The sequence below is a fragment of the Diadema setosum genome, chromosome 18 (genome assembly GCF_964275005.1).
Source record: "Diadema setosum chromosome 18, eeDiaSeto1, whole genome shotgun sequence".
Lineage (NCBI taxonomy): Eukaryota > Metazoa > Echinodermata > Echinoidea > Diadematoida > Diadematidae > Diadema > Diadema setosum.
Window position 1 is genome coordinate 9,621,075 of NC_092702.1, and position 72,089 is coordinate 9,693,163.

Consider the following 72,089-nt stretch of genomic DNA (forward strand, 5'->3'; position numbering starts at 1 on the left):
AACAACAGGTTGTTGGAATTAAGAAGCAACGCGACAATCTGACGCCAGTTTACATTCCACATTTTTCTTTCAGAAGCGTAAGTCTTTCACATTTATTTGAAATTTGAGATATATATGTGCTATTATCACTTTCTTAGTCTTCTCCTTGAGGTACTATTTATGAAAAAAAAAACCCAAACAAGTGAAGGTCAGTGGAAGGCTGAGAAAGCGATGCCATCAACTTTTCTTATTTTCATAAGTGATTGTGAAGAACAATAATGTTTCATAAAATGTGTTTAAAAAAAAAAAAAACCTTTTGAATGATTTGTTTTATTTCTTTCTCTACTGCAGTGTTCTGCTTGATTTGATAATCATACTCTTTATCAAAGTCCCTTTGATCACGGAATTGAGTTGCATTTTACTTAGTACATAATTACGATGAAATAGATATTCTTGTTATTTTTTTTAAACAACTCCTACGGGCATGCATAGAATTTACTTGTTATCTTTATTTCTATTTTTTTTTTGTTGTTGTTGCAGATCCAGCATAGAATAACATCACCAAAAGGCACACAAAATAGCAATAAAACAAATAAAATCATGGGCGTACATACTCGAGCGGGATACGAACCCACGACCTCCTGATCACCGGACAGGCGTCATCTCCGCTAGACCACCGAGCTTTCGCCCGACTACTAAAACACTGATCAATTCGTCGATGCAGGGCAATTTGTCAATCAGTTGTAATGAAAGCATCTTAACCTAAGAATTTCATGAATTCGAATAATTACGCAATACCCGCTGCATACATAAGGATTAGAACCAACACTTGCTGTCGGGCGAAAGCTCGGTGGTCTAGTGGAGATGACGCCTGTCCGGTGATCAGGAGGTCGTGGGTTCGAATCCCGCTCGAGTATGTACGCCCATGATTTTTTTTATCATGGCTACTACTAAAACACTGATCAATTCAGTGCTTATTTACGTCGATGCAGGGCAATTTGTCAATCAGTTGCAATGAAAGCATCTCGACGGAAGAATTTCACGAATGTGAAGAAGTAAAGCTACCAGAAACCAGAAAACAGCAATTGAAATTTACTAGTGAACGGGTGACTCGGATCAGGGTCATTACGACCCCAATTTAAGTACCGCTTGGAACCTCACCCACGTGATAGGCCATTCCTGTTTGTTACGTGTTTTGTTTTGGTTTTGGTTTTTTTAAAGTATCATGTTTTACCTTTCTGTCTTTTTTTTCCAATGGCTTTGTTTTCAGACAATATCTGGGCCCCGTTTCATAAAAAGTTGATATGATAAAAACTCTTGCTGGAATGTCAATTGTCATGGTAACGACATGAATGCAGCTTCCTGATTGGCTGTTGCTATAGGAAGTTGTCATTCCAGCAAGAGTTGACATCCTAACATCTTTTATGAAACGGGGCCCAGATCACCCATGCAGACACAAGGATATTATGTCACATTTTTAAACATTTTGCGCGCCCGCGCGTGTGTGTGTGTGTGTGTGTGTGTGTGACCTGTCATGTAGCAACGCGGAAGGCAATGATGATGTGACATGCATAATATCCAGCACCCTGCTATATTGATGAGCTATCAATTCAACAACAATACCTATAGATACGTTCCAACAAGAAAAGGAAAACAATAACAACAACAACAGAGAGAGAGAGAGAGAGAGAGAGAGAGAGGGGAGGAAGATATACAGGTGTAGATGAAATTGCTATTCAAAAAGTGATATCGTGTTCATTCAAGTTCATCACCCGGCCAAGTTCAGCAACATGCTGAACTGCCTTCATAATTTATGTTGCAAAAGAGTTCGTGCGCGTGCTTTGTTAAACCTAAGTTTTATGTATCACCATTGTACCCCATGGACAAATTGCACATCTCCTTATAAGCCGCCAGCTATATGTTCCATTTAGACATCCATATTCATTGGACACCAATATATTCAACAAAACTGCTTTGGGATAAAAAGTCAAAACCGTCATGGAACTTTGATACAGGCCAGTTGTGCCATACGATATGAAGAACTATTGGCATAATACGCAGAAGATTTCAGTTTTTGCTTGTGACTGATTATGCTAAAGTTATTTGACTACACTTTGATACCATTTGAGAAGTATTACGTTTACTAATCCACTCACATTGTGTGTCACCATCAAGGCCATTGTTTTCACCAATGAAGGTACTGCCAATTCAAAGTAATACATGCATCAATTTATTAACAGGTATTTTTAGACATAAATGTTACTATGATAATATACCAATTTCATTTTAAATTATTCTGTTATACATTGTACAATACAAGAAATAGGAATGGCTATCAACCACCCTTACCACGAACTGAAATATTCAAATCCATGATATTCTGTCAAGGACCATTGATTTAGAATCATTTTCCGGATAATTTGTAAAATATTAAGTCAAACAAACAAGATGAAATTACTGCCGCAAATTTGATTCATCATTATATCTTTAAACCAAGCAACTCTCTATTCTTTATTCTCTTTTGTCTCTTTCTATCTTAATGTACTTTATGTTCATTGTGTATTTTATCTATGATGTATTTGACTATCATGTATTATGTCATCTGGGGCATTTTACACAGATTGGTGTGTTTCAGATGGTCCACTACACTCTCATACTGTTTAAATGTCAATATTGTTGTATGTATTAAAAAGGGGGAATACATGAAATGAAATGGAAACATTGGGTTCAATGCCTCAGTCATATTACATGATAGATAAACATCAACTTTGTTTTTGTCATAAGAAGAACTATACGGCACAGGTTTATTTTGCAGATGTCAATTCTGTGGTTGAAGACATACTTTAAGCAGGGAGGTGGGAAGAAAAAAGGTCGCACATCACAGGTAACAAAAAGAAGAACTCTGAGTTTATAAAAAGTCTGTGGCCTTCACTTTAATCAAATTGTTCTTGAATGTGAGATAAACAACCCGCCGTGTGACGACTATAGCCTATAGGCCCTACCAAAACGCCGACAGTAATTAATATCGGTATTTAAGGCAGGACATAATTACGAAAGGACCAGCCTGAATTTTCATCATGATCTGGGTTTCTTTCTTTCTTTCTTTCTTTCTTTCTTTCTTTCTTTCTTTCTCTCCTTCTTTCTTTTGTTTTGTTTGTTTGTTTGATGTGTTCCATTTGAAGTTTGTCGGTAGAGCTTGTGCAATTCCGATAATCGGGTCTTGCAAACATCTATAGACAGCTTTGCTTTGTCTTGCATATCGGGCAGCGGACTACACGGCAGCCTTGAAACTACCTGTACGGGTCCTTCTCGCTAGTGATCTGCGATCTCCAAAAGAATACCTTTTTTGTTATGCCGATGCAGCCCTGGGACATGGAATATCATAGCGCGGTTCACTGAAATAAAATCACCCTTCTTTTCACGAGCACTTTTCTTTTCCTTCTAATCTTTACGACTGTTTCATGGAGTAAAGTGGTACGAGTTCATAGGAATTCATTTTCAAAGATTTTTCCTGTTTTGTTTGTTGTCTTTTTGATTGATTCTTTGTAAATATATAAACTTTGGAATTTTTGTCTAATTCATCTTGCAGTTACCTTTGAAAAAAAACAAAAACAAAAACAAACATAGACCTGAAGAGACTTTAAGATCCTAACTTTTGCGGTGTGTATGTTATAATGCAGTGTTTTATTTTGTTTTCATTAAGTTTTATGTTTTCCCTTTCCTTCTCTACAATTCAAAGCAAAAATTACAACTGTGGCAGTAGTAGTAGTAGTAGCAGTAGCAATAGTACAGTTATAGTATGGTAGAAATATAGATAGTCAACATTCAAAGTAGTATCATAATCATGATACTAATAATAACAGATACAACACGACTGGAAAACATAATGTTACTTGTAGGTACAATGTACTTTTAGTGCCTTCTTACATTGATAGTAATATCTTAGAAATGACACGTTTACTGTGAATTCATGGGCTTGAAAGGTTTAAATTTCTGCGGATCTTAACGTCTCATGATGTTTTGCATTCAATTTTTATTGGTTTTCTGCAACATGCCACTTTTTGTTACCTTTTTTATGTTAAAATACCAAATGACAGACAATTTTCTCGAGACCATTTTGTTGCTGTTGTTGCTGCTAGTGGCCTCATATTCTTGCCTTTCTTATGATATGTTTTTGTAAATTAAATTGAGAAACTTTTCTAAATTCACAAATGTGAGGTCTTATATCATACACCTTCTGATGTATACATTAACACCGACTTCAGACTTGTGTCACCAGTAACGGCTATACTCATTCTGATGTGTTTGAATCTCCACCATATGTTTCTTTTTGCTTCATCGTAAAAATTGTTCAGATTTATCATATTTATTTGTTTATTAGTCAAATACATTGTTGTGTCAATGAATCAAATAGTCTTTTCTTCGAAGAATTTCTGTGACAATTGAAAGAATTGATAATTATTGTTCATTTATACGTATATTCATTTATTCTCCGTTTCTATCAGAAACGTATGAATATAGATTACTATAGTAAAGAAGTGCATAAAATACATTAACATAATAATGTGCTATAATCAAATTTATAGGACGCAATTTATTATTAGTTCTTGTTCAGTAGGTAGCTCTTTCGCAATGCTCGTGAACTAAGCATGCATTGCACATGTTCCAGGTGTAATTTAAAGGAGACCTCTGGATGATTTTCAGACTTTTACATTTGAACAACTATAAATTAGAAATACTAAGTACAGAGTTTCAGAATTTATAGTGATTAGGATGAGGAATAAGAATGTTTTCAAACTTTATAACAAATTGCAATGAACAAAGATGATGAAATGGCAGCCTCACCTTAAGAATGCATGAGTAGGGGCTCAAGAAAATACCGTTTTGCGGTAATGTCTCCCATTCCATACATTTTTTCCTACATAAAGAGAGGTACCATATTGTAGAACAGCCTTTGGATATGGCCTCGGCTGCCTTGAACGTAGACTATCACTCCACAGACTTCTTCTTCTTCTTCATTGGCGACTATGGACCTCCACTCTGTTCTGTTCATGGCCGCCTTACTACATGCGGCCACACTCTTACCTGTCCACTCCTTTATGTTGTTACACCACACACTGCGCTGGCGTCCTCTGCATCTTCTGCCTTCTATAATCCATTCCAGTACACTTTTTGGGATGTTCTGATGTCTTTTAGCATTGCCAAAATATCTGAGTTTTCTTAATTTAATGTCTTTCATCAAGGTTTTTGTGACATTCACTGATGATCTAGAACATACTGATTTGTTTTCCTGTCTGTCCATATACGGCCCAGGCGTCTGAATATCCACATCTCGAATGCCGCCAGCCTTTTCATATCATCCAAGTACAATGTCCATGTCTCACAACAGTAAAGGAGAGTTGAATGCACGTAACATTTTACTAATCTGAGCTTGGTTGCAGTAGATATCTTCCTTGATGTTAACAGTTTACTCATTTGGGTAAACTTAGTTGTAGCCATTCCAATTCTTCTCCTAATTTCTCCACCATTCTTCCCATCTTCATAAACATTTTGTCCTAAATATGTGAATTCACTGACTTGTTCCAGGAGAGTGTTAGTGATAGAGATGTTTACCCTTGGTATTTCTACCTTTCGAGATATTACCATCGTTTTGGTCTTTTTCACATTCATGTCCGAGCCAAATGCCTTACTTTGGCGGTATATGACATCAACAATTGTTTGCAGATCTTGTTCATTATCAGCTAGCAACACAGTATCATCCGCATATCTCAGGTTATTTATCATTTCTCCACTGACGTTATTTATTAATTGTAGATTAATTATTTATAGATTAATTATTCATTAATTTATAGATTATTTATCATTACTCCACAGACACCGCGTTCAAAACAGTGAGCTCCGTAGAGACCGTGCTTTATCGTTTTGTGTATAGTCTTGATTCAGACGCACAGGCTTATTATTAAAGCCCAGAATGCATTGATTAAAGACTACATTTTTCATGACCAAGCTACTCATTTGGAATTGCTCTCATAGTTTGATACACTTATATCTGCCTAACAAATAAAACGGCACCACAAAGGTTTTGTCCCTTTTGTTGGTACCAATATCTGACCTGGCCCATGGACTAACAGGTGAACTTCTATAATAAACTCTTAATAAACTCTTAATAAACTCTGTAAATGATGAAATTGGTAATATATTTGAATGGTTTTGTTGTAATAAACTATTATTAAATATTAGTAAATCTCAATATGTTGTATTTAGATTAAGAGGGAAAAGAATCCAAAATGACATTGTTCCACTGGTAATAGGCGGTAACCTTTTTTTTTTTTTTAGAAAAACTTATTTATAAGAGAATGAGCAATTTTTTGAAGGTACATGAAGTTTTTACGAACTATCAGTTTGGTTTTCGTGAGAAACATAGTACTTCGCATGCTCTTTTATATTTCGTTGATAGAGTAGTTCATGCCATCGATAATCACTCTCATTTAGTTAGTATTTTCTTGGACTTCTCCAAGGCCTTCGACACCATCAATCATGACATTTTACTTTATAAATTATCGCATTATGGAGTACGTGGGAAGGCCTTGGAGTGGTTCAAGAGTTATTTGTTCGATAGAAAACAATTTGTAACAATTAAAAACAATGATTCAGATATCAGAGAAGTCAAATGTGGCGTCCCACAGGGAAGTCTTTTAGGGCCGTTATTGTTCATTATTTATATCAATGATTTTTGTCGTGTATCTGATGATCTCTCTTTTATTCATTTTGCAGATGATACTAACGTATTTTTTGCCCATAATGATATTGATTTTCTTGTTCACAAAATTAACATTGAATTGAATAAAGTGACAAATTGGGTTAGAGCTAATAAGTTATCACTTAATGCTCAAAAAACGAAATATATGATTTTTAGCAATACTGTTGATAGTTTAAACACTAATATAGTTTTAGATGATTCTCATCTACAAAGAGTATCAAATATTAAATTCTTGGGGGTCATTGTAGATGATAAACTTTCCTGGAAATCACATGTTGATAATATTTGTAATATAATATCGCGTAATACAGGTGTTATTAATAGATTGAAATTTCATATTCCTCAAAAAACATTACTTATGTTATATTCGTCGTTAATATTGCCTCATTTGAATTATGGAGTTTTAGTATGGGCAACACGCATCAGAATTTATTTGAAAGAGTGTCCCTCTTGCAAAAGAAAGCCCTCCGCATTATCTGCCATTCCCCTGTACGTTCTCATACAAACACGTTGTTTACCTCCAATAAGCTCTTAAAAATTAAAGATTTGTTTTTGTATAACTTAGGCCAATTTATGTATAAGTATTGTAACAATTTGCTTCCGTCTATTTTTAATTCCATGTTCCTAAAAAACCAATCATTTCATGAATATGCCACTAGGCGTTCCAATGAATTTCACTTACCCCTCTTACGCACGATTCTTGCTAAAAATACACTTATTTATATCGGCCCAAATTATTGGAATTCTCTGAATCATGATATAAAAAACGCCCCATCCATACATTCTTTCAAGAGGAGACTGAAGTCCTTTCTATTGCAGTCGTATGACTTTCCAGGACTCAACTAGCCATTTGGCCTTCTCTCTCACATACAGACTTACTCTTTCCTCTTTGAAGAATAAATTCTAATCTTTTGGATGTCTGCTGCTATCCACGCTTTCGCCAAAAGAGTCAAAGACATGAACAATAATGATGAATGTCTGTCTTATTCCTGTTCTCACGTCCCTTCAATTCCTTGCTTTTCTCCTTTCAGACGCTACAATCACTTTTTTCCCCTCCACATCCATTTTCTGTGTCCCTTGATACACTTCTGTCGAAGATCGCTGTCTCTCTCTCTCTTGTGCATTTTCGTTTGCTATTTTGTCTTCTATTTGTTCATCGTTTCCATTCCGTTTTGTCCCGTACAGCCTTTTCTTCAGTAGTTGTTTTGCTGTTTAGTCTTGTTTCATGTTTTTTCGCGTCTGTTAGTCTTGTCCATCCCGTTTTGTCCCGTACAGCCTTTTCTCCAGTAGTTGTTTTGTTGCCTAGTCTTGTCCTGTGTTGTTCACGTCTGTAATAGTAAGTGTATTTATCTGTGATTCTAGTTCTCAGTGGGCTTCCAGACTTCTTCCTCTTTTTTTCCCCTCTCCTATAGTATTTATAATGCTTTAATTAATTTTTCCATTGACGTTATTATTCCAGAGGGGCCCACATTCTACAAGCTCTGTCTTTTTAGTGGGTCTCTCCATTTTTCGCACTTTAAGCAAAGTTATACATGTACTATATTTCGATCACTTCTGTTTTTTTTTGTTTTTTTTTACTATAATGTATAATTACTATGTGGTCCTCCTCAATTGTTTTATATTCTTTTCGATACATAATGTTATGTTTACCTTATTCTCTGTTGTCAAAAGAAGTGCAACTTATATGTTTTGTCGAAAAATGAAATAAACTTTGAATTGAAATTGAATTGAACCAGATTGAACGAAGCCATAATGTGCGATTCCTAGGCGTTATAGTCGATGAATATTTATCGTGGAAAGACCACGTCAGTTACGTCTGTACTCAGTGGCGTAACTACGGGGGGGCATGGGGGGGCACGTGCCCCCCCAATTCGCTGGTAAAAAAAAAAAAAAGAAAAAAAACTACCAAAATGGTAATTCAAGGGTTAGTAAACTGCTTTTGAAATCGACATGAAAGGATAATCAAGAAAAAAGATATTTTTCTAAGATTTCTTGTAACCATATAATTAAAGAGGTATTATAGTGAAACATTGTTCAAAAAGCCCGGAGACGACAAAAGATTGTGATTCAGTGTGATTCCTGGTTGGCATTTTGAATACAAGCAGGATGTGCGTAGTGTATACTCAGAACATCGGAATGGCAAAAAGAGTCGCTGCAATGTTGCGCAATGTGATGTTTGATATAGGTTGTACACATTTGCTATCAAAGCTTGATCATTGATTTTGCAGTGTTGCTTTACATACTAGTCTATATCAAAATGCCTTGCATTGTCAATAATAAGACTCGACCTTGGCTATTTCCTAACTTTTCCAACTATATGAAACACACACACTCACAAACACAAACAAATTAGGGGATGCTCTATGTAAAGTGCAGATTTTGGACATCCTTCTCCCGCTTGGTCACTTCGACGCCCCCTCGCTGGTCATACCACCCCCAATCATGAACATAAACCGACACCATTGACTACCAGTGGCGGATCCAGGGGGCGCATCGGGCGCCCCCTCCCTCCAAAGCGAAAAAATATATATGTAGCTACAAACGACAGTTTTTGGACTGTAAAATGTCAAAATTTTCAAGCTCGCTCGCTTCGCTCGCTCGCATTTAATCGTTATGCAATTCTCTTGATGCTGCTGTCAGTAATTGCCAGCAGTTGCGCCCGGTGCGTCCCCTGCCCTTAATTTCCAAAGCGAAAAAATATAGCTACAAACGGCAGTTTGGGGACTGTAAAATGTCAAAATTTTCAAGCTCGCTCGCTCGCATTTAATCATTATGCAATTCTGATGTTGCTGTAAGTAATTGCCAGCAGTTGCGCCCGGTGCGCCCCCTCCCCTTAATTTCCAAAGCGAAAAAAATATAGCTTCAAACTGCAGTTTTGGGACTGTAAAATGTCAAAATTTTCAAGCTCGCTCGCTCCGCTTGCTCGCATTTAATCGTTATGCAATTCTCCTGATGTTGCTGTCAGTAATTGCCAGCAGTTGTGCCCGGTGCTCCCAGGCCCTCTCCTTAATTTCCAACGCGAAAAAATACAGCTAAAAACTGCAGTTTTGGGACTGTAAAATGTCAAAATTTTCAAGCTCGCTCGCTTCGCTCGCTCGCATTTAATCGTTATGCAATGCTCCTGATGTTGCTGTCAGTAATTGCCAGCAGTTGCGCCCGGTGCGCCCCCTCTCCTTAATTTCCAAAGCGAAAAGATATAGCTACAAACGGCAGTTTGGAGACTGTAAAATGTCAAAATTTTCAAGCTCGCTCGCTTCGCTCGCTCGCATTTAATCGCTATGCAATTCTCCTGATGTTGCTGTCAGTAATTGCCAGCAGTTGCGCCCGATGCGCCCCCTCCCCTTAATTTCCAAAGCGAAAAAATATACACAAAAAAAAAAAACGGCAGTTTTGGGAACATAAAATGTCAAAATTTTCAAGCTCGCTCGCTTCGCTTGCTCACATTTAATCGTTATGCAATTTTCCCGATGTTGCTGTCAGTAATTGCCAGCAGTTGTGCCCGGTGCTCCCAGGCCCTCTCCTTAATTTCCAACGCGAAAAAATATAGCTAAAAACTGCAGTTTTGGGACTGTAAAATGTTAAAATTTTCAAGCTCGCTCGCTTCGCTCGCTCGCATTTAATCGTTATGCAATGCTCCTGATGTTGCTGACAGTAATTGCCAGCAGTTGCGCCCGGTGCGCCCCCTCTCCTTAATTTCCAAAGCGAAAAGATATAGCTACAAACGGCAGTTTGGAGACTGTAAAATGTCAAAATTTTCAAGCTCGCTCGCTTCGCTCGCTCGCATTTAATCGCTATGCAATTCTCCTGATGTTGCTGTCAGTAATTGCCAGCAGTTGCGCCCGATGCGCCCCCTCCCCTTAATTTCCAAAGCGAAAAAATATACAAAAAAAAAAACGGCAGTTTTGGGAACATAAAATGTCAAAATTTTCAAGCTCGCTCGCTTCGCTTGCTCGCATTTAATCGTTATGCAATTCTCCTGATGTTGCTGTCAGTAATTGCCAGCAGTTGTGCCCGGTGCGCCCAGGCCCTCTCCTTAATTTCCAAAGCGAAAAAATATAGCTAAAAACTGCAGTTTTGGGACTGTAAAATGTTAAAATTTTCAAGCTCGCTCGCTTCGCTCGCTCGCATTTAATCGTTATGCAATGCTCCTGATGTTGCTGTCAGTAATTGCCAGCAGTTGCGCCCGGTGCGCCCCCTCTCCTTAATTTCCAAAGCGAAAAGATATAGCTACAAACGGCAGTTTGGAGACTGTAAAATGTCAAAATTTTCAAGCTCGCTCGCTTCGCTCGCTCGCATTTAATCGCTATGCAATTCTCCTGATGTTGCTGTCAGTAATTGCCAGCAGTTGCGCCGATGCGCCCCCTCCCCTTAATTTCCAAAGCGAAAAAATATACAAAAAAACGGCAGTTTTGGGAACATAAAATGTCAAAATTTTCAAGCTCGCTCGCTTCTCTCGCTCGCATTTAACCGTTATATGCCATTCTCGTGATATTACTGCCAGTAATTGCCAGCAGTTGCACCCGGTGCGCCCCCCCCCCCTGAATTTCCAAAGCGAAAAAATATAGCTACAAACGGCAGTTTTGGGAACATAAAATGTCAAAATTTTCAAGCTCGCTCGCTTCGCTCGCTCGCATTTAACCGTGATGCCATTCTCGTGATGTTACTGCCAGCAACTGCCAGCAGTTGCGCCCGGTGCAACCCCCTTAATTTCCAAAGCAATATATATATATATATATATATATATATATGTATATATGTATATATATATATATATATATATACATATATTATCATATATAGCTACAAACGGCAGTTTGGGGACTGTAAAATGTCAAAATTTTCAAGCTCGCTCGCTCCGCTCGCTCGCATTTAATTGTTACGTTATGCAATTCTAATGTTGTTGCCATGAGGTGCCCCCCCAATGTCTTGACCCACGGTACGCCACTGTCTGTACTAAAGTTTCTCGTAGTGTTGGTATCTTATCCAAGTTACGTCTCTATTTACCAAAAGAAACCTTAATTACTCTGTATAATGCCATAGTTATGCCTCATTTTAATGTACTGTAATGTAGCTTGGGGAAATACTTATAAGACTCATATAGATAAGTTGATTGTTCTTCAGAAAAAAGCTGTAAGGTATATTACAAATTCAAATTATAGAAGTCCAAGTTTGCCATTGTTTATTCAACTTCATATTTTGCCATTTGAAAAATTAGTTATCTTGAGTTGCTTGATTTTTATGTTTAAGACACAAGGTGATCCGAAATCTTTCATGAAGGATGCGTTTGTGTTAAATTCTACCGTTCATGCTTATAATAAAAGTAATCTCATTCATCAACCCTTTGTAAGAACTCAAACTGCCCAAAATTCATTTGTATATGTTTGTATTAGAGAATGGAATAATTTGCCATTAAGAATTAGGTCAGCCTCAACACTATCCAACTTTAAACGTACATGTCGCATCTATCTTGAGGGAAATTTGTAAAACAAGAATTGATCAGGGAAGCTGAATTCAAAAGTATAGTAAAATAGAAAGTATCTTTCTGCAATTTCATGTGAACTACATGTATGTGCATGAGCGTTTTTGTGACACGTGTTTGTGTGATTGAATGTGTGTGTGTATGTGTGTGTGTGCGTGTGTATGTGTGCTTGTGTTGCATCTGTCCTATGTAAATATGTTACTATTATACTTCTTGTTAATATGCTTAAAACTTTAGTATGTTTTGTTTTATATGTTTATCCGGGACCCCTTTTTTACAAGCTCTGCTTCTTTTGGGGTCCCAAACCATTCATTATTCTTAATGCTGTATCCTTTTGTAAAATGTCAAATGTTTAATGAATTGGTTAAATAAAACTTGAACTTGAACTTGAAGGAAGCGGTATTGTAATGGAATTACATTTCTGCATTTCTGAAATATATGAGGCTCCGATGTCATCAACACTGTTCAGTGTAACGTGTTTCAGATTTTCCAGAGTATTGGTTTCTCCGCTCGAGGATAACAATAAATTCCACATAATTGTCTATACATGAAGCTGTCAATTTATATGTACTACATGATGTGAAATTATGAAAATCGTTTGAAATGCCCCTTTAATTCTGTGGTGGAGCTCCAATAAGCGTTCCATCACTTGAACATTTATGATGAAAATTAGAGGTCGAAATAGAATAACTTAGGTACTCGTTTTCTAGGCGTAAAGAATAGAAAATGCGACCTTCTATATACCTTCCAAGGTCCATTGATGAATACTCAGTGAGAGACGGAAGGTTGTTTAGAGATGGAGAAAAACATTCAGATATTTATATCAGTAAAAGATATTTAAGAAAAAATACTGATAAAGTATGTAAAGATATTTGATCCAAGGTTGTGATGTTTTGCAATATTCTCCAACCTCCCTCTCTCCTGAAGGTTAATGTCTGTCTGTAGCATCAAGGGATATTTTCTTTCAAAACACTCCCTGCAAACTATTCATTTGGTGGTCGCTTTGATGTCTTATTTTTCCCGCTTGAATTGTTTAATACTTTCTATTTGTGATGGGTATACAGTATAAAAATTCGAAGGTAGGCAGCCTACACAGTATGTGTGTTTGTGTGTGTGTGTGTGTGTGTGTGTGTGTTTCCCTCGGTGTGTTTATTGCAATGATGTGTCAATCATCTTTCATCTATAAGTCAGGGGAAGAATTTTTGAAGACCTTGCTGCTATTTTGTGGCTGAACAACTGCTTTCGGACTTAAAATCGTTTGTTGATTTGACGATCTCCCAAATGACCAATGATAGGACATTGGCAATAAATATTTTTCTAACCATTCAAATTTGAACTTCTATTTATGAATAAACGAACCAAGTATTCCCTAGATACCAGGCTTGGAACCGTGTGGTTATTTTCCTAATCCTTCGTAAGTAGTTTCGTAATTCCTAAGGTTCGTTAGTATGTACACCGTCTTTACATTTTCGGATTAACAAACCCTCGGAACAACGAATCTTATCTCATGTTCAAAATTACGAACCTTCGGGAAAAAATATTTACACAGTAACAACACAAGTCTAATCTGATTTACGAACCTCTATAGGTATAGGGAATTTGTGTGTTTCGGAAAGCGAACCTTAATTCAGAATGACGAGCCTTGTCTCAATTTCGGATTCACGAACCTTTGGAGTAACGAACATCACCCATTTTTATAGGTGATAACTGGAAATATGGTGCGCAGATACTTGCATGCCATCATGTTGCCACTGCGATATTTCTCAATAGAAATCATATTTCATTTAATTATTCTTATTTCAATATTCTCAACTATCAAAGCATGTACAGGCTATTCATTTCCGTCCGACAGAATAACAAAGTCAAATGAAAACACTGAACGTAAAGCAAAGGAATCAAGATCTTTGTTAGTCAACCATATCTCAAGTAGGCCTTATAGAATGAAGACTGTGCAGTACACAGAATTACGTTTGCTCATTAGTATATAAAAGTAAAAAGAGTCACGCCTATGAAATATTATCTCCTTTCTATATGACTGTTCCAACTCCGCATAAAACTCCCAGAAAGGCAGTTTGAAAAGATTCAATCATACACACAACCATATAACCATACCTGTCAGGGGCCACGGGACTTGTTGTTGTTGTTGTTGTTGTTGTTGTTGTTGTTTTTGTAGGGGTATGTGTGTGGTTGATCTTTCCTCGATGGTAACAGCAAGAGGCAACCAAAAAAAAAAAAAAAAAAAAAAACGGGGTGGGGACACTTCATGAGACAGAGTCTTTCTTGACGTCTCTCACAAAGTCAGTGCACAACGCTGCCTTCTTCGTCTAATGATCTGAATTACCGAAAACACATAGGGACCCTACATAATGTGCATATGCAAGAACATGCATACATTACAATGTACTGTATTATGTGTCGGCGATCCATCAGTAGCTTTCAATGCATGGGCCATTGCCACCATCGAACTCAACATCGCTCTGTGAGCTATGCGCTTTGCTGCCATCTACGGAGAAACATTGCGAAAGCCTGCGGAATTTACTCATGAGTAAATGTGGATTGCTCAAAGCCACGTATGGATTGAAATAAACGTTTTTCTCTTATCGATAAGCGTTAATTGCATTCAAAAAGTGGAATTTTACACGGTTTGTAAACAGAACTTCTCTAAAGCGAAGACAAAATGATAATGACCACGATAATGATGATGATGATATAATAATGATAATCATCATCATCATCATCATCACCAAATACACACACCGTGTCGGATGCTCAAAACAAAGACTGATTTCATCCAAACTTGACAGAAACAAGACCATAAGTATGAAAAGGTAAAAGTACACCTCCCAGATTTACACATTGAAAGGGAAATTGTTTTTGTCAAAGAAATACTATGGTTGGGGATTATGTATATAATAGATAGGAAGCTATCAGAAAGATATTACATACTGTATAACTAGCACACCACGGACAGACAGACCAACTGATGATCATATTTTAATATGTACAATTTCACAGATGATTGATTGTGTGTGTGTGTGTGTGTGTGTGTGTGTGTGTGTGTGTGTGTGTGTGTGTGTGTGTGTGTGTGTGTGAAAACTTGGATTCTTCTACTGCTTAACTGTAATTTTGTAATTTAAGCATTTGAGTGTAAGTCAGATTGTGAGCGAGTTCACCGGATATGGGGTTGGGGTGTCTTTTCCCTTCTGTTTGATGTGTTTGTTTCTTTTCCTTTTTTTACCTACAAAATTCTCTCTTTTTCATTCTCAATATCGACAATGTGGAATTTATGTAGTCATAATGAAATATGTGTTGTCTTCTCATGAATTAATTTGTATATTGTTTATAAATGAAAAAGAAAGTAAAGTAAAAGATTGACACAAAATAACTGCACAAGACAGAAGTAGACGGTGAACGAATGACGAAAGGATAACTAAGCGGTAAAACCAAAACAAAAGGATCACAGGGCCAAACTGGTTCTGTGCACTCAGTTTCAACAAATAACATGTCATCATCCTACATGCATACAGATACCAACCTCCTTTAAGGAGGCTAAAGGCTAAAGACGGACAATACCAATTTGCTCTAACGCTGTGTTTATTCTTGAATTTGGGTATCAATGCCCCTCAGAAGTTTGAATAGAAATCCCTCTGTTTGCCTGTGCTGGGACGCGAGAGGCTTAACCACACCTGGTGAGAAGTGATAGTTTAGGAATAGGTTCATAGTGATTTATGTTCATTCGAGACGACAGTAATTGGAGGAGAAAAGTCTTTAGCAACATTCATCCTAATCGCTACTCCAAGGAATTGGAAAGCAGCAGTGCGTTTGGCACTTCTATAACTGTGTGGACCCACCTGCCGTAAGTGCCATTAATAATTCTCGGTAATAGAACTATGACATCCTTTGCTCATAAGGGTTAAGCCATGGTTAAAGACAGTGTGTTCCACGGTGTCTTTTGGTGTAAAGAAAACTGGTTAAAATTGAAACACTGGTTGAAGGTGAAACACTTACTGAAAGCCTTTGCGTCTATGGGGGGGGGGGGGGAGAGGGAAGGAAAACTTTACCACTCTAGCGAATTCCGTGAAGGACGGTTCCAGGACACGATTTTAAAACAAAGGTTGTATGTCTGTCAAAATAAAAGGTTGTGTCTGTCCAAAGGGATTCGAACGTCGAAACAGAATTACGCCTTGTCTGTCTGCATACATTGGTATTATCATGTATGATGTCTCATAAGCGATGTGTTGTGGTTTGGCATAGCTATGTGAGGGAAATGCATGAACACATTAACGCATATGAGCTCGATGTGGAATTGTGGTCTAACTGTTTCTTTTCGAAAGAGTTCAACCCATATTGGTTGACGTGTTGGATGCCAGTGTTGATTCAATGTATTCGAAACCTGAAATTCAATGTCTTTCTCAGATACCTGACTCAAAATAGTGTGCGTTCTTCAAATTTATACGTTATATACATACAAACATATACGAACAGCTTAGGTTCCTCTTTGATGCTGATGCCAGGCCGAATTCTTGTTTTCTCTTTTGTTTTTCATAAAATATCTAACATTTACCTCATACTTTGATTTCTCTTTTTTTTTTTTAGAATCAAGTTGACATCAGTGCAAAACAATTACATAGTTTAAAAAAAATTACTAACAAAATACGGAATCGTTTTAAAGGCTTGTAATAAATGTTGTGAATATTATGCTCTGATAGCAAGAGGTAAAGATGAAAAGATGAATTTGAATTGATTTGATGCCATGTGATGTAACAAAGCAAGATTCTTTTTTCTTATATTCCGAAAAACAATACTGACGATTAAAAAAAAAAGCAAAATCAAGTTCTCGATATTTGGGATGCAATAATGTAAAACATTGGAAAGTAAACAACATAAAGTAACGTTAGTCAAGACTGGACATGTAAACACGTACAAAAATAGAAATACATGTACAAAAATAGATAGATTTTGACCACCAGTTGATTCGGTAACGAATGAATACTTACAAATTTACCAACCTCACGTTGAATGTCCCTTTTTTCTGTTAATCGGAGTCGACTTTTTCCCCTGCAGCAAGAAAAAACAAAACAAATTCCATCTCGATGATCATATAAATCAAGGATTAAATGCAGCCGTGGAAGACGTAAATTATAGCTTCAAAAGTTCAGAAAAGGATCCACATAGATTCTCAAGTGGAAATATTCCATAGATCACCTTTTAATGTAAATAAATAGAAAACTACTGGCCATTTATCGCGATTATGAAAACAACAGCCCATTTCGGACTAATAAATCACTCCTGACTTCTGCAGAGGTTCCGCGGGATGGGATAGGTAAAAGACATTTTTCTTTCTTTAAACAGATTTTTATTTCGATCACGAATTCCGTCAACGCTCCAAAGTGTTTTCACTGACCAAGCATTCTTTGTCTTTTTCTTCTTCTTCTTCTTCTTCTTCTTCTTCTTCTCCTCTTTTTTTTTCATGACAAACTTCATAACTTCACTGGCTTGCATACGGTAGAATGATGCATTTGTCTTATTTAAGATTGTGTGTGTGTGTGTGTGTGTGTGTGTGTGTGTGTGACAATAGCAGCGGTCACACTGGCAAAAGATAGGGAAGTTGAAAACTATTGTTTATCATTGGGAGCAGTGATTAAAACGTTCGAGTTATCTCATTTAATGCAGATGTACAGTTCTGTTGTATCACAAAACATCCTACCATGTAAAAAATTGCAATAAAGCCACAAATATAAGGAGATTTTTTTTTTTTTGGTTTTAAAGAAGGAAAGAAGAGAGAGAGAAAAAAAGTGGGACCCTATACAAATAATTTGCTCCAGACAACACTAACATAAAACAAGCATTATAAATCTTAGAGATATTAAACGAGAATATTAAATATACTATGTCTCCACAAGGGAGCTCATCGTCTCCACGAGGGAGCTCATAATGGACATCTCCACAAAGGAGCTCATTAAGTCTCCACGAGGGAGCTCATAATGGACATCTCCCTTTGATATTGGTGAATATATACATACCTCATATTCTTCACGCAAACTCAAATAACTATACAATACACGCGTGCGTGTACCGCACACAAACTCACCCACGCACATACACTCAAACACACATACACACACACACACACACACACACACACACACACACACACACACGCACACACACACACACACACACACACACACACACGCAAATACTAATATCAGGAGTCAACCCAAAATAATATACAGTATTTAGATAAAGCACACACACAAAGATATGAATTACAGGATTGAAAACATTACTATAGCTGTATCATTACGGTTAAATTTCTCAATAAACCATAACTGTACAGACGGTTAATTCTAGACACGATTGTAATAAAACTATTGTTCAAATTTTGCATATTTAACAATACTCAGCATGGATTATACTAATCAACATTTTTACATTGGTTGTTTCTAACTTAAATTTGGAACTACATGTATTTTGAAGCACCAGAGCTTTTCTTTTCATCTGCAAAAAATGGTAAATAGTGGCTTTAAGATCGCGACTTCGCGATATTTTGCCTGTGTGACTGATATGACTGATAATTTTCAATTCAATGGAATACACGTCGTGCATTTTTTTTTAATTTGACATTAACATCACTTTCCAGTTTCCGTCAAAAGCCACTCATTTTCAGTAAATTTGTTTATCACGTGTAGCACATAACCTACTTTGCGATGCATGATTTCTGTCTCAGTTTTGAGACAGACACAGTAATGCTTCTCTCATTTTCGTGTTCTCAATATGTGCCACAGAACAGTAGAACTTGCCATATCTATTGCAAAACGGCAGGAGATTGCCTGTCTCAAAAGTTGCCTCAGAGCATTTAAGTTTTTGAAATCGATAACGGGACTTCCTACACAGTTTTTGTATCCTTACAAACTCTGTGCTACATGTTTAAAACATCCCTAAATCTATATAATAGAGGAATATTTTGGCAGCAATTGGAAATGTGGATCGGAGTTGTTGGGATTCCGCTATGTGCATACCATTATTCGTCTATCCCTGTGAGGGTATAGTTTTTCTTTTTCTTTTTTCTTTCTTTCATTCAGGATAAGCCTTTCGAGGGATCACTCTCTTCTGTAAACTTTGTTCCATTCGATTTGCTGTTGGTCCGCTCAAATGGCAAACTTGCAGAATCCTTTAGGTCAACTGTAGTTTCAATGAGGTCTATTCTATCGTCTATCGCCATTAATAATAATGCACGCGTTTGTAAGTTTGTTGGGTTAACGGGCGGGGATCCTAAGTGAAATAAGAACGGGGAAGGTGACGAAGAACGTAGCCAGATGATGACGTTCATCTGCAAAAATATTCCACTTTAGAATTATTCTAAATGAACTTGTTAATACATGCATATCTTAATTGACTCAGTTCTATGCTATTCCCTTTCTATTTTAGAGGGGCTAATGTGGCTCAGGGATAGGATTTATACGCATTATCAATCACTATAAGGTCCCAGTTTCGAGGTCCTATGGCTGCAGCAGTTGTGCCCCTATCCGATAGGAAAGGCGCTTCCATATCCTCATTGTCTTAGCCTTCAGTGCTTCCTGAAAGATCACGCAAAACAAGAGAATTCATAAATATGTTGCTCACTATTTTCATAGTTCAACTTTTCAGAGTGACTATCTTGAGGGGCGTTGGTTATGTTACCAGTCTTGAAAATTAATAGCATGGTAGAAAAAAAAAATACGTGAGTCTTTGGTTTTTTGGCGAACTTAAAAGTTCTTAGGCATTATGTGATACGCGTATTCATTTGAATTTGACATACGAATACGATATACATCTGGGTTGGGAGCGAAACTATGTCTTCATGCAGAGTAACAAAGAACATGTTCAATGTCACTGGGTCACGGTGTGCCGTCAAATGTAAAGTGCACAGCTTCAAAACATTGACACTAAAAACCTTCTCTTTCATCTGTAGAGAAACGTTAGTTTCGGGTACGAGTGACTTCTGCTCAACAAACAGAGCCTAAGTAGTATGGCCTCTTTTGTACCGGCACAACTGTTCTCGGCCCAAAGAGGACCCACACGAAGTACAATTCTTTGCTAATAAATTCTACATGTACTTGAGAGGTCAATAAACCTCCCCAGGACCACCAGCTCGGAAATTTGGTGACACTTTTTGACGGGTAGGTTTCCCGTGGAATAGTAAGAGTTCACGGATCAAGTCACAGATGAATTTTGCTGCAGAAGATTATCAGTTTGTCATCTTCGATTGGTACCATTGACTTTCACTGCATGTCTTGTATTGGAGAACAACTACAGACAATGGTTAAATTCATGAAATATGCACAAGAACCGGAAAAGGGTATACATTTCTCAATATTAGAAAGAAACACTTTCTCTAACCATTAAAGTATGTTGCCAATTTAAGGATTAGTTACAGATCTAATAATTACGAGACATTTATGAAGTTTGAACAGAAAGAAGTAATATTATGTATGAACAATCAAGAATTCAATTGATTTTTGTAGTTCGTTTTGAAACACTGACGCGATAGAAATGTTAGAAATCATACACAAAGATGCGGGGAAAAGAAAGAGATGTGGTTAGCGTTCTATTATGGAATGGAGAACATAGATTTACATGTCCTTACTATATAAGCAGCAATATCAGCTTCGGCCATGCAGGTATGAACATGTGATGAAGTGATGACGTCGATCCCTTTGGTTCCCACACTGGTCTGTTTTAAAGTTCATTGTTAAAAGTAAACCCAAGAAGGAATATTTCGAACTTGTGTATAATTATCAAACCAAGCCGCAAGATTAGCTTAAAAAGGGAAACGCAAACGGTGTCGACATCGGAATAATCTTTGTCAAAGTCCAGAATACAATGTTTTCAATGTAAGGAGAAAATGGAATATCAGAATAATCATAAAAGTTCCATAAATTCTGTTTGGTTTGTGAAGGTACGCCGGTCTGTATTATTTTATTTTTTTTTTTTTTTGATGTAGCTCCTTAAATGATTGAGAGACATAAAATCGAGTCCAAATCAAAATAAGCAGATGATTTAACGCTCGCCAGGGTAATGATGATGTTATGTTTAAAAATTGCAGATCACTAAATGGCAAATTAAACAATTCAATATATTCAGATTTTGTGCTGTTATCACCCGACAGCCCTCTTATACGTTACTCAACTGTAAGCGCGTCCCAATGTTGAATACGTGTCAGTATTCAAACTGACGACGGCATGCAGTAGTTGCTGCTATACTTTGCAACTCCCACGTAGGATATGTTTCCACGGAACAAAATTTTGAAGCCACGATCGGCATATAAACTGTTTTAATGTGATGATAATGTGGTCTATTTCTCGTCGACATCTCTGAGGTTTGTGCAGAGGAAGGACCAGACAACTGCATGATGCCTGCAAGGAGAGGACACATTTGAAATATAAAGGGCGTTTCTGGAGGAGAGGATATACTAATAGGAAAATTAAAGGACATTCCAGAAGTTTATATAATTTCACATCATGTGAATGTAGCGACAGATATTTATTTCTTAAACTGAACGCACTCCTTATGTTTGGCTTACTTAATGGTCATTTGCCCATGACGTTGGTGTCACACTTTCATTATTTTGAACAAGACATCCACCATTCCCCACAAGGCAAATTCGACAAACTTTACTTTAATTAAAAAACATATAACCGCCTTGAAATGTGTTCAACTAATATAGGTCCTTACGTCTTGTAGTTTTTGCTTGCTGACAGCAGAACTTTAATGTCAATGTATTAATGTACAGGAAAGCTGCGTTGTGAACAATATCGCCTTTGTGCTCTGAACCAGACGTTAAACTCCGACGTTCTCTCATCATAATTTTATTCACGTATATATATTTACAACCTTCTATTTCTCTCTTTCTTCTTTACTTTTTTTTTGAACGCACTTATATGACTTAGTTAGACTTGCTTATGCGTTGTTGCATGTGGCCGTACATAAAAGGAGTTGTACTTCCTGCGAATAAACGCATAATTCATATCTTGACTCATGCGAGCAAGATGATGATGAAGAAACCAATAGATTAAATCAGATCATATCAGATTAAAATCGGTAATAAAAAGATAATGACAATTTAAAAAAGCAATCAGATGACAGTCCACATGTTTGGAAGAATATAGCACTCTCGTGAATATCAAATGCGTTGTTTTTTATAGTTAGTACGTTAATGTCAAGTCGTAGACATGAGAATCGACTCTTTTTTTTCAATCCATAGCAAAAGAAGCTTGTGCGTATGTGTGGGTGTGGGTGTTCATGTGTGCGATCATAATTATGTAACTATTTGGAAACATCCATAGTCAACACTTTCTCTTCGTTATCGACATGTTACGCTCAGGAATGAAAAACATGGTGCTTGACGTTTTACCCAAACTATCACAAAGCCATGTCCGATGCAGTGATGACCAGCAGAACGTCATTGCAGCTCGAGACTGAAAATGTGGCATCGAGGCACTAGATGAGAACGAAAAAAAAAAAAAAAAAAAAAAAAAAAACAAGGAAAAGTAGAAATTACGCGGTGCGTAATATATGTCCCCGCCGGAAGTAGCATTTTGTAGCAAATATGTTAATGTACAATACAGGTCAAAAATCAAGGTCATAGGTCAAAGAAGTCAAAGGTCAAAATTCTGTGTAGAAGTTCTGAAGCCCTCACCTAGTGCCATCACATAAAGCAAACGGAATTGAAATCGGGTTAGAAATGGCGAAGGAGTAGCATTTTGTAGCAAAATGTACAATACAGGTCAGAAATCAAGGTCAAAGGTCAAAAAAGTCAAAGGTCAAAATTCTGTGTAGAAGTTTTAAAGCCCTCACCTAATGCCATCACATACAGCAAACGGAATCGAAATCGGGTTAGAAATGGCGAAGGAGTAGCATTTTGTAGCAAAATGTACAATACAGGTCAAAGGTCAAGGTCAAAGGTCACAACTGAAATTCTGTGTAGAAGTTTCAAAGCTCAAATGTAGTGCTATCATATTAAGCAAACAGAATCAAAGTCGGCTCATAAATGTCAGAGAAGTAGCAAATTGAACATTTTGATCACACACGGACGCACACACAGACGGACGGACAGACAGACGGACGGACGGACGGACACACACACCTACGGAGCCCGTTTCATAGTCCCCTGCTCGAACTCGTTCGGCGGGGACAAAAAATGGGAGAATTGAAGAGGTAGCAGCAGAAGAAATAGTAATGGTAAATAATAAAGGTAAGACACGAATGAACGATGGGACTAACCTAATACAGGAAGGAGACAAAAAAAAAATGGTGGTAGTAGCAGCAGCGCATGCAGTTTCAGGAAAAGCAACAGCAATTGTAGCAGATGCAAGGAAATGATATTTAAAAAAAGAGAGAAGAACTCTAGAAGGAGAAAGAGAAAAATATTCCAGAGGATGATAAAGATCGGTGAACTGGGAGGTGCATCACACCGTTGACAAATGATGAGCAGAGTTATCATTAATCTGCTTGCTGCGTGTCACTCCCGTCGCACGAGTTCAAAGGGCGACAAGGTTCAATTTACGAGTTGTTTGCTGGCAATGTCGCCCTCTAGTACCAGCCTGCAGGACGATTCCCTTTTTAAATGTAGGCTGCTGACGGACAGACGGCTTGCCGCCGGCTTGCACAAGCAACGTGGAATCACCCTCTCGAATCAATGCACTGTGTTCTTGGCAACCCTCTTGATGGTCGAAACAAAGTTCATTGTTCATTTTAAACATTTAAAAAAAATTGTGTGTGATTATGAAACTGGAAATAAGAATACACAGACTGACAGAAGTTTCATCATAATCGGCACAAAGGAAAATGGGGGTAATTTTGAAGGTTTTTTTGTTGTTGTTGCATAACTAAAAACAGCAATATTGGTCACGTGTGCAAATTATATTATTGAAAGAAAGAGAGAAATGTGTTGGGTGATGACATGATCACCCTACAACACGACAACAGATTACACTTACATCATCAAATGACAAAAATATGAAGTGGTCTATAATGCAGCCAAAGAAATGGTGTGATTATGACTGACGATGACTTTGCGGTCGAGTACTTAGTAATATGGAATAACTCAAAACATGTTCAGATTTTCTGGGATATTTCTCTAAAATGGGACAAAATGAACAGTGTGTTTGAGATTCTGCAGAAGAGAGTGCACACAGTGAGAAACACATAGGTGAAGGCTGTGCGGGAGACAACGCGAAAATGCTTTTTGTCGCATTTCCCTAGTGAACCTCGCCTCGTCTCTTGGGGAATGATCTATAGCATTCTGACCCGGAAGGGTCAACTCCCACGTGACCCGGAGGTGAATTGTGACTTTGTAAGATATCGACACACACGTGATAACACACACGCACAAAGAGACACACATATATAAATCATGCATATCTTACATGTAAGTACGTAGGACCGCTTGCAAAAGAAAAAAAAAAAAAAAGATGAGGACAAGGGGTTTTGGTGTGTAGCAAACTCCTTCAGAAAGAGGCGAGCAAAATTCACCTAGGCCCTACTAATACTGCTTATTATTTTGCAAGACCTCGTGCTACAAATATTGGATTTGAAATGCACTGTTGCACAGCCTACAAGAGATTTAAAACTTGGTATCATAATGTCTTTAATTTAATCGACTGATTGTCGTATCGTTATAAGTATCTTTATGACTAAATAACTAGGTGTCCACACTCATCGACACTATATAAAATATATTATTATGAAAGTAAAATGGCGAGTTCCTTTGTTCTGGATCGAAGTACGTGGAGTTATCATTGTTTAATAATAAGACGTTAATTGCCGTCATCTTGATGCATATGATAATATTTGTTAAAACATATTTTATCTAAAGAAACTTCAGAGTACACATCTAAAGTGTGACGTTTAAAGCTTGAATTGCGGTTCATCAAATAACATTAAGTGATAATTTGGAATGTGGGAAATGGTCGATTTTTTTTTTTAATGTGGTACATTATGCTATTGCGATTACAATGGAATCTTCGTGAACATTTGTATGGGTTTTGCGGTTAATGACATTTTAATTAAGAATACACTTTTTGTGGGAATTACGGCAAATTTTTGTCTATCATCATCTACAAATAGAAAGGCAAATGGATTGTAAACATATAAGTTTGATATAAGTGACTCTACGTAGTGGGACTAGGGTTTTGTAGATAAACAAAACGCACAAACGAAATGCGCGGCTAGTCAAAACTTCTGACGTGAAGTGCCGTTGAAAGAGGCAGTACACGCATGATGATGCCCCGCCCCTACACGATGTCAGGAAGGACGTTGATTGGTCAAAAGATTTCCCAGTTTGCTAAGTCACTACCACGTTTTAGTCTAATACTTCAGACCAAGTGCTGTCTCGAAGATTCAACAAATTTCAAGAAAATGATCAGATGACTTTTCATTTGGAAGCGAAAAATTGAGTCAACTGTCTAATATCGTTAATGCAACATTTCATTTGACACGGCGGCGTACAAGTTCATAATACATAAATTATGAACTTTAAGACAGCCGTTATCCGGCTTTCCCAGACTAGGCAATATTCCAATACGAATCGGGTGCTCCACACGCTTATTATATTTCTACTTGTGAGTGAACGAGGAAAAAAAAAAACACCACAATTTCGCTACCTGTTAAAATGAAGCGAAGTTGCATTGCTCGGCATTGTAAGTCATCGTGGTTAGCTGGGAGAAGAAACCTGGTTCAGCTCAAGTCACCTCAAGCTTCACGCCCGATTGACGGCAGTAACACAGTAAGTTTCTAGAGTAAACTATTGTTGTATTACTCATTCTTTGCAATCATTTTCTGTATTATTTCTGTTGTAATCTGTATGGTATTTGCACATTTTCTGGTTTTCTTTATATACATCCCTTTATTTTCAAACAGTTGAACTATTATCCCTTTGGAATATATTATTTTAGAAAGGAGCCGTGGAATAGTTAAGCTGAGAAAGAAAACTGTTGCGATGTTGAAATGACTACAATGGTCTTAAGACCAGTTAATCTGTACTTTCACGATGAATAATCGTTTATAGCTTTGAAAATCTCCTGTAATCAAACTTTCGGTTTCCTCTCTACAGAATAAGCGCCTGACATCATCTCTGGTCAGCAGTAAAGAGAACGTCAACCAAAAAGCTTCATCATGGGAAGTAAGCTTGATGTGCTACTGTTCATCCTTGTTGTCGTCATGGTAACAACTGCTGATGCGACAGTGACTGAAACGAACAGGGAGATGAGTGATCAGATCAACATCACATTCGACGGTCTGTCAGCACTGTACACATTCGAAGGAGCTGAGAGAAGTGTTAATGTGACAGTGTTTTCGTATGATGGGGAAACGGACGTCTTCATTCAGTTCAATACAACGAATGAAAGGGTGTTCCAAATCGTCAACCAAAGTTCAACGTATATGACAATATCCAAAGTCAACGACTTCCCACAATGTAAGACCCTTCATATCCGTGGTATCGCCCTCGGTATCGAAGACCTTCTAGTGGTTGCTCGTAAAGTAGGAGGAATCGATCCTGTAGAAGTTGTAGAAAGAATAGCCGTGAAAGTGAACCTCCAACCGAAGAAGATTATGGTCGTGGTCAAGTACGTTATGCTTGTCTTTGTAATCATCGGGTTCGTCAATATGGGAGGAACCATCGACCTCGGTTTGGTGTGGAATAATCTGCGACGGCCGTGGGGTGTGGTTATAGGGATGGTTTGCCAATTCATGATTATGCCGCCTCTCGCTTTCGGCCTGGCAAAAGCCCTGAAGCTGGATTCGCCATCGGCCATCGGACTCGTGCTCGACGGTTCTTGCCCCGGCGGGTACCTGAGCAATATCCTCAGCGTCATGCTCGACGTCGACTACGTGCTCAGTCTCACGATGACGTTCTGCTCCAATATACTAGCTATGGGCATGATGCCACTTAATCTTTTCATCTACACGCCGCCGCTGACAGCTGGCAACAAGCAGCTGGAGACCCCCTTCACAGAGATAGGTGTGCAGCTTGTGCTCATGTTTATTCCAATATCCATCGGTATCTTCTTCAAGTATAAATCTCCTCGTATCAACCGCATTTGCACCAAGCTCCTCAAGCCGCTGTCCACCGTGCTTCTCGTTCTCGTCCTCGCAACAAGTCTCCCCTTTCAACTCTACATCTTCGCTGCTCCGACGTCGACCTACATCGGTGCGTTCCTCTTGCCCCTGTGCGGCAGCCTCCTTGGTTTCGTGATCTCGAAGGCAGCGTGTCTTCCCTTCAAATCCACACTAACTGTCGCCCTTGAGACGGGCGTCCAAAACGCTCTCCTCGCCACGACTATCATCACCTTCTTCTACCCTCATCCGGAGGCCGAGATCGCATCCCGAGCTCCTTATCTCATCTTCCTCATGACAGTTTGCCAGGGAATTGTTCTGGTCCTCGGCTACATGCTTGTGAAGAAGTTCTTATGGAAGCCCAAGGAAGACGAAGAGGCCATCGTATCGAAGAAAGACGATGGCGAGGCAGAAAAGAGCCAGCAGGCTGTGACGGAAATGATAAAGAATGGTGTGATCAGAGAAGTGAACGGAAACGAAATAGATGTCGACATTCAGAAGAAGAAGACTGAGCTTCAGTGCGCCTGCCAAACGGATTTTGGAGACTTGGGAGTTCCAAACCTAGCATTTATCAATTGAAAATAATATAGACCAATAATATGTGAAACAAAAAGAATTTGCTTTTCTTCTTTGCATTCCATCACGAAAAAGTTTGACCATGGATTGATGTGATCTTAGTATAGACAGACGTGATTGACGAATTCAATAATGTGTATTTTTATGTAAGTATATCGCAAAGACGTTTCAATAACCCCAAATTAGTACTTTTACATTACTTATTCTGTTATTATGTAATTCACTATTTTGTACTCTGTGATGGTTTCCCTGTTCAGTTAAGATGAAATAATTCGAATTGATGAAGTTATTCTATGCCCGTGATTTCTTTTGTCATGACTACCACTAAAAAACTGATCAATTCAGTGCTCATTTACGTCGATGTCGGACAATTTGTCATCCAATTGCAATAAAGATGAATTAATGTTCCATTGTTCCTTGTACTCTCGTTCGCTACTTTTTTTCTTCCTTTGAAATTTCTTTAACACTTTAAGCTTGTATAAATGACATGATAGGACTCTCGTGCAAATTTCACTGCCCTCATTTCAAACAAGATGTTTGATACTAACCTAGTGACGATGTTTCGTCGTATATAATTCATTATTTTTTTTTTGTAATTTAAAACGAATGGTGTAAAGCATTCCACTAGTATCAAAATACAATGTACTGACCACTGAGCATAACATGCAAATTGTGTGAAGGGCCGATATATCACTGCTAAGTCTGTCGTGCCAAAGGTTGCAAGAATGTGAGTGTCCTAGTTCTTTTACTTGTTATATCATCTTTCATTGCTTTTTGTATCTGTGTGCTTTATCTGTGTTAGTTTGATTTACCTTGATATTCAAATAAAAGGGTATAAAATCAAGGAAACAGACCATCTTTGCACAGTATTGCAGAGTAATATGAGAAACTTCTAGCATACTTTCCCATGATATGCAAAAAGATCTCTTTCGCAATGCCTTTAAGCGAATAACTGAATCCGTTATAATTGTAAGGTTGAGTCTTTACCACACTGGTTGCATTTTACCCCTGTCTACGCCATATTGATTTCAGTTTAATCTAGAAGTATGTTTTCCAACAAATCTGAGTGACGACGAGAAAACTGTTTTATTGAGTCAAGACAAACTGGTGTTCTACCATGTTTTACAGTTTTGTAAAGATTCGTCATGTGAATCAAACTAGTGACCGTTATTGTGACATAATCTTGATCTCAAATATACGAAAGTTTAACTTGCTGCGAGAAGGCAACTTGTAGAAACTCGCCACGAGAAGGTGTGAAGACAACTTATCAAAACCCGTCAAGAGGGCAAGGTGGCATTTTGTCTCAAAGAATGGAGGGACCTATGTGACTTTGTACAAGTCGCCTTCTTGCCTTCTTGGCCCGCACGAGGCAACTCAGTGAATTTCAACAAGTCGTCCTCTCCCTTTCTCTTCTCTTTCTCGATGTAGTATCATTTTGATTTTATTTCTGCCTTTAGGCTACTCTGGTCAACGTTATAAGACCTCAGAGGGAGTATTACAGGTTTTTTGTACTGTATTTACGATGCACATTTATTCATTCATTTGAAGTTGTATAAATCCCCACAATATATGATTATAACTCGGGTGTATGTAATGTACTTTTCATTAATGAGCAAAACGCAATCACTGTTGATAAAAAAAAAAATACTATCTTCGTGCATGTATTCACATCAATTACCTTGTGACACTTGATGCTGCGTTATGAACTGACAGAATAAAAAAGAAAGTGATGCAAATCACTTCGATGCTACAGCCAATTATTCCTTGAGGTAATTGTAAATGATTTGCCGAATAATGTCTGTGATATATTCTGAAATATTAACTATAAAAGTATTCATGAATAAATTGTACAAGTCCTATAAACATATTTTACTTGTTATTCTCGTTCAAAATGTCGTTGTTGGTGAAGCTCCGTGTGTGGTATCTCCTTAATGTGAGTTATGAGTAAGATCCTTAAACTGCATCTATGCTAGGAACTTTTGTTGTTGTTCTTTGTTATCTCCACGAGTGCCAAGTCGACCAGTTTTAATTTGAAGATGTCGCTGGAATTAGATTAGTCTGTGTCAAAGCTCATGTGAAGCCTCAAAGTGGCTTCACTTAGAAATATTGATGTAAGCGGATATTCTATACACATGATTTTCACTAAAAAAAAAAAGTGTGTCGCATTCCACTTCCTCTTCAGCACAAACACATTTTATTTGCCTGCCTTTCTCTCCCTCACATACTGACAAGGGATGACCAAAATATGGTATAACTTTCCTGAATTAAAGTACAAAGGAACAATTTTCATGAAGCAAGGGTGTGGCATGTCAATTACAAGGACAAATCAGCCTTGATATAAGTTAGCAGTTAGGAAGAAAGTATGAGTTTCTTGGAAATATATAGACTGAGAAGACATTGATTACTGAAACTTTGACAGAATTTAATCAAGTAACATCACAGGCAAATGACCATTATCATTTCGATGAGCACTTTACGAGTGCCTTGATGTCTTATCGACATTCATAGCTCTCAAAACATTAATCCGCTTCGCTCAACTTCCATTTCTTTTCATTTCATTTGTTTTTCATTTCCAACAGAATCACATACAATCATAAACACAACTTGGTTCAAATATTCACACAACTTGAAATGTTTATCTCTTTATATGAATTTTTGCATGATAAAAGTAGTAAAATCAAAATTATGTCCGTAGAATTAATCAACGTTGTATAATGAAACAATGGATTAATAGGTAGCAGGTTGAATATGGTGGGGATTGGTACTAAAAGGCTTGCTGCAGCCCCCATCTCGAAAAACAAAAATCTAAGCAACCCTTGCTACTCATTAAAAAAAAAAAGTGTGCTCTGGCTTTGTCAAATACAGGAAAAAAAAAACTAATGGGGTTGGGGGAAAAGATGGAAAACATAAAAACATAAACTTAGTATACATAGATATATATGGATATATATATATATATATATAATATATATATATATACCCACATATATCTGTGTGAGTGTATGTGTGTGCGTATGTGTATCAACTGTTCTGCTTTATGATAGTTTCAGTTTTGTGAGAGTTTCTTTTCCTATGTTATATCTTTCCGGGGATTCCAAAATGAATGTTAACATTGGTACACTAGAGGCAAAAAACAAACAAACAAACAAAACAAAAAAACCAAACAAACAAAAATAAACCCGACTGTGTTTGTGAAAAGTTGTATGTGTGAAGGGTATGTTTGAGTGACGAATGGGTTAATTATCTGCTCCTTCAAGGGATATTCAATATTCCCGCGGGGGGGGGGGGGGGGGGCATTAAGTCCTACAGTCATTGACAATGACGTAGTCAAGTGTAAACTGAACATTGAAGGGCGGTTTTTGGCAGGGCAGTGGCATTGCAACGGAATAGTAGGCCCTATCAAAATTTTCAGTTCCTGCATTTTCTCACAAACGAGACAACATGCAAATCATCAATGACGTCTAAGACGGACCAATACACAAGGAAATGATGATGATGATGATGATGATGATGGTGACAGTTAAAATGATAAGAACAACAACACCATTTATTATGGTTATGGCAGCATCCCTGAAGTTGCCCCCTTTACCTTGGAAGTGCCCATCTATGATGATGTATCATGTTATGTATACTTGTTTTTATTGCACGGACTAACTGAAAAACAGCCGTGGCTGATGTTAGTACCATGATTGAATAAAATGAATGAATGAATGAGTGAATGTGAGTTTATATTGTGATCATTGTGATAATGATGATAATGCAGATATATTGTTCGTATCATTATCGTTGTTTTCAAAAGTGTCACCCGTAAGAATCATTGCTTTCTGTTATGTTTATTTGCCTGCCTTTCTCTCCCTCACATACTGACAAGGGATGACCAAAATATGATATAACTTTCCTGAATTAAAGTACAAAGGAACAATTTTCATGAAGCAAGGGTGTGGCATGTCAATTACAAGGACAAATCAGCCTTGATATAAGTTAGCAGTTAGGAAGAAAGTATGAGTTTCTTGGAAATATATAGACTGAGAAGACATTGATTACTGAAACTTTGACAGAATTTAATCAAGTAACATCACAGGCAAATGACCATTATCATTTCGATGAGCACTTTACGAGTGCCTTGATGTCTTATCGACATTCATAGCTCTCAAAACATTAATCCGCTTCGCTCAACTTCCATTTCTTTTCATTTCATTTGTTTTTCATTTCCAACAGAATCACATACAATCATAAACACAACTTGGTTCAAATATTCACACAACTTGAAATGTTTATCTCTTTATATGAATTTTTGCATGATAAAAGTAGTAAAATCAAAATTATGTCCGTAGAATTAATCAACGTTGTATAATGAAACAATGGATTAATAGGTAGCAGGTTGAATATGGTGGGGATTGGTACTAAAAGGCTTGCTGCAGCCCCCATCTCGAAAAACAAAAATCTAAGCAACCCTTGCTACTCATTAAAAAAAAAAAGTGTGCTCTGGCTTTGTCAAATACAGGAAAAAAAAAAACTAATGGGGTTGGGGGAAAAGATGGAAAACATAAAAACATAAACTTAGTATACATAGATATATATGGATATATATATATATATATATATAATATATATATATATATACCCACATATATCTGTGTGAGTGTATGTGTGTGCGTATGTGTATCAACTGTTCTGCTTTATGATAGTTTCAGTTTTGTGAGAGTTTCTTTTCCTATGTTATATCTTTCCGGGGATTCCAAAATGAATGTTAACATTGGTACACTAGAGGCAAAAAACAAACAAACAAACAAAACAAAAAAACCAAACAAACAAAAATAAACCCGACTGTGTTTGTGAAAAGTTGTATGTGTGAAGGGTATGTTTGAGTGACGAATGGGTTAATTATCTGCTCCTTCAAGGGATATTCAATATTCCCGCGGGGGGGGGGGGGGGGGGGGCATTAAGTCCTACAGTCATTGACAATGACGTAGTCAAGTGTAAACTGAACATTGAAGGGCGGTTTTTGGCAGGGCAGTGGCATTGCAACGGAATAGTAGGCCCTATCAAAATTTTCAGTTCCTGCATTTTCTCACAAACGAGACAACATGCAAATCATCAATGACGTCTAAGACGGACCAATACACAAGGAAATGATGATGATGATGATGATGATGGTGACAGTTAAAATGATAAGAACAACAACACCATTTATTATGGTTATGGCAGCATCCCTGAAGTTGCCCCCTTTACCTTGGAAGTGCCCATCTATGATGATGTATCATGTTATGTATACTTGTTTTTATTGCACGGACTAACTGAAAAACAGCCGTGGCTGATGTTAGTACCATGATTGAATAAAATGAATGAATGAATGAGTGAATGTGAGTTTATATTGTGATCATTGTGATAATGATGATAATGCAGATATATTGTTCGTATCATTATCGTTGTTTTCAAAAGTGTCACCCGTAAGAATCATTGCTTTCTGTTATGTGAATAAAAAACGACGAGGATATTGTTTGCGTCAAGCGGAAAATTATGCATATTATAGGGTTACATTCTGCTGACAGATGCGGTTATAACATGACAGATAATAAGTGGTTTCGTGGGGGGAAATGACATAATAATCAGAATCGAGTGAACCTCGAACGATGGGGGAAACACACAAGGACGCTTCGATTTCGAACGAGAATGTGTAAAGGATGCCGAAGTTGTCCTTTCGATTACACTTTACAAGATTACTTCGGAAAACTAGAAACATGAGATTCTCTGATATATACAGACAATAAATGCGAAACGGTACTGTTATTGCCAACCATCATCACAAATTGATATTTGGTTTACTTTGTTTCACAGGTAGGATTTGTTACTATGTCAACTGCATCAAGTGCGTCCTCCACGATGATTCATATTTCACGCATTCCAGTTCTTGTCGGTGTCTTTCTCTCGCTCCTTGTGATTTTAATTCCTGTCAAAGTCTCGGCCGTTGACGCGACTGAGGCATCGGAACAACAGATAGCTCTCATAAATGTCACCTTTGACACGGAAGTACTTTACTTGACTGAGGGTGAGTATATAGAAGGGTAACGTAGAAAGCGATTGTGACAAAACACTTCTACTCAGTGGCGTACCGTGGGTCAAGACATTGGGGGGGCACCTCATGGCAACAACATTAGAATTGCATAACGTAACAATTAAATGCGAGCGAGCGGAGCGAGCGAGCTTGAAAATTTTGACATTTTACAGTCCCCAAACTGCCGTTTGTAGCTATATATGATAATATATGTATATATATATATATATATATATACATATATACATATATATATATATATATATATATATATATATATATATTTGCTTTGGAAATTAAGGGGGTTGCACCGGGCGCAACTGCTGGCAGTTGCTGGCAGTAACATCACGAGAATGGCATCACGGTTAAATGCGAGCGAGCGAAGCGAGCGAGCTTGAAAATTTTGACATTTTATGTTCCCAAAACTGCCGTTTGTAGCTATATTTTTTCGCTTTGGAAATTCAGGGGGGGGGGGGGGCGCACCGGGTGCAACTGCTGGCAATTACTGGCAGTAATATCACGAGAATGGCATATAACGGTTAAATGCGAGCGAGAGAAGCGAGCGAGCTTGAAAATTTTGACATTTTATGTTCCCAAAACTGCCGTTTTTTTGTATATTTTTTCGCTTTGGAAATTAAGGGGAGGGGGCGCATCGGCGCAACTGCTGGCAATTACTGACAGCAACATCAGGAGAATTGCATAGCGATTAAATGCGAGCGAGCGAAGCGAGCGAGCTTGAAAATTTTGACATTTTACAGTCTCCAAACTGCCGTTTGTAGCTATATCTTTTCGCTTTGGAAATTAAGGAGAGGGGGCGCACCGGGCGCAACTGCTGGCAATTACTGACAGCAACATCAGGAGCATTGCATAACGATTAAATGCGAGCGAGCGAAGCGAGCGAGCTTGAAAATTTTAACATTTTACAGTCCCAAAACTGCAGTTTTTAGCTATATTTTTTCGCTTTGGAAATTAAGGAGAGGGCCTGGGCGCACCGGGCACAACTGCTGGCAATTACTGACAGCAACATCAGGAGAATTGCATAACGATTAAATGCGAGCAAGCGAAGCGAGCGAGCTTGAAAATTTTGACATTTTATGTTCCCAAAACTGCCGTTTTTTTTTTTGTATATTTTTTCGCTTTGGAAATTAAGGGGAGGGGGCGCATCGGGCGCAACTGCTGGCAATTACTGACAGCAACATCAGGAGAATTGCATAGCGATTAAATGCGAGCGAGCGAAGCGAGCGAGCTTGAAAATTTTGACATTTTACAGTCTCCAAACTGCCGTTTGTAGCTATATCTTTTCGCTTTGGAAATTAAGGAGAGGGGGCGCACCGGGCGCAACTGCTGGCAATTACTGTCAGCAACATCAGGAGCATTGCATAACGATTAAATGCGAGCGAGCGAAGCGAGCGAGCTTGAAAATTTTAACATTTTACAGTCCCAAAACTGCAGTTTTTAGCTATATTTTTTCGCGTTGGAAATTAAGGAGAGGGCCTGGGAGCACCGGGCACAACTGCTGGCAATTACTGACAGCAACATCGGGAAAATTGCATAACGATTAAATGTGAGCAAGCGAAGCGAGCGAGCTTGAAAATTTTGACATTTTATGTTCCCAAAACTGCCGTTTTTTTTTTTTGTGTATATTTTTTCGCTTTGGAAATTAAGGGGAGGGGGCGCATCGGGCGCAACTGCTGGCAATTACTGACAGCAACATCAGGAGAATTGCATAGCGATTAAATGCGAGCGAGCGAAGCGAGCGAGCTTGAAAATTTTGACATTTTACAGTCTCCAAACTGCCGTTTGTAGCTATATCTTTTCGCTTTGGAAATTAAGGAGAGGGGGCGCACCGGGCGCAACTGCTGGCAATTACTGACAGCAACATCAGGAGCATTGCATAACGATTAAATGCGAGCGAGCGAAGCGAGCGAGCTTGAAAATTTTGACATTTTACAGTCCCAAAACTGCAGTTTTTAGCTGTATTTTTCGCGTTGGAAATTAAGGAGAGGGCCTGGGAGCACCGGGCACAACTGCTGGCAATTACTGACAGCAACATCAGGAGAATTGCATAACGATTAAATGCGAGCAAGCGGAGCGAGCGAGCTTGAAAATTTTGACATTTTACAGTCCCAAAACTGCAGTTTGAAGCTATATTTTTTTCGCTTTGGAAATTAAGGGGAGGGGGCGCACCGGGCGCAACTGCTGGCAATTACTTACAGCAACATCAGAATTGCATAATGATTAAATGCGAGCGAGCGAGCTTGAAAATTTTGACATTTTACAGTCCCCAAACTGCCGTTTGTAGCTATATTTTTTCGCTTTGGAAATTAAGGGCAGGGGACGCACCGGGCGCAACTGCTGGCAATTACTGACAGCAGCATCAAGAGAATTGCATAACGATTAAATGCGAGCGAGCGAAGCGAGCGAGCTTGAAAATTTTGACATTTTACAGTCCAAAAACTGTCGTTTGTAGCTACATATATATTTTTTCGCTTTGGAGGGAGGGGGCGCCCGATGCGCCCCCTGGATCCGCCACTGGTAGTCAATGGTGTCGGTTTATGTTCATGATTGGGGGTGGTATGACCAGCGAGGGGGCGTCGAAGTGACCAAGCGGGAGAAGGATGTCCAAAATCTGCACTTTACATAGAGCATCCCCTAATTTGTTTGTGTTTGTGAGTGTGTGTGTTTCATATAGTTGGAAAAGTTAGGAAATAGCCAAGGTCGAGTCTTATTATTGACAATGCAAGGCATTTTGATATAGACTAGTATGTAAAGCAACACTGCAAAATCAATGATCAAGCTTTGATAGCAAATGTGTACAACCTATATCAAACATCACATTGCGCAACATTGCAGCGACTCTTTTTGCCATTCCGATGTTCTGAGTATACACTACGCACATCCTGCTTGTATTCAAAATGCCAACCAGGAATCACACTGAATCACAATCTTTTGTCGTCTCCGGGCTTTTTGAACAATGTTTCACTATAATACCTCTTTAATTATATGGTTACAAGAAATCTTAGAAAAATATCTTTTTTCTTGATTATCCTTTCATGTCGATTTCAAAAGCAGTTTACTAACCCTTGAATTACCATTTTGGTAGTTTTTTTTCTTTTTTTTTTTTTTACCAGCGAATTGGGGGGGCACGTGCCCCCCCATGCCCCCCCGTAGTTACGCCACTGCTTCTACTTCACCTTCAACATCAAAGAAGTTGCGTAGTTGCTGCTCAAGCGAAGGCAGTATAACCTAAAAAGGTGGCTATCTGAATATTTTGATGTACGGTCATTTGAAAGCGAGTAACACATGAAATTTCAGGTATCTTTCTTGGCATATCAATTTAATCAATCCGATTGCTTGTAACTTGATGTGAATTGAGATTCAAAAAGGGATAAAACGACACTCACAACTAAAAGAATTAACCGCTTCCGCATGAGTTGCGGATGGTAAGGCCTAGAACTCTGAATGCTACATTCAGAGATCTATTTGATTGTGGGTGAGAGCTGGCCAAGAACCCTGTGACAATGAAAGTGACGCGCATGAAGTCCTACACGTTTATTTGCTGAGGTATAGAGAATCAACGTATATCAAGCCCGACACGTAAGAAATCGCTTGAAGAGTTCATCTGAGACGAAACGGGTACATCATGCCACTAATGGAATTAATGTTGAATTTTAGCATCGCTATTAAAACTACATTATTATGACACGTTACCAAATACAGAGTTAATGAACAAAATTTCGTATCTGCTTATCTTTTATTTGTTTATATTCCGATCTCACACATCCGTAATTGGTTGTACAGGGCGCGAGGAAACATTTAACTTCACGATTCTTCATTACCTCGACACCGAAAATGCAACGATTGCTTTCCAGAGCGCCAGCGACTTTGCTTTCAAGGTCGTTAACGCTTCCGATGCTACGATCGCGATTTCTCCAGCCGACGATTACCCGAAGACAATGAGGGTCACGTTACGCGGAAATCACATTTCGATTTCGGAGTTGTCCGTGTTGATGTCAGTGGGAGAGTCCGTCTTCGAGATCAGTACGACCACGGTCAAGGTAGGTGGGAAATTTTTAACTAAAAGACATTATCTAAAGTAAGTTTCTTCTTTTCCCTTCTGCCTCTTCTATTTTTGTTTGTCTTTATTGCTTGCTTGTTGTTGTTGTTGTTGTTGTTTTTGAATTTACCATGATAAGTTTTGCCTGAGAGTTCCTTTTTGGGGGCCTAAACTATAGAAGCTTTGCTTTTAAAGTCTGTTACACCACGTTATGTTATTTTCCCCCAGATACTGCTATCATTGTACAAAATTTCTGAGTCATGAGTAGAATGTGTTATTTCCTGTTAAATGCCACGGTTTCTCATTTCATTTACATCCTAGATATTTTGTTTTGTTTCATTAATTGGGTATAACTAATAGCAATGACATAGTATGTATACACAGACCACCCCTCTTGCTAGCACTATAATTGTACGTTTGATAAAAAGCAATTATACATCATTTTAGGTTAGTTTTAATTATTATGGTAGAATCAAAGAAACAAAATTGTAAAATTGTCACATTAAAATTCAAGATTTTTTTTTTTTTTTTAAACAAAACACTGCAGTTACTTCTCGGAAAGTCGATGAGATGATGAAATGATGGCCTCACAGGTGTCCCATTGACGCATATACACAGATCTCTTATGTTATACTTTTATGTGTCGACAAGAAATACAAATGAAATATTTCGTTGCATCAACATTTTGTTGTTGTTTAAAAGAACCTTCCATTGTTAACATTGGGAAAAGGTAGTAGTTGCCAGATCATTTTTTTTTTTTCAATATATCGATTAATAACATACCAATGGGTTTGCTGTTTAATAGTTGATGGCGTGATCAACCCAGCTAATTTGCATACATGTTTGCGATTGAAATTGCTATTCGTTTAAGAGAAGACAGTGTAACTTCCAAATTTCATAACTTTCCTAAATCTGGTCCAGTTTCCGAAGTGTTAACCATTTTTTAATTGTTCTGGTCGTATTCTATTCACCAATGTCAACGTGAATACGGTGTGCACTTTATTGCATTCTAAGAGTTTAGAGTTCCGTTTCCGTTTGCTTTAAGACGTCTTACAGCTGGCGTAAGGTCACTAACAATTAACAGTAAAGGGATTATGGTTTCAGTTGAAATGGGGCTGCAGGGTTTTTTGAGATAATGAGAAGCCTCTTGTGAAATATGAAAGAGTATACAATTCTAAGAATGGCTGAGATATCCAAAATAAAGCAATCCTAATAAAGGTGGGACCCACCTTTTATCAGGGTACCTTTGTTTTACTTTTTTTTGATATCTCAACCATTTTAGAACCTATCTTCATCAAATGAACTTTGAGTTCCTCTTAAAATCGTATGCTCTTTCATATTTCATGAGTTGTTTCTGATCATCTCACAAAAAGTTAAAAGCTGAAAAACCCACCACAACCAAAAATATATCATCCCCACAATTCCTCATGACATTGTACTGACTTGAAAGATGTTTCACTGATACATTGTCATGAATTCTATCACAGTAAGTCATCTTGTTCTCGAAGACGCTCGGCTGAGCTTCTGCGAAGCGTACCATGCAGCACAATCAAGGGTAGAATGAGCAAACGGGGGGAGAGTGATCTCGTATTGGTTATGATATCTTTTAGGGAGGCAGATACCAAAAGTTTTGATTAGTCTATCAATAGTGTTGCAGGGGGAAAAAGATGTTTCGCTCTAATATATTTCCTTTCATCCTATGCACAGAATACTTGTTCGTGAACAACTATATAGACTCATATAGACCCATACAACATGTTTTTTTTGTCCATCTAAGCCACTTACTTTGCCAAAAGAGCATAGACACACATTGTGCTTTATTCAAATCGTTATGAACTACATGAAACATTGAATCTCTTTCAACTGGGAATCGTTTTATCTTTTTTTTTCTTTTTTTTTTGCGCGGCATGTCATTCACGTTATTGCAAGTGGACTTACAGTTCCATATTGTGACAGGAGCTGTACTAGCTTTCATCACCTGTAAAGTTCAGAATGAGCAATAATAATTGAATACAGACAGGCGATAAGTTTCGTCAAATGTTCTGAAATCAGGAGTGGCATTTGCCCTCCTGAGAGAAAATGGGTCACGTACTTCGCACAAAGGTCCAAACCTCCGTCTTGACATCACGACGTACACACTTGTAGTCGCATGCATCATTCTCGTTTTAACCGAATGTCGGGCAGAGGCAGAACAGGGAAAAAAAAAAGGAAAAAAATTGCTGGTATCTAATATAAAGCGACTCTTACATTTTAAGAATAATTATTTTTCAGATATCTGATCTCATCTTCTATCCCAGTAGGACACGGCGGTATGGCAATTGCAAGCAACAACGCGTCAAAATGAAGAGAGCAAAATGCTGTTCGATTCAGAATCTAAATCTCAAGGGGGAAGGGAGGGAACAGGGATATCTGAAATATTTAATACCCGAACTGTTTATTAGCCATTATGACCAGTGAAAATGGTACATGTTAGAAGCCCTCCCCCCCCCCCCCCCCCCGCTTACATTGGAAGAATTTTACAGGGAAACTTTGGAAATTCATGCATGTTGTGATTATCTTCCCCCCATTGTCCCACTTTTTTGACCAGCCAAAAAAGTGTGTGTGTTGGGGGGGGGGGGGGGGAGGGTGCAGGCTGCGGTTCCGCGTCCCCTGCATGTTAAACCCTTTCCTCCTCTCCCCCTTCTCCTATACCAGTGTATTGATCCTTAATAGTGTGGAAAGAATGAATTCTAATCTTCTCTTTCTTTCTTCTTCTTCTTCGTCGTATTCTTCTTTATCATTTTCTCCAACTGTATTTGTTTTCCCTTCCCTTATTTGTTTGTTCTACTCCTTCATCTTTTCCTTTAATTTTCATCTCTTCGTTCATCTTCTTTCCTTTCCTTCCTGTCCTTCATTTTCCCATTGTTTTAGAACTGCCCCTTCTTAAAATCAGGTGTATGAAATAAAAACAACTAAAAAACCAGTTTGTCCACTTCTAATCAGCCCCTCCCCTCTACGCATTCTCTCTCCCTCCATCCCCTCCTCCTCTCCTCCCTCCCCTCCTCCTCCTCTTAGTATGTCCTCTTAGTCCCCCTCTCACGAAGTGAAAACCGCCCACGTTAGGATTTGACTTTACCCTCAAGCATTGTCATGTTGGTCTGCAAACCTTTGTCCCTGTTGTCGTCAGGGGGTAACGGGGTTAGCATCAAAATAACAAACAGTATAAAGTAACGCACACAGATATGCATAGGCACAGCCGAGGGGTCGAGCTGCTTTGCTATCACGTTTCCAATTGACTTAGATCTTAAATCGTGAGAAAAAACAGGGTAATCAGGAATTATACTACATTGCAGAAAGTTAGAGAATGCATGCACCGTCTTTAGCTTCAACTTGCAACGATCAGATCGTGGCTATTGTTATTTGTTCAGATAAGGTTTCGGTTACACGCCGTTCACATGACTTGGAGTGATGGGAGGAGCGATAACAGCGAAACTTTAGACGATCGTTGAAATTACAAGTTATTTTGCTTCATGTGGTTACAAAGATTGGCGACAAACTCGTATAAGACTGGCGTTAATGTAAGCTGACCTTTAGGGTGAAGTACAAGTACCCCCAAGACAAGACAAAACAAAACACACACACACACAAAAAAAAAAAAAACAGGCTAAAACCATTTGGACCTCTGCAAGTATGCATGCAAGTATGCCATTCTTGCTTTGTCCAAATCTTTCTTCTCCAAGCATTTGCCCATAACTGTCCGCCTCTAATTCCTACTCCTCCTCCTACTTATTCTCCACAATTCGACAGTATAACTGTGTTTCAAAAGCTGCACATTTTCCCTCAGTGGAACTCAACATGTTAGAATGCTAGAATCAAAGTCACTGCAAACCACTTGTTGAGTTTTTGCTTGTCTCTTTGTTTAAAGTTAAAGTTAACACAAGGACAAATCAGTACAGATCAAAACCTAATAAACAAGATTATTCAACCAAAATAATGACAAATGAAGGAATGTGTGATCGATACAAAGGATTGACTTGTTTATATATTTGTATTTGTCAGACGAATCTTGTTCCCAATCCGGTCTACGTCATCGTCAACTACGTCACTCTAGGCATCATCATCCTCAGTTTCGTTACCATGGGGATGACTATCGACTTGAAGCTCATCTGGGAGCGACTGCGGCGTCCCTGGGCCGTGCTCATCGGCATGCTGTGTCAATTCTTCATCATGCCTGCCCTCGCTTTCGGCTTGGCCAAGGCCTTCAGTCTCGACAGCGCCTCAGCTATCGGCCTTGTCCTCGACGGGTCGTGTCCGGGTAACGCCTCCATTTATATCAGGACTCGAATCATTGATTAAAAAAAATCGGATCACCTTAATTTGTCAGTGATGACAAATTACAATCTCTAATCTTCTTTGCCTCTTTCCCTATCTCCTCTCTCTCTCTTTCCTCACTCTCTCATCTCGTCCATTCCTTTCTCATTTTCTTGCACTTAGAAAGTTTTATTACATAACACGATAAAAATAGTTGCATGGAAACTGATAGACATCGAACCACAGGGTAAAAATCAGACGAAAAAAAAAAAGACATATATTTTTTTTTTTCTGTCGTAAATGGCCAGGACATCATGCCGTGGATTTTTATATCAGTATGGGGTTATAAGTTGGCATTAAAAGGAGAAAAAAAGTGGGGAACTCTGACCGAAGAAAGGCCTGGTTTTGTTTATCTATTTTTATGACAAATCGAAGAAAGGTACCGACGTGCCATGCAAAATTTAATGGTGACCTAACCAGGGAAAAATCAGTATTTTGAATATAAATTTGTCGAGTTACGACTTTGCTGTGCTTCGTTTTGTATGTGGATGTTGTAAGTTAGTTTGCTCATTAGCAGAATAGTGGAAAATTCATAAAATATATGCACAAATGCGAGTGTCTGGTGCCCCGGAGGCCTTAATAGTGAAACTGCATTAGTATTGTAGATTGGCAGCGTCTCAGTCGTATTCGATTGTTAGAAGTCTGCGAGCTTGGACATGTTCAATGCTCTTCGAAAATGAGTGAAAATCAATTTACTCAACAAGCTGAATGAAAGTTGCAGCCAAAGTTGAAAAGCCCAAGGTGGTACTAGGCGAGCAGAACCTCCTTGGACAGCCAGAGAGATGAAACTGAAAGGGCTATACGAGGGAGGGAAAAAACCCCACAGCAATTTGGTCTATCTTTGTTGAACTCAGAGGCTAGCACCAGAGACGTGATGTATCTCATGGAAAATGGTTTTAAGAGCGAAAGAGAACTTGAGAGTTGAGCCAGGAATACGATGTACATATAGCTATTCGCGTTGACAACATGACAAGTTAAAAAAAAATGCATGCGAGTCATACTTCTGGGACTATGTATCCAGAGGACTACATTTCGTCAATTCACACCATTGTGTCACAGGAGCCAAAGAAGGGAGTTCAATAAGAATACAATCACATTGGCACCGTGGAATGATGTGTTTCAATACTGATATTTTCTCCCTATTTCTTTTTTAACTTTGAATTTCAACAAAGTTTATTGTTTCTTCTCTGATTGCCATGAAACTCTATGTCATTGCCTATATTTTGATTTTCTTTTCTAAATTGTAATCATTTAAAATTCTTGCATCACCTTTCTCTTGTGTCATATCTCTAGGCGCATGTCAGTATTTGCCCCATTGACAGATCGCGCATCCCGTCATGTTTTGATAAACATGCAGTTATCTGAGCAATACAATAGATATACAATAATGTACTTCTGTTTTTTCACCTCTCTGGTATGCGTCAAAACACGCATGTTGGCAATGTAAAGCATAGTTTTCAAAACTCTTCAATGGTGCACAGACGTGTGTCTATACACTCCAAATAAGGATGTGCATAAAGTCTGTTTGAAAATAAGATTTTCTCTTGCAGTGACTGATAACGCATGACACCACCTGGTTCGAACCAGTCTTTTTTTTTTCTTTCAATCAAATTCTTTCGGGGTTTTAAAAAGAAATCATAGCAAAGAACAAAACTGAGGAAACATAAGGAAATATTTTTTTTTTTTTAATCGTACGCCAAAGATAGCTCGTAAATCACGCATTATGTAATTCTCATTTTCACTTATTACAATTTTCTGTTCCATATTCCACATTTCACAGGTAACCATAAAGATAACATGAAATTGAACGAGTGAATAATGTCGAATGCAACGAATAAGAGAATTGATATATGTGTTAATGTGAAATATGAAGAAGTTCCGCAGAAGCAATTCTTGTTCGTGGCGTATACTCCCAGAAACTAATTCAGAGTGAATTTTTACATGAAATTTATAGTGGTATAGAATGACAAATTATGAAGTGGGTAACTGCGTAAGTCGAAGAATAAAAAAAAAGAGAGAAAACAATGTGAAAAGAAATGGTTGTCCGTTACATTAACCAATAATAGAGCGGCGTGATCATTTGCGAGAAGCGTGATACCAATGCAGTGGAGGAAATGCAAAGTGTGCAAATAGCAAGCCCAGCAAGGTAAAGAAAATCGCACCCGATATGAATCAAGAAGAAAAAAATGAGTCTATTCTTAAATTCAAGGGGTGGTGATTAGATTGTTTCTCTCTCCAGATCATTCCAAAAATTGGGTCCTACGGAAGTAGGATCATACTTGTATAACTCTTTTCTGTATCAATAACATGGATCTTGTTTTACAATGATTTATTCATGCCAGAATTTCATAACCTATATAAGGCAATAAAAGAGTTGAATGCAATGAATGCAAATCAACTATTAACAAAATGAAAGAGAACGGAAGAAGCCAACGGGGCTGGTATATACATGTACACAAAGTTTGAAGTCACGAAGATCGTTTAGAAATCCATGTAACGGAATAAAAACATTTTTTTTTGTTTCCCTGCATTCGGTGAAAGAACAACACGTGGATTGTGGGAAGGGAGTTTGGTGGGGGTTACCTGGCTTTTGCTGTTACAACTTGAACCATACACAATTTCAGCGTTTACCCTACAGGTTTCAAACATTTTGCTCCCTTAACCTTGATTAGAAACATAATCATCAGTAGGCAAGTTTTTTGTTGAATTCCTCGTTGCTCTTCGTCATAACACCTGTCACATTCCTGTGTTGGTATTCGTGAGTCAAAAGTTTTCAAAACTTTTCAGTACCAACACCCCAAATAAGGCTGTGAACAGAGACTTTTTAGAAAGTGCATCAAATTTCAAATTACTTGGAATTATTGTAGGCAATAAACCTTCTTGAAAAGTACATTTGATTTTATTTCCAAGACTATTTCGCTTAAGATATACGCCGCGTGATTAAGAGATCAAAACTTCATATTCATAAAAAATAACTACTTATGTTATTGTCATGCTTGATATTTGCTTATCTCTATGCAATCATGGAATTTTAGCTGAAGACAATTCTCACCAAATCCAGACTCTACTGTTAATATGGAGATGGAAAGGTTTCCATGCCATTTGCTCTTTTCTCACACGTTCTGATATACATGTACAAGTAATCTACCTCGTTTGCTTCTAGCTGTTCAAAAACTACGAAGACTTGTTTTTAATTCAATTTGGGACAATATTCATGTCCCAATATTCATGACAATATTCATTTGTAGAGGGAGACAAAGTGAAGAAACTCGCATCTAAACCTTCATCCCTCTGGATGATATCTTTATTTCATTTGATATTCATGTACTCGTATATGTATTATGATAATTCACTCCCGTCAATTTTCGATTGCAATGTTCCCGAAATATCAGCCGTTACACAAATATCCTTTTCGGAGCTCTTAATCGGTTCTACTTACCTCTCCTACGAGGGCTATTAGTAAGAGCACATGGTTATGGCCAGTATTCTCGGAACTTTCTGCATAAAGATATCAAAATTATTCCTTCCATGTATTACTTTTCACGCTGTACAATTATTTCTCAGTGTATTCTACTTGTACAGGTCATTGTCTCAGCCGTAGTTGTAGGTCCATGCTTGTCTGTATGTTGCCTTGCTGTCATGTTAGTCTTCTCTCAAGTAGTTGTGTTGTCGTGCCTCGCATTTTTTTTTTTCCTGTTGTTGTTCTTCTTGGCCCGAATTCACGAAGGTGGTACAAAGGAAACCATGGTTTAAACCATGGACAAAATCTATGGAGCGCCAAGTGTCGCATGGAATATTTCGTTACGAAATCAGTCATTTCGTCAATGAAATGATTATTTTGTAACGAAATGACAACGTTTGGTAACTAAATGAACACTTCGTCCACGAAATGATAATTTCGTTAACGAAACGGTCATTTTGTCGACGAAATGACCAATTTCGTAACGAAATATTCCGTGCGACACTTGGCACTCCACAGTTTTTGTCCATGGTTTAAACTATGGTTTCATTTGTACCACCTTCGTGAATTCGGGCCCTTGTGTCTGTTGGGAAACTCCGTGTCTCTTTACTGGGCTTCCGAACATGATATTCCTGTACTGATTTCCTTCTTCAGAAGCATTGCCTTTCTGTAGGTCCGGGCTATAGGTCCCTTCTATTTAAGTACATTACGTATTGTTCGCTTAATGATTCATTGCAATGTTTTCCTATTACAATGTTTCGCTAATGTTGAATACTGTCTTCATCTCACATAGTATCCACATTCTTCATTTGCTACGTAAAATAGTGAAATGTATATTCACCATTCACGGGTTGTTGTTTTTTTCCAGAAAATGAAAACATTTTTTTTTTTTTCAAAATAAAACGCCGCCTTTACATTTACTGGTATAACACATGACACTCTCGTGCAGTGGTTATCCATCCTTTTTCTGTTTTTCATTTCATTTCATTTGTTTATTTGTCGCTAAACAAGATAGTAAAGAACAAACTTTTTTCTTCACATGCAACTATAGAACGTGCATCACGGTGTTGTTGTTGTTTTAAAGTAATCTATTGAAAGTAAATGGTTCCTAAAGAAGCCAGTGGGATGTTATAAAAGCAAATTTTGAAGGCGTAAAAACCATGGATAAAGCTATTTAGACCAATCAGAACTGATTTGTCACTCACGGAAGGCAAGTACAGTTAGATTTGGCTGGGGTGCTAAGAGGGGTGTTGATCATTCCTTACTGATTTTTGATACAGTATATCATATTTATGTATTCCACTTTTGTGAATGTCCTTGTTTTTCTTCTCAGGTGGGTACTTGAGCAACACGCTTAGCGTGATTCTCGATGCGGACTATGTACTTAGTCTGACGATGACCTTCTGTTCCAACGTCCTGGCCATGGGTATGATGCCCCTCAACCTCTTCATCTACACTACACGATTGACCGACGACAACGAGTCGCTGGACACACCCTTCATCGAGATCGCCATCCAGCTCATCATCCTCATCATTCCCATTGGTCTCGGCATGATCATCCGGTAGGTGGTTACCATGGTTACAGTCTCTGGCGTCTCCGTGTGCCAGGTTTTCACAAATTTTAGCAATTCAACCTGTGACATGCTGAAGTGTTGATGGTTAGTTGTTAATCTTCCAACGTTAAGTAATATCTTTAAACGCAGAAATCAATGGAAACCTTGAAAGGCAATGACGTTGTCCCCTAATCTAAAACTGCACGTAAGGCTGCGACTGGTACAGATTCGCAAAAGTAGGCCTATGTGTTTAAATGATTTCCATGCATGGCACTATTTCTTTCCTTCCTTCTTTTAGTCGATTATGATTACTGTGTTATGTGTGTGTGTGTGTGCGTTTAAGTATACCTCTTGAAAATAACTGCGTCTCTTGCCATAACCATCCTCATGTGATTTCTACACTAGCAGTGAGACTACAGATCACTGGCTACTGTGCAGCACACAATAAGCAGATAAATGTCGCACCACGACCCAGCACGATGAACCGGCGTAAAGCTTGTTTATCTCAGAGATTGAGGCATGGAGTGCTCGTTCCATTCTCTGAGAATTGATGTCTCTTGACCCCTGATAAAGAAAGTAAATAAAAGAAACACAACAACAACCAAAAGGTTCCACAAAATACACTCTATACTGACTTTAATGTCTTAATAAAATGCGTATAAACAGAACAGTGAATACTTAAAAGAGAGTTTGAGAACAAATAAAACAACATCGAAAAGTTTTATATTTTCAAGTTTTCCCGGAGCAAATGCAATTCATAGGTCAGTCACGTTTTTATACAAAGTAAATGTTGTGACATCGTCATTGTCTCACTAATCTCCTGATCTCGCACACAAAAAAAAAAATCAACTCAATTACACTGCGGTCATATTAACTGAAAGGGCCGAAATTCTGTTTTCTTCTTTTCAGATGACAAGAGCTTTAGCTATCAGTTTTTATTTTACCGCCTGCTCCCGTTTGGGAGATGTATTCATAATTATATGTAATTCACATCATTTCAATTAAATTCACTTTAGGTCCATCCAACAAAAGGTAATGATGAAACAATTAAAGTGTAGGCCTACGTTTGTATAATGATTTGTTGATGCTTAAGTAAAATGTAATTCTTAAACCTATCCCTTTCCTGGCATGTTGCCACGTTAGTCCCTGTCTGCAAACTGCTTTGTGGAATCCTCTCTCTGCGGTATCACCAAAATAATCATTTATGTTTTAAATTTTTCTTTTACAATTCTTTAGAGCATACTATAGACACAGAAATGAAACTCGGGTGAAGTTAAAAAAAATCACTTTCATCATTCAATCCCTTTGTTCAAAAGAAGCATTAAAAGAACCGCAAAGTTGAAATTAATCGTTTTTACAATGAATACAACTGATTTACCAGAAGAGTATCTGGGTTGCTGCTAGGAAAACTCCCATGATTGTTACTGCCAGTAATTGTGGTTTTTCTTTTAAAACAAACAAACCTACAAACGAATAAAACAAAACCTACCACTCGTTCAAATGTGTATTTCACTTTGTGAATGCTGTGTGACACATTGTGAGAGCCGGGCGCCTTTGAATGTTTCTACAGATAAATGGCGCTATATAAATGCTGTTTCATCCATCATCATCATCATCATTATCTTCATCAGATATAAGTGGCCCTCGATCAAGGACAAGGCGATGAAACTTCTGAAGCCAGTGTCCACCATTGTTCTAGCCATCACCTTGGCAACCAGTCTTCCCTTCCAGCTCTACATTTTCGCTGCTCCCTGGAACGTCTACGTGGCTGCATTCCTTCTGCCTCTCTGCGGCGCCTTTTGTGGGAGCGTCATTTCCAAGATCACGTGCATCAAGCCTAATGCCGCCATCGTCACCATCTCCTTGGAAACGGGTGAGTTTGACAGGGACGGGCTTTACTTCAGCATTGTCATGAATCGATGAAATATACGATTCGATGTTCATTTACTTTTCATCTAAATTTGTGAAAGTACTTGAGAGAGAATCTGTGTATTCTCTTTTTTCATGTGTGGGACACTTGCGTTACCACATATAAAATTAGTTCTGTGTATGAATGCGGATTTCAAAAAGTCAAGTTTCTTGCATATTATTATCTCTGTGGATTGGGATTTTGATTAGCGCTTAACTATATTCGATATCTACATACGAGTCAAAGTAAATCCAATGGCAAGTACAGATTTTGGTAGCACAGTCTTAGAGGGGAAATAAGATATGGGCAAAGCGAAATCAAAAGGTACTTGTAGTCTCGGAAAGTATTATAAAAGGCAAATCCTTCTCAAGCAGCGAAATGACAAGAATTCGTGAACTATGACAGATCTGTGCCAATTCTGGACATTGACACCAGTTTCCATTCATATTTCATTTTGTCGATTGGGCAAGTGAAACGAATAGTTACGGAATAACGTACACAAGTTATCAAGTGTATTCATACTCGAAATTGACATCGGTAAAATTTGTCCAGCCGTTTGTCACACTCTCTGGTCCCTCCCTTATCGCATAGTTATGACAAAACACACTAAACAGCGAAAATGTCATTTTTGTCTTGAATGATTGCATCCTTGTTGCGTTGCTGTGTAGGCGTGCAAAACGCGCTGATGGCTACCAGCATCATCTCGCTCTTCTACCCACATCCCGAGGCCGAGTTGGCGGCCCGCGTCCCGTTCCTCATCTTTCTCATGACGCTCTTCGAGGGCATCGCCATCGCGGCCATTTACCTGCCTTACAAGAAATTCTTCAAGAAGGACGACGGCGAGGAGGGCGACGACAAGAAGAAGACGATCAAGGATGAGAAGATGAAGGAGGTGTATGCCCCGGAGGAGATGAAGGAGAAGCGGAAAGAGAAGAGCGAGGAAGAGACAGAGCAGTACACCAACCCAGCCTTTGAGAACAACTGAGCCTTCTCGACAGGCTCCTCCATTCGACGTTAATCTCTGTAGACCCTCTCACGATTAAAGAAAAAAAAATCCAATTCAAAATTCTATAAATGTCATAAGATAAAGAATAAAATCCACGCAGAACCGTGCAAAATGACCAAAATTGGATAAAAATAAGGAAGTTATGACGTTCTAAAATTTATATTTTTTTTAAAACACTTCTTGATCAGTCCTTATGAATATTCAAATCAGCAAGTTGATGATCATGCTCTCACAATTTCTTATTCATTTCATATACAGAAATGACACATCTCCCTTATTTCTCATTCAGTTTTTGTCATGTTTGGAACGTTCTTATACCGATTTTTCTTTCTTTTGGAGTTTATTTATTTTTGTGGTGGATTTTCTCTTTAATACTCTGCCTAAAAAGCAGACGTATTACGCACATAGGAATGATACGGTCAGGGAGGTGGTTCTCTTTCCACCTCCCTGATGCGAGTACATTCAGAACAAATATAATAACAGAAGTACAGTGTACGTAACTATTGCGCGGTGATGGTATAGGAGAGCCAATATTATTGTCTAGCTTTCTAGATGGTAATTATTTGTATCATAAGACTGAAATGAAAAATATCGTATTAAACATGATTTATATACCTCACATTGTGCAAATCACACGATAATGTATCAGTTTTATCCTGCTTGAAAATGAGGAAATGATCAAAAGATAAATAATTGAATGTAAAATTACACTATATCATTTTGTCTCACGTACTATACACTTTTATCACAATGTAGAGTATAAGTAGAGAGAGAGAGAAAAAAAAAACAACAACTATATACCTCCTACATCCGTTAACAAAAATGTATACTGTATAAAAATTGTATGTCTGCGTAGGTGTGTGCTTTTATGTTTGTGTCCATCAGTGTGCTAGACCAACCTTAAACAAGTCGAACTTATGAATCAAAAGAATGAGAAATAAGTTAATAGATTAACGGAAAATTGAATATGAGTGACTCAATTCAGGCAAGCAATAAAAAGATGTATATTAGGCGTTGTTACTGAACAGTAACGATGGTATCTTAACCCTCTCACATGATAGGCCTACACAATGTTTGTGAACAATGAAGGCGTTTCGCGTAAAGTGACGCTCGTGTCTACGTTTTGAACAATAAGTGTGCATTGTTGAGACATGTATTGTCGCTTTCAAATGTTCGTAATTTCATCCCCCTTTGCATCTACTAGTATTACGGTTTTTTCTTTATCATTAGACTGCCTTTCCTTTCCTACCTAATCGACTAAAGTTCTATTGCGTCCGTGAAATAGATTTGTTTATATAATTACATAAACGCATGCGACATGTCAACCTTATACAGTGTAGACTGATTCAAATCTCAATTATGTTTTGTTGTATTATTTGCTTTTTAGGCTGAATGGAAAATAAATATTTTAGTCGATCTACAATGGTGTTGCAATTAACTGCACTAAAACTCATGGCATAATCCCCAGGACTTCAGCTGTATACGTTTTGCATACATGCTCAGCATATGGGGTATTGCAATCGGGATGGCAAAAATTCAAATAAGTTGCATGACTATAAATATCCATGAACAGTACTCGTGTGATGTGAATGATTGCGTAGAAAGAAGTGTTCAACGTCAGTGTGATTGAATCTCATTAACATTTTATTACATTCCACTGCATGTCGAATTCGAGTATGAAGGGTAATTCAGTGCAAATTCCATGTAAAGATCTTATAACGTAACAAACTGATTAAAAATTTCTGCTCATTGTTGCAGTTTTACGCTGTCTCTGTCAATGTATATCACATTGATTTCAAACTGCTGTCCCCCGTGTCTCTATTTGCGTTTCATCAGGTATCACAATCTTTCAACATATAATTATCATCAACACGTGTCATATACCAAGGATGTTCCTGAAGGAATTCCAATTGGCGTTAATTACTCAAACGGCTATCAGTATTAGGGATGCACAATAGAATTCCACAGGTGAATTCGTGCGTTTGTCCTCTGCGTTTGATGCCGCCATTTTTCTGGGCAATCTGAACATTCATTCATTTGAACGAGAACATAGTAATGCCGGGTATATTTTGCTTGATTGTGAAATGAAATTCACCCGATGATAAAACACATGAAATAAAAGTCAGTCCATTCCAGAAATATGCGCAAAAACTTAACCGAGATACATGCATGCATGTTGTGAAAGTGTTTGATACTATTACTCTCCTGGAAAGCCGATTTGATAACTTTTCCGATAAATTTCGGCAAATAAAACTGACATGGTACAATCTTCAAGAAGTTCTTATGTGTCAGACTAGTGTCCGGACATATCCAGTCGACTATTTCCATTTTTCATTTCATCAATCTTTGCGCAATTCCCATTCGCGCATCACCGGGTCTTTACCACTGTGTAGCGCTCATCTTTTAGAAGGAGCGGTGGCGAACGTGATTACCATGATAAAGAGGTATCTTCCTTAGAGAGTGACTAGTCATTATAAAATCAGACATGAATATTGTCGCCCGACAATTGTCTTTCAAAGGGAAGAAGACTATTATGACTTTATCTCTAGAATCCCTTTGGTCATACTTACCACGTCACGTACTTGTCCTTCCCAGGTGGTATAAACACATTGCATGAATACGAATTAAAGAATAAAGTACACATGTAACATAACAGGGAGGGTGTGGTTGAATTTAAAGTCTGAACACGTCTTAAGAAGATCCTGAAACGCAAATAAACACTCGACACACGAAAAGGTAAGGTTCCTTACAGTATAACATGTATTTTCAGGGTTCATTTAAACCCTTCAGGACCAACGCTTCAAAAACACCACTGTCATCTAATGGTTCAATGAAGTGAAGTCGCCTGTGGATTTAGTAGATTTAACCGTTTCGTCTTTACCAGCACTATTTGTGTGCACCGCGGGGAAAAAAACTCCACAATCCTCTGCACGGTGTGGTATGTACTCTGCATATAATGACAGAGAGAGTTCTATGCTGTGTCTCATTTTGGTGATCAACTGGATTTTACATGGGGCTTTTGCTCAAGACACCTGCCTGCTAATGCGCGAACTGCAGTCGCAAGCTCCGAGTCGCAAGCTCCGAGTCGCAGTAAGTGGACAAACAACCGAACAAAAGAAAAAACAAATTCAACCAGTGTGTGATGGGAATGACAAAAGGCGCCGTGTTCGTCGAAAGCAGTCTTTGCATTAGAACTCGCACTGTTTGGAATATAACCGTCACTGATTATCGGGCGAAAGCTCGGTACATGTACATAATAGTCTCGTGGATAGGACACCTGTCTCACAATCAGGAGGTCGTGTGTTCGAATCCCACCCTCGTATGCATGGTCCATGATTTTTGATCATGACTACTTCTCAAAACACTTAATAATCCATGTTAATTTACGTCAATGAAGGACAATTTGTCAATCCGTTGTTGTTTGTATTTGAAGGTATCTCTCTTTACCTTAGCCACAAGAAACACACAGCATTTGCCAGTAGTTTGCAACTTGTGAAACAAAGTTTTTCTTTTCCTTTTGTGAAACATGGTGTAATCATTGTATTGCATGCTCAATAGGTTCCTTGTACCCAGTGCAATGAATGGTATTAGCAGCCTAACAAAAAGCGCTCCTTATGTTACTTCAAAGAATACAGTGTAGGGGCTGCTGAATATGGTAGAGGTGGAATGGTGGGAGGCAATACACTCTTTTTGGCTGTTCAAAGAAAAAAAATCTCAACAATCGAGTAAGAATATCCAAATACTGGTAGAAAAAAAAAAAAAAACCATCATGTCATTTCAATTTAGGTAAAAGTACAGTTGTTCTCCGAATCTTTACTGCTGTGATAATCAAGTACCATTCTCTCTCTCTCTCTCTCTTTGTATCACATGAGATTTTAAACTGTATTTTTTTTTGTGTGTGTGTTTGTTTCTTCTTTGAAAGAGGTGTCCATGTTGCTCTCGGTGAAATTGTCATAAATCACACACACCAATCCATTAATGAACATCAAGCTAAATACCAGCACACACACACACACACACACACGCACACACACACACACACACGAGTGTATTTGGGTTTGTGGGACTGGGTTGGGGTAAATCTATTTCTCAGACTTTTTTTTTCACCCGCACACACAAAAGGCTTACAGCCATTACAAACATTTGCAATCAATGCCTGCAGTGACAAGCTTTCTGCTACGAAGTCCACAAAAAGAAAGAAAAAAAAAAAAAACCACACTAACAAAAACAGCTAAATGGGAAATTGCTACTACTAAACAAGGGTGTCCAAAGTTTTGCATTTAGAAAGTAAAATGAACGTTTCCTAGCATGTACTCACATACTCCAGAACTGCCTATGGACAATAAACAAGTTTTTGATCGCAAAAATATTGAAGAAAAATATTTAAAAAATATACGTATGCATGTGTATCATTTAAATGAAGACAACTGGTACACTTATGCTATGACAATCTAGTTTTCAGTAGTTTAATTTTTTTTTTTGTTATAAAACATTCCCCACCAATAGGCAATAAATATAGATTATCAAAGCATGCTACACACTGTCATTGCAAGAGGGTACCCTGTATTTCTGCTATTTAATGTGTCACAGGAGAAAGATAAACGTTTTCACATCGTCAGCACAGTGATAGCTTTTCTTTCAGATACGGGGGGGGGGGGGGGGGGGTTTAAAGAGGAGGAAAGTCAGGCCATCTCTATCAATACCAGTCTGAGAAAGAAGCAAATAAATGAGGCTTGAATTTGAACTGTTTCATAAAATATTTACTTGATCACATTCATATGCATAGAATTTGCTGCATGGAAATGAAGGAACTATTGATCCTCATCAACCTTGCACACCATTCCAGCAATAACCAATTATACACCACTGTACACCTTGAAACAACCCATCACAAGACGCAGACCACCAAGAGTTGTCTGAAAATAAATTGAGAAACATATGAAGAGTTTTGACCTTGAGAAAACAATGTCGATACAAGCATGATGATATTTTTAATCACAATTCAATAAGATTTCTTGGCAACATTTTTCCTGACATGGTACTTTCATACATAATAACAACAAGAACAATACCAATTAACCACAATTTACATTTGAATGGAAGACTGCAGCAATACACTGTATAGATTCAGTGGAACCCATTAACAGTATAACAAAGTCTGATATTACAACAGCCTGTTACAACAAAATCATTTTGCTGCTTCCAACCCCGTATGTTTTTGCTGTTGTTTTTGTTGTTGTCATCATTGTTTTTGTTAACCCTGATATAACAAGAAACCTGATATAAAAATGGTAATTATCATGGTCCAAACGTCTTCATTATAATGAGGCTCTACTGTAAAATACTTCAATGGCAATTCAGTTTCTTCAGAAATTTGGGTTGGTAGACCACAGCTTCACTACGCAAATATTAGAAAATTCAAAAATATTATCATAATGCATACTTCCATGGGTATCAGTTTTAACAAGTTTTTGTGTATCATTGAGTTCTGGATATTCTGTGTGATGAGAATTCCAATACAGTGGACTCCTGTTATATCGAAGTGCTTAGGACCGGCAGTTTTCTTTCGTTATATCAAAAAATTTTTATAACCGTACAAATAAACAATAAAAAACAAAGAGCTGATAACGTAGGAGCCTAAATTTTTACTTCATTGTAACCAAAATTTCGTTATAACTGTGTTTGTTATAATTGGAGTGCACTGTATCTTTTTATCTGGAGATTCCACTTATTGAAAGCAAAGCTCTAGGGGTCAATTAGTGAGTTGCCACAAATATCTCCTTCAGTGACCTTGTCTCTCTCAAGGAATTCATAGGATCATTTTATTGAGAGACAGACATCTTATGTAACTGCAGAAATGTACATACGAAATATTTTCCCTGCTATCAGTGGTTGCTACAAGTAGCTTGAGCTGAATTTATATTTACCACTGAATCTACTGTATCTTGTATCACACTTAAGATACTGGTATTGGTACCCAAGCTAAACCCTACATCAATAGCCATCATTGAAAGTGAAAAAAAAAAATTATCTGCCATACCTTTTCAGCAATTCTACCCCATGCCAGCAGATGGTGCTAAAACATATCCGTTGTTGGTCTCATCCAATGATCACTCAGCCTTAGAAGCCCACTGTCTTTCCAGTGGGCTTCTAGGCTTTTTCCTGTGCTATCTATTGATGTTATTCTTCTGAGGGGCCCACATCCTACACGCTTTGTCTTTTTAGTGGGTCCCTCTATTTTTTTTAAATTTTGCATATTGTTTACTTACCTCTGATCACTTTAGTCTTATGACATAGTATAATTATCATAAGGTTTGACTATTACTGTACACTCTTTCATTTCACATAGTTTTACTTACCTTACTTTCTGCTACAAAAAAAAAAGTGATGTTTATGTTTTTGTCAAAAAATGAAAATAAAAAATTGAAATGAAAAAATTGAATTGAATTTGACACATGACAGAGACTTTGACCATACAGTGTGGAAACAACTTCAGACCCATATTGTAATCAAAGCAAGCAATAGCCCTTGATTATCTACCAGTATGGTTTTCAGATGTCAATGTGGCGACTGATAGAAACATTTACCATTAGGTTGCCAACATTTCTCATCATGGCACTGCCAACTATGAAACATATCCATTTCACATTTTTATCTAATCAGTTGCTTAGATAACTACATTACACACTACATCACAGTGCATTCACTATGCTGCTCTAAAATGAGAGTGGGCTATAGCTTGAATATCGGTCCTCACAGCAGTCAACCTTCTCTATGCTATAAGTCACTGCCCACCACTGCTGTCTTGGACTCCACATATTCCACTGCCTTCTGCTTGACAGCATCCATGCTGGTCTCATTGCCGTATTTCTTCTCAAAATCGAGGTAGCGCTTGAAGAAAAACTTGATCTTCTTGGCTGACAGGTTGAGGTGGATCACCCGCTCAAACAGATGTCTGTCATTGGACACGGAAAACAAAGCATAATGTATAAGTATGTGTAATCTGACTTGTGTTACCTTTTTCTTTACAGGGACTGCAGTTAAACTGATGTCCTGCACACTTAAGTGTAGACTAGGATGGCTCCTTAAAACAGCAAATGTACATTTGCGCACATTTGCAAAAATTATATCGAACCTCTGAGCTTCTTCAACAGAGCACTGCAAACAAGCTGAAAAAACTTAATGGTTTCATTAAAAAGTCTTTCAAAATATATTAAAGTTTATTCTTATAAATTATTACGCTGATGACAGTAAAAGAAACAGGAATAGAAGCAGTTGTGCAAGGAAAAGGAAAAGTAAAATGGAGCAACTACACTGTACTATTACACTGATAACTAGATCAAATTAAAATAGTAACAACAACAACAATAACAATAATAGTAACAGTAATTTTAACAACAACAACAACAACAATTACAAGAACAATAGTAACCTTACCTGCAAGGCTCTACTTCTCCCTGCCTAATAGTCATGTCCAGGTAGATTGACCAGATGTCTGTCCTCTTTGGGTAGTTGCTCAAGACATTTTCAAACATTGTCTTTCCCCTCTCTGGCTCAGAGTGGCGGTATTCCAGCTGCGCAAACTTTACAATGACGCCAATGTCTGAAATAATAGGTTCCCCACAAAAGACAGCACAAGTGAATGAAAGAGAATTCTTGACAGATTGAATATCACCACATCTTATGTAGTTGTTGCATTATCAGAAATGAACGACACCTTGAACTGTATACTGAATTGATTTGTACCTGTAATCTCTAAAGGCATGAAAATGTGACAATCGCTATTACTATTACGTAACTTTATCCAAGGTAAAATTTCAAAACCCAAAACCAAGAAAATCATTTCAAGACCAGTATTCCTCTACATAATTCATGACTGGATAGTTCATGCATTCAAAAAATAAATACCGTTGGTAATCCTGCAAGTCCCACAGCCCTACTGTATATGAAGAAAAGCATTTATGCATTACAGCATCTCCTACATAACGTGTTCACTAGCACATTAGCCAGATTCATCAAGGATTTTGCCTCTCTAAAGAAATGACCTTGCTAAAAAAAAATAGCAAAAGCAAACACAACAGCTCCCTCATAGGGGATGTGACACCACAAATGATAGATACAAGTCCCTACAGGGCTGGAGCATCAATCATGAAAGTTACAACTCAATATCAGTTCTGCATCATCAACAGAATCCTGATCTAGAAACATACAATCAAATGTTGAATAAACAATAATAAAGCAAGAAAGAAAGAAACAAATGACTATTTTTCTTGTTACTTACGATCTTTCTGGACAAGACTCTTAAAGCTCCTCTGCATGAGACGCCTGGCCTGCTCATGACGACCATTCTTCATCAAGAAAGTACCGAACCCAGTCCAGACATCAGGGTTGAACTTGAATCGCTTGATCATGGATTCATACAGCTGCTCTGCTTGCTGTGAGTGATTCAGAGCAAAATCACCATGTCTAGAAGCATATAATCTAAATAGACAAATATGATTTCATACTCTTTCTTGTTGAAATTTAAGACATGATAAGCCCCACTTTGCAAAATTGAGGAAAATTAAATGTCATCCCTCTAAAAAGCACAATCAAAAAGTCCCAATTTTGGCTTATCTTATTTCCTATGAGAAATGCATAGGAAACATAGTGCAGCTATATCAATGTCACTTTGGATCACATTCAAATTGTACATTCCTGAATGATGCCTTCTGGGCCCAGTTTCATAAAACTTGTTAAAAATTACAAGCTACAAGAGTTATTATAAGCTCCTGAAATCATTGCATCTGATTGGCTGAGAGGAAATTGTCATAGAAATGTGGCAGTTGTTACTGATAATAAGTTTTATGCAACGGGACCCTGATTTCTCCTGTTTTCATATCGAAGATGGATACAGTTCAACACCATGATGTGACAAAGATATTAGGAGAGGATGTCTTCAGAGCTGACGTAGGATGTGTTTCAGCCTGTGAATACATTCAATGACTTGTCACAACTTGTGATTCTCCCTTTTCCAAAGATCATATCACCCTATAACCACACATGAGTTAATCAACAGCTAAAGGTAACTGAAAACACCAGCAAATCAACATAAGCGCATGTAACATTCAATTCAATTCAATTCAATTTTATTTATTCCACATGCTAAAAAGTATTAAAGGGAAGATAAACCCCAAGAACAATGTGGATTGAGTGAAAGCAGCAACATTAGTAGAACACATCAGTGAAAGTTTGAAGAAAATCGGACAATCGATGGAAAAGTTATAAATTTTTAAAGTTTTGGTGTTGGAACCGCTGGATGAGGAGACTACTAGAGGTTATGACGTATGAGTGGACTACAATATCAAGAAAATATAAAGAAAATACTACAAAAATCCATTTTTCATGAAAATTACAAATTCCATCAACTTGATATTGACATATGTTAAGGGTAGCAATTATTCCCCCTGCTTTCTGAAAGCGGTTGGTCCACTGCTCTTTCATAATTCTAGAAAAGTGAATTTGTGTTGAATATCCTTTATATTTTCTTTGTATTGTTGTCCACTCATACGTCATATCCTCTAGTAGTCTCCTCATCCAGCGGTTCCAACACCAAAACTTTAAAAATTCATAACTTTTGCATCGATTGTCCGATTTTTCTCAAACTTTCACTGATGTGTTCTACTAATGTTGCTGCTTTCACTCAATCCACATTGCTCTTTGGGTTTACCTTCCCTTTAAAAAAAAACCCCCACAAATACATGTACACAGACAGAACATATTGCACATTATATGTTTACATTGGAAACTAAAGAATGATGCAAACAGATTATACTTGGCATGTGTGTAAGTCGATAATGTTGTAAGTTGACAGATTTCCTCTGACTGTGAGTTTTACTGTATTTGCAGTGTACTCCATTCATCTACTACTATACTACTACTACTACTCTCCATATTCGTAATGCTGATAACGTTGATAAGTTCAAGTCATCATTGAAAACTTATCTGTTTACTCAACTTTAATTATGTTGTTTTTCTGCTGCATGTTATATCATAATACGTATATTTACATAATGTTATATTTTATTTTAATGTCATACTTCTTTTCTTTTTTTTTTCCAGATCAATGCGCTTAGAAACATCAGAATTAAGCGCTATATAAATGTTATTCATTATCATTATCATTATAAAGCACTTGACTCTACACAGCATAACTCTGGTGTCCAAACCACATACCTCCAGTTTGTTAGTCCTGATGAATATACTGACAAGCTGCTGGAAGACTTTGATGGCTTCACACTGCTGTAGCGCCCTCTGGAAGACAGACATGACATCCTCCTCTGTCCCGTAGAGGTTTTCAAGGTTGAGGTATGCCACCCAGACATTCAACTTTTCTTGCTCCTCTCTAAACCAATCATGATTAAAGTAGCTCTCGTTAGTGGTGCCAAAAGTCTCTCCTTTCAACATATCTCCTTTTTCTAGAGTTATAACTGGCTGTAACAAGTGATTTGACCATTTCTGCAACATTAAATTATCCACAGCTATGCTTAGCAGCTTCATGCAAGGTACTAGGCCAAGGTAAAGAATGATACAAGTTTATTCAAGTGGCTGAATGAACAAATTAGAATGGCTTACCAGTCACACAAACCAGCTCATGAAAAGAAAGCTATGAAAATGCAGCTTGCTACAAATATTTGTGCTAAGAATGACCAACTGGGATAAGAATTTGTAGGACCAGTAAAACTTAACAGATGACGTGTCAGTCATTCCTATGTCACGATTTGAAAGTGAGATCTCCTCCAAACTACATTTCCACAAACTTAAATGTTATGCTGTTTTTCTGACGCTCTCCAGGACTACAAACTAGCTTAAACACGAAATATACATGGGCGACAATGTTATGTTTTGTTGATGCTAGTACTATCATTTTGCACTGAAAGATTACCAGCTCTTACCGATAATCAGTCTTGTAAACAGTAAGGAAAAAAGAATATAAAAGTGTGCAAAACAAAGATAATAATAATAACTAGAAAAGCACTCCGAGAGCGCAGACCAAGCAGTTACTTTCCACTAATGATCTTGCTCTTCCACAGAGATAAGTGATTTTCACCCACTGCAAAATCGCCCGATTTCCCAATATAGAAGCCTTTGTTACATCACAAACCCTCAGCTGCACGGCGCGCCTCGCCCTAGCAGCAACTAGAGCACGCACTTTAGTGCGCGCATGCAAACCTCAAATACGTGCAGCCTGAACTCCCAAGTTCATTGACCCTACCTGCCAAGATATCAAAATCCTTCATAAATTCCCCCCAAATTCTCGGATCACTACCAAAAGTTAATTGTTTGTTACTCTGTCATTCTCAACCTTTCCTGCAAGTTTCATCCCAATCCGTTAACTACTTTTTGAGTTATTTTGCACATGGACAAACAAACGAACGAACAAACCAACAGTAACAAAAACATAACCTCCTCCCTTGGCGGAGGTAATAAACCAATATCTATATAGCGCTTTTTCTAAACAGACACAAAGCGCTTCAACAATTTTAACAAAATACAAGAAATCAACAATATTTACCAAACAAAACAAAACAGATAAAGGACAAAGCAAAACAAGTAAACAATGACTTTAAACTTTAAAGATTCTACATTTCACTTTTTTTTTTTTTTTTGCAGCAGTGTATTATACGATTATCATTCGGGCTGGTTATTCATTATCTATCAAAGTGAAAGAATGAAATCATTTGAGTGCTACCTGAAATTGATAGTCTTCAATGCACGCTCTGCCACAGCTCTTGCTTTCTCGATGTCTACAGAATGCAGGTGGAACGCCATGTACCGTACCCAGGCGAGGGAGCTGTTCGGGGAGCTGGCGACTAGGCGATCGAAGTCGTCCACGGTTTCTGGTGTTCGCTCCGCATCCATCAAGGCACGCTCGGTCTGGAGAGAATATTTCAAGATCATTTGACTGTCATCCTGATGCTATCACATTACATCCCTTTGATTTTGAGCCAATGCTAGCAGGTCAATGTAGATTTATACATATCTTTTTCTTTTATATCTTTTGAATTGTAGATGCAATATACGAACATTGCAAACTCAGATGCTCCATGCTCTGTCATGTCAAACAAGAAATGCATTTGCCACAAAGTCATGAATAACAAACTTTTAACACTATTATTGACTACATGACATGCACTTTTATAGATGTGCCACTTTGTCAATTCCTTTAATAGAGCAAAAACATTATCACATCTCTACTACCGTGACACAACATTTGCTCCTACAACAATTGATCTGGTCTTATTTCTCCAAGGTCTTAGGGTTAGGGTTGTGATAGGGTTTTAGGATTAGTTTGATGTGAGGATTAGGATTAAGGTTAGGGTTATTTTGAGGGCAGAATTTATGTTTGTCTTGGCATGCAAATATTTCATGGGAGCAATTGTTTCAGGAGCAAATGTCATGGCACCTTCTACTACAAATCACAATATGTAAATGAGGTGTAAAGGCAGTATTCTGACCCTGATGTACATAGTTGCTGGCAATACGGATAACACTTAAACAATCTGCCATACCTATTCAGAATGCATGTATAATTTATAATGTCACAAGTTTGGTGCAAATCAACAGATCAATTAATATAATGAACATATCCTCTGCATGCACAATTACACATGATTTATATCTCATCATACCTATGAAGAATTCAGTGGTCTGTGGAACCTAACTGAAATGAAAATCAGGAAAATCATTGATAATTTTTAAACACATGGTGTTAACCTTTAACTCTGGAATCAAATCAATCTTACCTTGTAGAGATATTCTTCTTCTGCTTTGTCATCCTCAGCCTTCTCCTTCTTACTTTTCTTTGAGGGTGGCTTGGGGACAATGAGGGTTGTAAAAAAGGAATAGAAAGTACACAAAATTAATCATGTTTTTTCATACAACTGCAGTTCTCTGACCCATTTCATGAACATCCAACCAGGAACGTTCAATGAAGAACACTTAGACCCCATATCATGTTACTTCAGTGGAGAAGGGAATCTACTCAGGTACACATATTATCAAGATAAATCCTAAAACGTCACAATGTACTTAGCATTCCAGTGACTGCAATACTTCTCTACCATAGAATCAGCCTACACAGAAGTTGGCATCACATTTCTAATTCAAGAATAGTACAAGACAGGTACCATGGAAGAAGAGTTCAGCATCAGTCAAACAAATACGTACATGCAATCTGCATGAATGCTGAAGAACGATAAGCAAGTTTTCTTTCTCCAAGAAGACTGATATGGATTCGGTTACAAGGTAGCTGACATGACCAAGACTGGCTGAGGTATGAGTGCTACTGACAAGGAAGCTGAAAGAAGAGGACATAACTTACTCTCACAGTCGCACTTTCCCTCTTTCCTACCTCAATGAACTATATTCTTGTCATCACAACACTCGAGATGATTTCAACTGTTCCTTCTCATTGCCTACCTCATCCCGTTTCTTTCCTCCCATGTCCTCTTCCTCTTCATCCTCTTCCTCTTCCTCATCACTGTCTTCAGCCATCCTGGATGATGCCGAACGTTTCTCTGACGTCGCAGGCTTGGCAGAGGACTCCTCCCAGCTGAAGCCAGCCGCCAGCTGGAGACGTGGGGCCTCGTTCTTCGATGTTTTGGTCACAGTGATAATCTTACAGAAAGTGTATACAAACAGATTATGTCATGCAATCATACATCAGTGACATTTTCACTCAGAAGGAAAAACATACATGAAATGGCAAAAAGAGCACATAACATTGTCAATTACTCATTCTAAGTAGAAAAAAAAAATGCTGACTACATATTACTTAGATCACTTACTCATAAAGAAAAGGTATATTTCACCTACATGTATCAATATACCAAGCAAATTAAACAACAAAATATCAACATTCTGATACAAGAAACACATTAAAATAAGTTACACAGCAAGAATAGATGACAAGTGATCACTGTATGCTGTAAGCACCAAGATATACAAAATTAAATTTTGAATGAGATATGAGTCACTTTTCATCAAAACTTGACTATGTATCTACCACATAAAGTAAATAAAGTAAATAAAATTCAGACAGTATACATCAAGCTTACCTCTGCTTCAGTGTCACTCAAAGTGTCCACCTCCCCTAGGCCACTGTCATTCCCATCATCAGCTGACCTTTGACCTTTCCCTTTCTTCTTTTTTTTGCCTGGAAAAACAAAACACAGTATTTATTTTTTCTTACTCTCTTTGTATAAAGGGTCAACACATGGTAATTAGTTGTCCTTTTCTTTGTTTGAGTGTTTTTCTTTAGGTTCACTAATAACAATATCTTTATAATAAGATATGTGATACAATTTTTAAAGGGGGTGTACAGTTCTGGTCGAGGTGAGGATTTAGCTTTTAACGTTCAGCGAGATATTCAGAAACCACTCTATGAGATGTCAAAGAGCATGCAATTCTAGAGGTATCAAAATTTTATTTGATGAGAATCGGTTTTGGAATGGCTGAGATATCCAAAAACAAGGTGAAACAAAGAGATCCTCATAAAAGGCGTGGCCTGTCGCCTTTTATTATTATTATTATTATTTTTTATATCTCGGCCATTTGAAAACCAAGTTTCATCAAGTAAACTTTGAATCCTTCTTAAAATGACATGCTCTCTCATATTTCATGAGAGGTTTCTCATTATCTCACTTAGGAATGTTGTAAACCTGAATCCTCACCTCAATCAGTACCGTACAGTCCCTTTAAGTTGTTGCTATACAAATAATTGAATGGAATCTCAACAAAGTCATGTTTGTTTGTAGTCAATGCAAGGAACAAATCTATGTTCACACTGCACAGCCTTTCCTTAAGTAGCCTTGAATAAGAAACAAAAGAATGTTAGCAGTGGTGAATGATCTTTACCTCTCATATTCACTGGCACAGGGTCTTCTAGGCCGGTATCTTTTCCAGAGGAAGACAGTTCCACTTGCTTTGTTTTTGCATCAACACTAACATTTGTTTAATATGGACAGAAAGAGAAGAGTAATTTGATAAAATCACAGGATTGCTTGCAAACATCAGCTGCACTGGACAAACAGAGTCAAATTTTAGCCTAATTTTTCGTGTTGATAAAGAATAGGTATGCACCCCACACTGGTACAAAATTCACTGTATATTCTTTACAGCCATGTTTGCATTCCCTCACGAGTAACACTGTGATATTCTTCTCTCACATAGTCAACATACATCTATCATACATCTATCAAGACACTTTTCCAGTACCAGTATGTATTTGCAACTCAGCAATTATCCTAAATAAGTGCATTCATTCGTGAATTCACACTACAATCACATAACATGTGTATTTTAACTTGGCTCCAAAGGTAGGTGTGAGGGATAGGGAGAGCTTATTGGTTGCTGATCAAAGCTAAGTTGGGACAAGCCCCAATAATTCTTCTTGTCACCCCAACAGAAGGGTTGACGTGTGGCTTGGCATCAGGCAGAAGTCATCATGGTGTACGCCTCATCAACCAACATTTGAACTTGTGACCTAATGCTAAAAGTCAGGCATGTGACCCCTAGACTCATCCACCTAAATATATCATATCAATGACTCGGACGACTCCTTATTACTAAAAGCAGATGAAGATGGAGATGATGTGGCTCACTTACCTCAGGATCTTAGTAGTGATCAACCTCCCAACAGGGAAGACACTGGCAGGATCCTCCACGAAGGAGTTGGACAAATTCTTTAGGAGAATCCGTCCATGAATGTTTCGTGAAAGACTACACAGAAACACAGAGCAAATATAAAAGTCAGATTTCAAGTATCAACATATAGTATGGGCAATCACACATCTTATGGGAACAAAACTGCAGTAATGTTGACAGAATTGTATCGTAGTTATTGACCCTGATCTTTTTTTTTTTTTTTAAAGTCAATGACATTCAGAATTTTTTAAAAAAAAAGAAACTGAATGGAACAGCCAAATGCTAACATTACTCAGGGGACTGTGCTGCACGCATACCAAACAAAAGAATATTCAGAACTCCAAGGACTGACTAAAATTCAGTATCACTACATACCAACACTGAATGTTACAAGACCAAAATATTCACTGCATTGTATTCACTGCACTGATACTCCTTTAACCCTATTCTAACTGGGGGGGGGGGGGGGGGTCAAGATTTTGCCGCGTCGTTTCATGAATTTTTTCATTGAAGTCTTCCGCATATTTTGAGACCAAATTTGTGACATCCGGGTACACCGTTCTGAAGTTATGCAATGTTTTGCATATGCATGTCAACCCGAAAACCGCTCGAATTCATGATTTCGTGTGCAAATCCAATGCAAACTGTGTTTTTTTGTTTAATTGATATAAATTAGATTATTTCAACTTTTAACCATTGAAATAAATCAATTCTAATGTAGATAAGCTTGAAAAAGTGCCTCCAACAAATTTTGGCAAAAAACAATAGAAAAAAAAAGATCGAAAAAACAATAAAATACATAAGAAATTAACAAAACAATAAAAAACAAAAGAAAATGATTTTGATTGCGCTATTTTTTTACAAGAAAATTGTTTGATGTGTCTTGAGGAACTCTGACACAAAAAATTTAATAATCCTTCAGTCTTTTTGATGGAGTTATAGGTGAATATATGATTTCATGCGTTAATTTGCATAATTAATTTATTAAAAAATATGAAATCAACATTTTTATATTGTATGACCATGTAATCTTGTAGTTGACATCCGGCTCTATCTTCAGGCAAAATTTTGCGGCGATCGCGCGATCGGCGGCCGAGATCTGAAGGGGGGGTCAAATTGACCCCCCCCCCCAGTAAAAACTTGGTCTCAAATAGCCCAGTTAGAATAGGGTTAAACTTGCATGTCGTCTTTTCAGAGGAAGTTAAAGTAGAGATTTTTTTTTTGTAATTCACCTAAAATTTATACTTGTGAACATTTACGCAGAAAGAACATATGAAATTTCCTCAAGACATTCTAGGTGGTAGCTCTGATAATTTGGTCACCTGACAAAGATGCCTTTGGAGGAGCAGTGTCTGACGTAGCCATGGATATTCTGCCCAACTACCAGGTCTTCCAGTACTTGTACGTCCCGGTCACTGTCGAGGGGGACTGGGACATTCTTGACTCGTGAATTCCTGAGAGAGACAGAGAACTTGCCATCCTTTCTTTTCTCAAGGATACAGCATCTGTTGAACAATGGAAAAAATGTGTACACATTACCTTTGTTTATTACATAGGTAATCTTGAAAAATATTGGCAATACAGGGTACATACACACACACACACACAAACACATATACAAAAAGAACATACTGTGAATATTTCAAAACTTCTTCCAATACCATCACTTCAGTAAATACATTTGTAATGTGAATAAAGCCGACTTGCTGATCAACCGTGTTGAAATGCATGTGAAGAGTGAGGGTATTCTAATTATCAATAAAGACTGGCTTAAGCGGTTCTACAGTTGTTTGACAGTCACTGGTTATTTTCATTTTCTTGTTTGTGCTAAGAACTGGACTCTTTCTCACAAGACAGTTCTTCTTTGTGTATAGTTTGGGATTTGTCCAATTATGCAAATGTTGGATTAGATTAATTGGAGGCTTGTAGTGCTAAATACTGGCATGCTAATATATTCGCTTGATTCATGTAGCACTATTCAATGTTTTGATCACACAATAAAAAAACACACAAAGTTCTTTTTACACAACGCAAGCACAAGAAATTACTCACACGCATATGTCCACTTTCATGGGAATTCACAAGATAAGTGGATGTAACAAAGTGTTACCCTTTGAACTATACACAAAGAATTGTTCCAGTAGCATTGTGGAGAGAAAGATACAATTGTATTCATATCTTGGCTTAAAAAGAAAAAAAAAAGTTGTTTGATCTTTCTAATGCTGATGATTTCAGTACTCTACATGATAAGAAAGAAATATAATAACAACACAGTGCTTATATAGCGCGCATATCACTACCGTAGTGTCTCTATGCGCTTTGAAGGCCTCGTCGCGAGGCTTCTTGACTTTGTTGACTTTCTTGACTTTGTTCGCGCAACTTTTGAGACCAAATTTGCAACGTCCGTGCATACTTTTGCGAAGCCACGCCCGTTTTTGTAACGGAATGTCGCCCCAGTCTGAGTTCCAGTCCCCCCCCCCCCCCCGGTCTGAGCACAGCCAAAAAAGCCCGGCCCCTTTAGGGTTAAGGGAGAGGGATGAAAAAAGAAAGAGGATATGTACATGTAGTGTACAATGTATGTACCATAGATGCAAAACCAAACTCACTCAAAATACTTTTTAACATGAATGAGAATAATCCGCAATTTCCAGCAAGGAATAGCAAAAAGTTGGAGAGAGGTAATCAAGCAGCTGTGAGGCGCTTGAAGTACATAGTTAAAGAAAGATGACATCTTGTGAAAGTCTTTACCTGTGAAACTGGCCCACTTTCAGCACTCCAAGTGGCTTCTCAACAAGCTTGTCATTCACATCTGTCAAGAAGACACTGCCATGGCAACCAAATGGCAGCTGCAGAAGAGCTGTGTCTTTCTGGAGCTGTGTCACCTTACAGTTGAGGGTCATCCCAGCTGTAATATCTTCTGACATGTTTCCTACATGGATGAGATCATATAACATTCTTTTAAACTTTTTCACGGTCCGTTCACTGATAAGAATATTCACAATCCTCTCAGAATGTTTTCAAATCTTCTATGAGGAATAGTTTTAGAGGTGATTTGAGTCACTTAAGGCTGAGAATAAACACTAAGCAGTTATCATAACAGCATTGTAAATAATTAACCATGCTGGTAAATTCTTTAAATAATGAAATATAGGCCTAATTGGCGCTAGTATTTTATTTGAGTGGCCGCATAAGAAACATCTATGGGAGATTCTTGAATGGATGTGTGGGCAATGTAAACATACTGGCAACAAATTCTTTTAAATGAGCCCTAAACAGGTTCAAAGCAGTTTCATACATGTGCTGCAGAATATATAGCATATATATGCCATATATTTTTTGTGTATTTCATAACCATAAAATCATCTGATTCATATCCATAAATCTGAAATCCATAAAATGTATCTGATATCCATAAAATCAACAACACACCACAATATTGCCTACTGAAATACAAGTGCAATATGCATCAGCTCCAATGTGGGAAATCACTGACATCGATTCTTGGAAAGAAGCTTACTTATTCCTCAACCACTTGTAATCAAATATGCAAACTTCAATGCTTTATATAGTCAAAAAGGTGTATACAGTATTCTCTCCCACCAGACTTTGTCTCAATACTCTATGTGAGTGATATTTGAGTGACATTAATATGTGTGCCTACCAGTCATGCTCAGCTCCAGCAGCTTGTGCTTTAGGTCGAGGCGAACAACTTTGGCTCTGTGGACCTCCCCCTGCTTGAAGAAAGAGCCCGGGTGCTCTAGTGTGTAGATGTGCTTGGACAGATTCAGGCGGTGGACTTTTCCCTCGATTGACCGGGAGACATGGACCCAGAGGAGGTCATTTTGGTCATCATACTGATGAGAAAAACAGCATTTCATGCACAAGGGGGGGGGGGGGTCAATTGATATATGCCAAGTGAGCAAAAACTCTAGATTGCAATAGAAATATAGAATACATACTTGGCATGTGTGGATATGAGCTGTTATGTGATGTACAGAAAGCTTTCAATTAAGTGGAGCATGCCTTCACATCATTAACGCATCTTTTAGTCATAAATGATCATGGCAAGAATGAAGTTAAAAGATAAACTAATACATGTATTACATATCGTCGCTGGGGTGATAAGACCTTGTATCTGCAATTTTGGTGAAAATGAGTTTTTTGGATGAATGGTCAAATAATGGGTTAAGTGATGTCCTGTCCAAATCCCAACTGTCTTACTCCAAAAATGAAGCCACCACGGCATGTCAAAGGAAAGGCTATCCCATTCGCCACAGTGCTTTGGCCGCCATGTTTTTTGGCTCTCCTGAACATTTGACATTTTGTAGATACGAGGTCTTATCGCCCTAGCGACGATATGTGATAGTGTTTGTCATATGATAAGTGAAAGGTGAACTGGTACAAATTACATTTCTTAATGACAGACAACACAAAGTAAATGCATGAAGCTTGACATGATAGTAAGTTGCAACTGATTAAATGTACTTTCACATATCATACAGTTCAACTGTAGTACGATTACAATGTAGTATAAATGGGAGGTACTAAATTTCTTTCACTACTTTCAGTCTTACAGGTATGAATAAAATGTGAGAGAGGGCAGCACGGCTTATAGGACCACTACTACCACTGGCATCCACAGAGGTGGACTGACAAATTAGTGCCGAAGACTTTCGTGGACTTGCATATTTCCTAAATATCCAAATGAAGCATCTCAAGATCAAGACCTAAAGAATACTAGAAATGTCGCTTTGGCGACTGGTATGCCTCCGCCATAATGCATGATTTTCCCAATAGGTCTAGATAGTACATGTGGACACTGTGTGATTACATTTTCACAAAACTGGCAAAATATTGGAATGACAAGTTTGTCACAAATGTGTAGAATGTTCACCTTCCTTGACGTAGGTTTAATTGGATGAATAGGAGAACATGTATCTAGGGATTTAAAGACTGTAACTTGACTTTGAACCATTCATACATTTAGGCATTGAGTAATTTTCAAGGTACAGGTGTGGAGAAAAAGTGCAATTTCTGAATTGAATAGTAAATTGTTACCATTTTCATCTGGCCCTTGACCCTAAAATTCATGAGATAATTACTTTCAGGTAGAACATGCATAATATGTACTAAGTTTCAAGGTAACTTGAGCCACTTCCGAGATATGGAGGAAAAAGTTAGTTCAGCACTTTCAATTGATCTTTGACCTTTTGACCTTTGAGGCAAAAAGAGAAAAAAAAACCTTTCCAGAGAATTTCTATTAGGTTATACACGCATACACCAAGTGTAAAAAAATAACCCTGCTGGCATTGCATAAATATGAGGGTAATAGTAAAATTTTGAAGTCTTGCACTTGACCTTTGACCCCTGACCTTTGACCCCATGAACCCTACATTCTCTAGATAATCACTTCCAGTCAGTACATGTATATACTATGTTCCATGAAGATACCTTGAACAATTTTCCAAGGTACAGAGAAAAAAAACAAGTTTTAATATTTCTACTTGACCTTTTGACCTTTGACCTCATGACCAAACTTTCACCAGAGAATCTTAATTGGGTAATACATGTATACACTAAGTTCCAAGAAAATATCTTCAGACATTCAATAGATATGGTGGAAATAGTGAAATTTTATGTATTTGACCCTGACCTTTTGACCTTTGACCTTAGACCTCCTGACCCAAACTTTCACCAGAGAATCTTAATTGGGTAATACACGTATACACTAAGTTTCAAGAAAATATCTTCAGGCATTCAATAGATATGGTGGAAATAGTGAAATTTTATGTATTTGACCCTGACCTTTTGACCTTTGACCTTTGACCTCATGACCCAAACTTTCACCAGAGAATCTTAATTGGGTAATACATGTATACACTAAGTTTCAAGAAAATATCTTCAGGCATTCAATAGATATGGTGGAAATAGTGAAATTTTATGTATTTGACCTTGACCTTTTGACCTTTGACCTTGAGCATGTGCACCCAAAAGTTGATAGGCACAACTTCACCCCCTAATACACATACATGCCAAGTTTCATTAGGATACCTCAACAGGTTTCGATAGTTACCTTGTCCACAGAATTCATTACGGACGGACGGAAGGACGGACGGACG

At 37.9% G+C, this 72,089-nt stretch overlaps 3 protein-coding genes across 3 annotated transcripts in view; 2 read left to right on the plus strand and 1 right to left on the minus strand.

The window, feature by feature from the left end:
* Window positions 1–25,920: 25,920 nt before the first annotated feature.
* On the plus strand, window positions 25,921–29,643 carry LOC140241799 (ileal sodium/bile acid cotransporter-like). The gene is made up of 2 exons (XM_072321552.1): window positions 25,921–25,986; window positions 26,314–29,643. Exon 2 carries the CDS (start codon window positions 26,376–26,378, stop codon window positions 27,894–27,896), a length of 1,521 nt encoding a protein of 506 aa, XP_072177653.1. The 5' UTR covers window positions 25,921–25,986; window positions 26,314–26,375; the 3' UTR covers window positions 27,897–29,643.
* Window positions 29,644–33,746: 4,103 nt separating this feature from the next.
* On the plus strand, window positions 33,747–50,262 carry LOC140241978 (ileal sodium/bile acid cotransporter-like). Its single transcript, XM_072321722.1, has 6 exons — window positions 33,747–33,942; window positions 37,750–38,006; window positions 42,044–42,299; window positions 47,149–47,377; window positions 49,000–49,241; window positions 49,946–50,262. The coding sequence occupies exons 1-6, from the start codon at window positions 33,747–33,749 to the stop codon at window positions 50,260–50,262; spliced, it is 1,497 nt and encodes a 498-aa protein (XP_072177823.1).
* A 4,768-nt stretch (window positions 50,263–55,030) lies between these two features.
* Window positions 55,031–72,089, minus strand: part of LOC140241727 (protein RRP5 homolog) — a 57,556-nt gene continuing 40,497 nt past the window's right edge. The window contains exons 24-37 of the mRNA XM_072321475.1: window positions 69,632–69,824; window positions 68,719–68,899; window positions 67,293–67,475; window positions 65,932–66,045; window positions 65,182–65,267; window positions 64,383–64,480; window positions 63,745–63,942; window positions 63,069–63,137; window positions 62,015–62,199; window positions 60,499–60,667; window positions 58,565–58,718; window positions 57,721–57,886; window positions 57,079–57,238; window positions 55,031–55,199 (exon numbers count right to left, since the gene is read on the minus strand). Coding sequence (XP_072177576.1) covers window positions 55,140–55,199; window positions 57,079–57,238; window positions 57,721–57,886; window positions 58,565–58,718; window positions 60,499–60,667; window positions 62,015–62,199; window positions 63,069–63,137; window positions 63,745–63,942; window positions 64,383–64,480; window positions 65,182–65,267; window positions 65,932–66,045; window positions 67,293–67,475; window positions 68,719–68,899; window positions 69,632–69,824 — 2,016 coding nt within the window. The 3' untranslated portion in view covers window positions 55,031–55,139. The remainder of the gene's footprint in view (window positions 55,200–57,078; window positions 57,239–57,720; window positions 57,887–58,564; window positions 58,719–60,498; window positions 60,668–62,014; window positions 62,200–63,068; window positions 63,138–63,744; window positions 63,943–64,382; window positions 64,481–65,181; window positions 65,268–65,931; window positions 66,046–67,292; window positions 67,476–68,718; window positions 68,900–69,631; window positions 69,825–72,089) is intronic.

Excerpts from the sequence above, each read along its gene's own strand:
- LOC140241978 (XM_072321722.1), top strand. The coding sequence starts at position 33,747 with ATGTCAACTGCATCAAGTGCGTCCTCCACGATGATTCATATTTCACGC. Across the intron at positions 47,378-48,999 it reads GGTCTCGGCATGATCATCCG|ATATAAGTGGCCCTCGATCA; the intron begins GTAGGTGGTTAC and ends TATCTTCATCAG. Across the intron at positions 49,242-49,945 it reads CACCATCTCCTTGGAAACGG|GCGTGCAAAACGCGCTGATG; the intron begins GTGAGTTTGACA and ends GTTGCTGTGTAG.
- LOC140241799 (XM_072321552.1), top strand. The coding sequence starts at position 26,376 with ATGGGAAGTAAGCTTGATGTGCTACTGTTCATCCTTGTTGTCGTCATG.